Raw genomic sequence first — 60,948 nt, forward strand, 5'->3', positions numbered from 1 at the left:
TGGTGGAAGTTGCCATGTGACCATAGAAAGAGGCAGATAGATCTAGGATTGCACGATGTGCAAGTTACTGGGATTTAATGGTCAGAAGAATGTCTTGAGCAATAACAAGGAAGAAGGATAATAAGGCAGGAAGAAGGGGTTTATGTACTGTACTACATAAAGATGATAAATGGCCAACTCAAAGGCCAGTTATCTGGCATTTCTCAAAAACTATTTACATGCCCAGCATAGTGGCAAATGCCTATAATCCCAGTGATTTGGGAAGCTGGAGGATGTCAAGTCCAAGACCAGTCTCAGCAACTTAGCAAAGCCGTAAGCAAGTTAGTGAGACTCTGTCTCAAAATTTCTAAAAAAATGGCTGGGAATGTAGGTCCATGGTAAATGGCCATGGGTTAAATTCCCAATCCCCAGTGGCAAATATATATGTCCAAAATCTATTTTTTAAAAAACAACCTAAGCATCAATGTCATGTTCAACTGAACTATCTTATGACTTTGTCTTTTAGGACTTGGGACGTGTGCCAGGATTACTTGGCAGACAAAGTAGTGGTGATGAGCAAGAGGGCTGTAGTCATGTCAAGGTGGATCCTTCTAACCCTTCATCACTGTGCCCTTGTCTCTTGTTGTTCTTCCCCTTTGGTCACTCTACTCCAGGCACAGTCACCATTTCAGCTATACAAGCCTCCACATGTTTTTCAAGTATGTTTCCGTCCTTTTGCTCTTGCCCTACAGAGGCACATTAATTATTCCCTCACTTCCTTAACAGGCTTGTGCAAATATCACCTTCTCTAATATGCTTTCCTTCTCCACTCTATTAAATAGCAACACCCTTTCCACCTTGCTGAGCACTCCCCAATTTTCTTACTATGTCTTATTTTCTCTCTATCATCACCTGGAGTGTTGTAGATTACTTATTTGTTTGGAGGCCTTACTCCTTGAACTAAGATGTAAGCTCAAAAATGGAAGAAATGATGTTTTGTTCATATCTAGTCCCAGTGTATAGCCTGGCACATATGGAGCTCTAAAGAAATGTTTTTGAGGTTGGGGTTGTGGCTCAGTGGCAGAGTGTTTGCCTAGCACACGTAAGGCACTGGGTTCAATCCTCAGCACCACATATAAATAAACAAATAAAAAAGGTATTGTATACATCTACAACTAAAACTATTTTTTTAAAAAAAATAAAGAAGTATTTTGGAATGAAGGAATGAATCATATGTGCTCATGTAAACACATGGAACTTCTGCAAGGGTACACATTAAACTAGTCACAGTGAGCAACAATGGAGACTGGGAATATAGAAGGAGGACTTTCTTTTTTACTTCATATGCATCTCTACTATTTACATTTTTACAGCAACTATGTGTTTACCTTTATAATTAGAAGACTATCAACAACAGAAAATTTTAAAACAAAAAGTTTTAAATAGCCAAAGCTGCTTAGGGAAGCAGGTTGGGCAGCAGGTGGCAGGATTGTTTCAACTTGTGCTCTCTGTGCCAGGCTGGTGTGCATTAGAGGCCACAGTCATGCTGGCCTGCAATGGCAGAAAGCCAGGAAGACTGGTGTGAATATAGAAAAGAAAAAGGCTGCAATTAACAAACAGTACCATGTGACCAGTGGCTATCTATGTGCTTGGGATTACCATGGATCATTAAAGTTTTCTCTGTGCTTTTCTGCATGATTTTTATTTTCTCCATTATGAACTTGAGGAGTAAATAAAGTAAAAACATTTAATATTTTTATAGCTCTACTGAGCCATATTGATACATAAACTGCACACATTTAACATAAATCTTTTTTAAAATATATTTTAGTTGTAGATAGACACAATACCTTTATTTTGTTTATTTAGGTTTTTTTTTTTTTTTAATGTGGTGCTGGGGATCAAACTCAGAGCCTCAAAAGTACTGGGCAAGTGCTATACTACTGAGCCACAACCCCATCCCTTAACATGAATCTTGATAAGTTTAGACATATGTGTATACTCACAATCTCACCCCCAAATTTTAAAGGCTATCTCGTCCTGCCTCCTCAAATAGTGGGTTGCCCAGCCCCCAGATATTAGAAGGATTCTACCACACTGCTATGGTTGAGAGGGTCTTAGGAAATGTAACCATTTACCAATGTCAGTGGGTTGTGGAATCACCTCTGCTTCAGTTTATTAGGAATTTCCAAGGTGTGAGCTGAGGAGTTTGGGACTATTGTACTTGTTGTTGTTGTTGTTGTTGTAGTAATTGTTATTGTTTGTTTTGTTTTGTTACCAGGGTTTGAAACCAAGTACCAATGAGCCACATTGCCAGCCCTATTTTGTCTTTTATTTAGAGACAGGGTCTCACTAAGTTGCCTAGGGCCTCACTAAATTGCTGAGACTGGCTTTGAACTCTCAATTCTCCTGCCTTAGTCTCCCAAGCTACTGGGATTACAGGCGTGCACCGCCACACCTGGCAAGGCTGTTGTTTTGAAGCCTTGCTAATTTCATGATCATGGACTGTGTGCATCTCTCTCTCTCTCTCTCTCTCTCTCTCTCTCTATATATATATATATATATATATATATATATATATATATATATATACACATTTGAAGAAGAAAATATAGAAAAAATATTTTCATTAGATACTTTTCCCTTACTCATATCTTGAAGCTTGTTTTCTTAGCTTTACCTCAGCTGCTCTCACCTGACGCATGTGGAAGCAGAATGGTTTCACCAACATTAAGCAATGGTTAAATGAAAGATGCAGCTCTACATGGTTGAAGCAAAAGTGGAAGGGCTAGTTTGTGCTCTTGCTGCCAACTGAATATGACCATCCCTTGTGCCACTTAGCCTCCATGATCTACTCTAGATCTCACTTTGGGCTAAGATTTTTTTCTAAGATCCCCTTTTCCTGCATACGCCTGTTACACAGAGACATACATAAGGTATGTACACACACATTTGTGCATACGCGCATGCACACACACACACATACACACACACATCTGGCTCTGGGCAGAAAGTCTACAAGAAGCCTTTGTCTTTCTGTACTTTACCCTGCCACCAGGCACCTTCTCCTGGTGCCAGATTGTCCCAGTGCTGCCTGCCCAATGGCCAACATCCTGATAAACTTGTGCTCTCTCTACTCTAGACTCTGGGCTGTATACCCATTCTGCAAATACTTCAGTTAGGGGTCCTTTGGATGCAAGCAACAGAGATCCATTCAGGCTGGTTCAACTACAAGGCAGGTGAAAGATGGGCATAGGTCATTGTAATGAGACCAAAGTCTCATGGCTTTTCCAAAACAAACATCACAGTGACAGCTAGCAAAGGAAGTAAGGCAGCTACAATTTGTGGCTCTCCTGGTGGCCCATGATCTCACCCTTGCCATCTCTGCTCCTCTCAGAATATCTCCTCCATTCTCCTTTTTCTACTCACTGGTTTGCTACAAGTGAAGCTTCTGAGGAAATCATTCCAGCATCTTTAGTATGGTAGGCTTGGAAACTGGTCATGAAAACATAGACTAAAGCCTTGATAGTCCTACAAGATATTTCTATGTCCTATCTATTCTCAGAGACTCCCAAATTGTCAGGGCCTCAGCTCCATCAGATCTACAGATACCTTATCCTTGTCCTTGCTCACTGCTCCCCATAGCTTAAAAATCCCTTTGTTGAAACAATATGCTGTATGCCTGCTCAATAAAATATTATTCACCCACAAAAAGAAATGAAGGACTGATACATGCTACAACATGGATGAATCTTGAAAACACTATACAAATGATCGGCAGCCAGATACAAAATACTTCATGGTATATAGTTCCATTCATACAAGTCTAGACTAGAAAAATGTATGGAGATAGAAAAAAGATTGGTAGTTGCTTAAAGCTGAGGGGTTGGGAGGTAAGGATAACGACTAAAGGGTATGAGGTTTCACAAATATGTTCTAAAATCAATTGTGGGGTCAGAGCACATATCCGTGAATATACTAAAATTCATGTCTCTCAAAACTTCAAACTGCAAAGAGACTTTTTCTCCAACTATGAGAATTTGCTCAAATAAAGGAAAAAGAGACAGTCTGGCTTCCAATATGCTTTGTGTCATCATGAGATGAGTCATGAAATCAAAGAGGTACAAATCCCAGCTAAAGATAGTTAAGCATGATAGTGAAATTCCATGTCAGAGGTCATGATTCTCCCACAACACTTTTAAGAATGAAAGTGTAAGGGGATCTATTCGTGGCTTATGGCATTAGTCTTTGCCAAGGAGTTGTTAGATCTTAGAAGAGCAACTGCTTTTGCTCGTTGGACACATCACATTAAGGTCAAGCAATCCGCAGGGCAAGGGATTGCAGGGAAGGAACAATTTCTTCTTTTGGAAAATGGATAGTGGCTCAACTTTTTTTAACTGACCAACAAGTGACTTTTCATATCACAGTCACATCTTATAGAACTTCAGAGTAGGATATCATCTCAAAGTATTTTTACATTTTATTTATTTATTATTTATTTATGTTGGTACTGGGAATTGAACCCAGAGCCTTTTTATGACTGAGCCATATCTCCAGTCATTTTATTGTTATTTTTTTAAATTTTGAGACAGGGTCTCTGTCACAAAGTTGCTGAGAGCCTTGCTGAGTTACTGAGGCTCGCCTCAAACATGTAATCTTCTCACCTCAGCCTCCCAAGCAGCTGGGTTTACAGGTGTGTACCATACACCCATCCTTTAGTATTTTTAAAGTGAGCAGAGAATAGCAGTGCTGTGCTTCCAAAATTCGCAGTATAAATGAAATACAAGGGAAAGACCTGCACAGAGAGGGTGTACTGTGTAAGAAGAAAACAACAAGAGAGTAAACTTTTTGAAGTCTGACCTTCGTAGAGGTTGTGACATTTTTGTTTTTATTTTATTTTATTTTTTGTTTTTACTTTTTAATTTTTTAAAAATATTTTAATTGCCACAATGCAGTAAGTACATATTCGTGGGATAATTGAATGCATGTATACAATGTGTAACAATCAAATCGGGATGATTAGTGCTTCAATTTCCTTAAATATTTATCACTTCTTTTGTTAGGAACCTTAAAACTCTTCATTTCTATTTTTAATCAAATCTGTAATAAATTATTATGAACTAGAGTTACACTACTATGCTGTGGAACAATAAAACTTATTCCTTCCATCTGACTATGCTTTGGTATCAATTTTTCCCTATATCCCCTCCCCCCAGCCTTTATAGTGTCTAGAAATCATTATTACAATTTCTACTTCTCTGAAATCAATTTTTTCATATTTCATTGATGCATTATAGTGATACATAATATTGGGGTTCATTTTCACAATCATATCTTCATGGAATATAATTTGCTGTAATGCAGTCCCCAGTACTTCCCCTTTTCCTTTCTTCCTCCCTCCTCCTGTTGCCCTTTCTCTACTCTACTGGTCTTCCTTCTATTTGTTTACAGTTTTTTTTTTATTCATGCTTTCTAAATATACGTAAAGGTGAAATTCACTGTGGTATATTCACAAATGTATATAGCATAGTTTGGTTAGATTCATTCCATGGTGAAATTAACTTCTTAAGTATGGACAAATGAGACAGAGCATATCATAATTGTCTTTCTGTGTCTGGCTTTTTCTACCTCACATAATGCCCTCCAGGCCCAGTTACATTGGCACAAATGACAGGATTTCATTCTTTTTTTTTTTTTTTGGTTAAATAATATTCTGTTGTGTATATGCACCACTTTTTTTTTTAAATCTGTTCATGCATTGACAAGCACCTCAGTTGATCCTATGCCTTGGCTATGAGGAATATTTCAGCTCTCAGTTTAAAAGTTCAGTGTTTTTGTTGGAAGTTTTCAAATGCATTGACCCATTAAATACCCGTTAAAATTATACCTATTGCTAACAAACCAACATGGGCCCACAAATAGCACATGCAAACAGCAGAAAGCAAAATGTGGTTTTCACAATTAGTCGTTGCTAAAAAAAAAAATGACCAAAATGTGATCCACATGCTGATTTACTTATTATTTCAGAATGTTCAAATAGAAAAATTGAATTAATGTAAGTATACCAAAACATTATGTGGTTCACATTAAATATATGCAATAAATTAATATTAAATTTTAAATAAGTTCTGCCTCTTTCCACTGGGAAGCTTCTTGTAGTATTTTTTAAATATTTATTTCTTAGTTGTAGGTGGATACAATATCTGTATTTCATTTTTTTACGATTTTTTATTTATTTCTTACATATATGACAATAGTGGAGTGCATTACATTCATAATTATCCATTCACAGCACAATTTTTTGTAACTCTGTATATAAAGTAGAAGGAGATAGTCATCATTATACAAAATACATGTATGAAGATGTGAATTTGGTATCTTTATTTCATTTTTATGTTGTGCTGAGGATCGAACCCACTGCCTCATGTGTGCTAGGCAAGCACTCTACCACTAAGCCACACCCCAGCCCCATCTTGTAGTATTTTTAAAAATTAAATCATCTTGAGTAAAATTTACCAAATAGAACAAGATAAAGGAATATTCATTTACATTTTTGTTTAAAATATGACATCGCAAAACTTCTAATTATGAGAACATTAAGATGTTCTTTTTTTAAAAAAAAAAGTCCTACAACACCCACTTAAATGTTATAATAAAGCCCCATGAACCTCATTTTAGGTAAAATATTAAATTTATTCCTCAATTTGTTTTTTCTTGCCTGGAAATAGGAAAAAACCTGCTTTACAAAGGTCTGTGTAGCAAAAAGAATATGAACTGCACATTTCAGTGGCATTTATGAACTCTTAGTTTAGATTGCTCCAAATCTCATGAATTATTTCATAGATTATAGCTGTTTCCCTTCCATTTTTAGAAATGGGGCTGGAATGGGCCATCCTCACTTTGAAGTATTCTGACTTTTTGCCTGCTTGATGCAGGCACAGTCTGAGACACATAAATCTCAACTTCTGTTAAATTTCTTTCCTTCTCTCATAGGCCCACAGGGAATGGGTAGATGAAACATACACATTTAATAGACAAGACATAATATATTTTATCACAAATATGCATAAGCAGAAGGAAAACATTGTCTATTCCCTCATCTCTCCACCAGGAATGTGGTTAGGACAAAGATAGTGAATCCTCACAGCCTCACTTCTCAGAGACTGCAGGAGGCAGACCCGTCCCAGCATTTGATCTGGCCTCCAAAATGGAAAAAGAAAATTTCCATTTCAAAGCTTCTGCTAGTTCTTGGGGGTAGGGGGCTCTGTGAAAGGCCTAATTTAAATGCCTCTGGAATCCCTCTTCATCCTGGGGCACATCTGAAAGGGGAAGAAGAAACAAACAGTAGAATGAGTCTGATTTAACTTTCCTATGTACATATGTAAATACATCACAGTAACTCGCACCATTATGTATATCCATGAGGCACTAATTAAAAAAAAAACTATAGGTAAATAGCAGTCATATCAGTAGAGGAAAGGGAACAGAAGGAGGGAGGATGGAAGGGGAAGGGGATGTGTTTATAATTATGTCAAAATGAATCCTAATGTTATGTATAACTAAAAAGAACTAATAAGAACACTGGAACTTGCTTTGCTTGACAATGTAACTATAAATATAATACAACTATAAATATAATATGGCTGTGGAGGGCTAATATTTGTAACTGTAATTTCCTTGTCTCTAATACTACCTTAACTGAACTGAAAAATCTATCATTACCTGGTTGGATAGAACAGAAAATGTAAAAGAAACATCTCTTTTGACTGATTTGTTCCAACAACTAACTATACTTCTATAATAATTCACCTCCTTTTTAGTGTACTGCTATGTTCTGAAGGTTTGTGTCCCTCTAAATTTCATAAATTAAAGCTCAATCGCTAGTTTAATATTAAGAGGTGGGACCACTGGGAAATAACCAGGTCATGAGCAGGAATATGCAGAGGTGAGATGATTAGATTATGAGAGCTATAACTTAATCAGTGGATTAATCCTTTTAATTATTATTTTAAATGGACTATTGGGTGATAACTGTGGGCACATAGGGCATGGCTGGAGGAAGTGGATCACTGTCTTGTTCCACCCCTGGCTCCTCTTTCTTTCTCTGTTTCTGGGCCACCATGTCCTGAACTGCTTCAGTCTGCCACACCCTTCCACTATGATGTTCTTCCTTTCCCCAGAGCCCTAGTGAATGGGACTATTATTCTTCTGAAAGACTCCATAGAGCTTGTTCTTCCTTTCCACATTCAAGAAATTAGCAATTTGCCACTTGGAAGTTTCCTCACCATAGCCCACCATGCTGTCACACTAAGCTTGGACTTCCTAGTTTCCAGAAATGTAGTAAATAAATAATTTGTTGTTTAAAGTAAAAATAAATAAATAAACAAATAAATATAATCTGGAAGAACCACCTGATCAGGTTTTGTGTACCTTAAGAGAAGACTTCTCTTCATCAGTATATGTAGACTAAACCATTCTTGATCACTAACAGGGGCCCTGAGGGAGGTAATCCAGGAGGAACAGGTCATCTCCTAAGAGTATGGGCCCCTGAACCAGGGTGCCTAGTTTCAAATCTCCCATTTACCAGTTGTGTGACCTTAAACAATCTTGAGATTATTAACTGTGCAACCTCTCTGTGCCTCGATTCCATCATTTATAAAATGTTAATAAAAGCTAGTCCTTATGTGATGGAGTCATTGTGAGGATTAAATTGCCACAGTTCAAATATAAGAGATCATCAATTTAAGTAAAATGGATATTTTATGTCACACTAAAAGAGAAAAAAAAAGTTACCCCTTAAACTCTATATGCCATTGATTTTAAGACATGTCCTGGTTTCAGATATGTTGAAATGTGAAATACAGGTACATTTCAAGATCAATGAGATATAATAGTTAATACTGTTATGGTGCTTATGGCAGTGTCTGGCACATAGTAACTGCTCAACGCTTGCTATGATGCAGTGGAATTTCCCTAAAGAAAGGTAGTAATTTCCACCTTGAAAGTGGAGGCATAGAAGAAAAGCTCACAGCCTTCAACAGTTGTTGTGGTTTGGATATGAGGTGCTGCCCCAAAGTTCCTGTGTTAATGCAGGAATATGAAGAGGTGAAATGATTAGATTATGAGAGCTGTAACCTAATCAATGAATTAATCCTTTTGATTATTAGTTTAAATGGACTATTGGGTGGTAACTATGGGCACATAGGACATGGCTGGAGGAGGTGGATCAGTGTCTTGTCTCCCCTGGCTCCTCCTTCTTTCTCTGTTTCTGGGCCACTATGTCCTGAACTGCTTCCCTCTGCCATACCTTTCCACCATGATGTTCTATCTCTCCTCAGGCCCAATAAAGTTGTCTGACCATGGATTAAGACCTTTGAAACCATGAACGAAATAAATATTTCCTCCTCAAAGTTTTCTGGTCATGTATTTTGGTTGCAACAACAAAAAGCTGACTAACACAATAGGGGAGACCAAACTTAGGGACTGGAAAGTATCCTCAAAAGATCCTCATGTAGGGGTTTATTCTTCCATGTTTTTGTTGCATAACACAAGGACAAAAGTCATTTTGAGTGTACAGTTTTGCATGGTTCCCTTTCTCATTATAATTCTCTTAGTTACCTCCTCTCCCAAGCCTACAGTAAAAGCTAGTATTTCCATAAAAATTTGTGTGATGGAGTTCTTGGAGCATCAAGGGTGAACTTTAAGGGGAGAGGACCTATTGCACATTCCTTTGGGGCTGAGGTCCAGGCAGAGAAGCAGCAGCAGCACTCTGGAAAGAACCATTGTGCAAGAGCTCCACTTAGTGACAAGCACAGTGGAGAGCAACGGCCAGGGCTGAAGAGTCAGAAAGTAGCCAGGAAGAATCCAAACACAGAAAAATGGCTTTGAGTGAGGAGTAAATTTGATGAATGAAAGCTTTTTTCCTATGATCTTAGGGAGAAAAGTGACCATTGGGGTGGCAGAAAGGAATAATAATGCTTACATCACAAAAATTATGACATTATGAGACAATATTTACAATCTAGGCCAGCAGTCAATCAGAACAATGCCTTTATTCTCTTGCTTTTAAAAAGCACATTTTTCACACTTCAGCACTAATGAAACCACAATATATAAAGATGGTGATGGTGATGAAGATGATAACTAACACATATCCAGCTAACTAGGTGCCAGGTACTATTCTAAGTGTTTTATCTGTGTTAATCCATTTAGAACCCTATGAGTATAGTACAGTTACTCTTTCTTTGTCAGATGAGGCAACTGAGGCACAGAAAAGCTGAGTAAGTTTTCCAAGGTCACACACACACTCACACACACACACACACACACACACACATACACATAGACACACACCCCTCCCTATTAAGTGGAAGAGGTGGGCAGCATCAATAACCTTAGCTACTACACTCTCATGCAATTTCACCAGTGTTGGGTATAATTTGACATAGGCAACACCATTTGGAAACATATCCTCCATCTTAGAAGAGTCTCCTCAAGGTCACTCTGACTCAGTCTGACCTAAACCCCAGATAAAACCCCATCATCATGCAAAGAAACCTCAAACATTCCGTCATCACAAGAAATGATATTGTTATCTGGGACTGAAATCCTGAAAAGCACCTGGTTCCTTATGAAGGTGACACCACAAGGATTCTTCCCTGAAAAAACCCTAGCAATGGCCTAACAGCAAAAACTTCCACCCTCTCTCATTCCCTATACCTACTCCAGGCTGTGAGCAGAAAATGGGTCTCAGTCTCCACTGGGTCCCCCTCTGCAGGTTTGTCCTGAATAAGCCTGTGTTACTGTGGAGCTGCCTCCCTCTATTTCCTTCATTGGGTTCTTTCCTTATAACCAGATCATAGGACTTGTGTTCTTTCCCAAAAGTTATTTCTAAATCAGTGGTGCCTGTTAAGATACCTGGTGTGTCTTTGAATCAAAGAAATTCAAGGAGTGGTTAAATGGTACCTACAGTCCAATTCCAGCCCCACATTCCTGTCCTGGGGACCTCTGACAGATAGTATAGGGTAGGAGCAAAATGCCTGTCACTGCCTCCGTTTTAGTCTCAGCTATGCCACTTTCAGCTGAGTAAGCTTAGGTGAGTTTTTAGATCCCTCTGATCCTCAGTTGCCTGTAAAATGAGGATGAGCCCAACATGTCCTACCTCACAGAGCTCCTGTGAAAATCAGAGTAAATTCTTGTGAAGTCCTTGGACACAGCCTGTGCTCACAAAACAGGGAGCATTTTCATTTCATTCAACTTCCTGGTACACTCAGATGAAGGGCCTTCCCCAAAGCCTTCAGAAAAAAGGGGCAGTTTAATTGGAAGTCTGGTGTCTTTAATGAGTGGTACCTGTCAGTCATTTCAGGCTTTACAGACTTTTCTGGGTGCTTTTGAGTTCAAAATGGAGTGCACAGGGGTCACTAAAAAGGCTACTACTTGCCTGGAGAGTGCTGCTATCACACAGTGGGCACAAACTCCTTCCATTTGCTCACCTAGACTCAAAAACAACTCCTTTAGGTTTTTGCTTCACACCATCCAATGGATTTGAGTAATTCAAACCTGATGTAGGTTTGTGAGAAGCCTCAAAAGACTGTGTCAGGAAAAACAAACACTCCAGCAAACAAAATGCAGGCACTTCCATCTAGAAGCAATACATAGCCACATGCCAAGAAAAAAACTGGAAAGAGAAGTTTCAATTGCAGAAGTGACCACGAATTAAGGAGTGTCATGGATGTCAGGACTGGGCTTTTGGTCATCAGGCACATCTCTGAGTCTTAAATGCATGCTTCTTTCCTCTGGCTTTTCTCTCTGTAGAAAAGAAGACATGATTTTTATCATCCCCTGGGTAAAAACATTTGGATTTTAAAATATGGTCAAAAAAAACGGAATTTAAAATGTGGTCAAAAAGAGAGAGAAAATACTGCGAGACAACCTAAGTGGTAGAAGATCTCTGTGGAGGAAGGAGAGTAGAATTCAAAGTTGCCCTGCTACTGCGTTTTCTTTTATTAGGGACATCTTGAGATTGATGTGTGGAATATGGTAAACAAGTACAAAGCTGGTACATAGCTTCCTGGGACTCATTCATGACATATGCTACAAATGCCAGTTAAGCTGTGCTTCTCCAATACCCATTTTCACTTTGACCTGTTCTTCCAGGAGTGTGGGCGGATTTTTGCTTGGAATCTTTCAGATTCTTCCCTTCAGCATGTGCTCCTGAGGGTAAAACACAAGCCACATGAGACCATCATGTCCTTGCCCCTAGCAGCAAACTCATGACCTTTCCCATTATAAGCACACTCGTTCAACCAGCTAACCAATTCATCGATAGCAGTGTTCTTCCTACTAGCCTGGGGCAGGATTTCTTGCTATATGTAATAACCAAACTCTGGGCTCTCATCCCAGTATTTAGTAAAATTTTGCTTTGGCTCCAAGTTGCTGAAAATGAAATCAGTCATCTCTAAAAAAATGGGGTGTCTGCCAAGGCGATATCTGGGCATGATGCCCACCCAATTCATACTTTACAGAAAATACTGTGGTGCTCATTTTGGCTTCAGATGTTCACAGTCCTGGTACTCTGAAGAAAGAGTAGGTATAAAAAACACTTGAGGGAAATGTGTGGGTGGGTAACAAATAATTATAAGTCAGCTGGTAGACATTTGGTGAACTTAATCTCTAGGTTAGTTGAACATTTAGAGGCTAAGTCACCACCTCCAATCTTTTCTGGAAGTAGTTTGGGAGGAGATAAATAATAGATGAATGAGTGGCAGGGGCAGAGTTTAAATAAACACACAAGAGCAATTAGAAACATGGAGAGTTGTAGAATACCTGTCACAGGCAATGACAGATACAGGGATACTATGATGGTTAAGACAATGACTTGGGAAGTATGCTTCCTAGATTTAGATCCTGCCATGTCATTCCATAACTGGAGGACTAAATATTCCTTCTTGGGCCTCCATTTCTTAATCTGTACAATGGAGATACTAATTGTAGAGCTACCCTACAGAGAGCTATTGTAAGATTAAATGTGTTATTACACAGAAAGTGACTGAAACAGAGCTAAGCGTATACTAAGTGTTTAATGTTATTGTCGCTGAGCTCCAAATGTTTCTAGAATATTCAACAGACTGGTGCTATGCCAGCTTAGTGAATAGCCATTAATGACAGAATCAATCAAAGGTAGGTGAGATGAGAGCTAGTGTGAGTAACATTTCCCAGTTTGGGTCACTGATTACTGCCTGCAAAATCTATTGTTGAGGTTGTTTTATGTTCTTATTCTTCTACACACCCACATTTTGAGGGCAGGGGAGAGTGGGGAGTGTTTCCACATGGAAATTAAAGATTGAGATTGCTTATTTCAGGAAAGCAAAAATAAACAATATGGAGGTGCACCTGGGACCGTCCCCACCTACTTCCTAGGCAGCTTCATAGGAAGCTGGCACTGGCCCTGTGAGCAGTGCGGGGTCATCTGGGTCTGGTTCTGTCACACACCTACTCTTTTCTGTTCTACCATGTAACAAAGAACCAACTCACCGTTCTTTGGTTACTGATCACTTTGATGAGTATAACTCTTCATTTCCTAGTAACCGTTTCCTTCCTCATTACTAAGCCCTACCAACTGAAGGCCTCCGAGCTCTTCCACTGTGACTCAGAACAAGAGGCCCGCATGGCAAGCCTGTCGCCATGAATCAGAGCTTTTCCAGTGTTTGTTGATAGGAAGGGAAGAATGCAGGTATGGCAACCATGATCACAAGATCTATGGCTTTGGAAACCTCTGAAACCAATTTCTAGTCACTCGTCATCTAAAGATTGTTCCTGAGGGGTAAAGCACCTTGATGTGAAGGCGGAAACAATGACACAGAGGCTGTAAAGGGCTTCATCGGTACCCCACCTCATCCTCTACCCCATTGGGTCCCTTGGTTCACATTTTGCTTCACCCTTCCGATGGGATAGAAAGGATTTGACACTGAATTCATATTAAGGCATGGGCAGTGCGGGTACCATCACTTTACGTGGCACTTAGAGTTGAGAATCCCAGATAGGATAACAAATCTCTAATCATGGCTGGCCAAGCCTAGTGACCTATAGTTCTCAAACCATAAGAGATGAGTTATTTTGAATGAGACCTTTCTTAACTATTCCAGCTAAGCCGATCCTGGTCATTCTCTAACCAATTATTTCATTTAACTTTCTTCATGATCCGTATTACTATCAGAAATCATCTCTTTAATTTACGTATTTGATTATTATTTATCTACTCTCTCAAGAATATAATGTGTACACAAACAGGGACTTAGTTTGTTCACTGGAACCATGTCTGGTACATAATAGCTGCTCAGTAAATCTCTGTGGAGATAATGAACTGAAATCCATTTTAAGCAAATACTCCAGAAAATAAATCATTCACTGCTCTATAGCCTTTTACAACTCAGACCTCATAAATTCTGTATGGGCAAATGACACTATCTTCTATTTTCCCTGTATGCTAAATAGCATGGGGCTAGGGCAATGATAGGGAGCATGGGTTACTTAGTTACCATCACTCAAAGAACTTTTAGTGAGAAATAAGCTGGAGCACAGGATGCCAAGAATTGGGGATTCTCTCCTGGATGTGTACACACTGGCTTGGCACCGGAAGAGAACAATTCACTTCTAACACAATTGAAATATTGAAGAGGAGTTTAAAAGATGAAGATAACAGGTCTCCGAACGACATCCCCATCGCTTTGAAAGTTCAAAGGTTTCCACTTTGTTAGATGTACATCTTCTAATGATCCCCCGCTCTCCATGCTTTTGCCTACAATAACCCTCAAAACAGCAATAAGATACGTAGGTGGCAATTATTATTAGACCCATGTGCAGGTGGAGAAAGTGAGGCACAGCCAAGGCGGAGTGAGGTGAATCAACAAGCCGGCTTACTGCGTACTCCATTCAAATTGCTAGTCATTAAGCGCCTACTTTGTGCAAGCATAATTCTTGAGCTCTTTCAACTGATAGCCCATGTTATTTCTCCCATTTAGACAGGTCTGAGTTTGATTGGCTTAGGACTTGGAAAGGGTTCTCTGACACCATAGAAGCTGCAAATGAGCAAAGATGGGAAGACCAGAGCCCTTGAGGTGACACCCAGTGCTTAAGAATGGTGGGTTTCCTGTGTAGAATGAAAGGAATCTGATTGGTCTGTTATCACAATGCTCACTACAGCCAAGCACTGTGTCCTCCTGCATTACCTCATTGGGTCTTCATGACCTTGAGGTTAGAAATATCTTTATCTCCCTCTGACAGGGTGAGGAATCTAAAGCTCACTGACTTGCTCAGGATCACAAAGCTAATGAGCGATAGAGCCACTTGGAAACGAATCACCTGGAGCCATTCTCAAACACTCAACAAATGTTGAATGAATGCATGGACAATGTTCATAACAAAGTCATTTGATCTTCAAAAAATGTGACCATATGTTTAGAATCTTCTGCTGTGAAGTAACATTTTAAGGAGAGCTCAATCCAACGACAGCTGTAATTTGTAAGATCCCACATGTAATGGCTGGCTTTCAACTATATGGAAAATAAACTTCTCTAAAAGAGTGTTTCCCCTGATGGCTCAGAATAGTGGGCTTGTTTGTCCCTACCATCTTTACCTTCATGTGCAGTAACTAAGCAGTATTAACTTACAGTGCTGGTACACATAGACTCTGAAGTCAGAGGTCCTAATCTTGACTCTGTGAAACTTGCTCATACTATAAGCTTAGGCAATTTACTTCATCTCTGGGTACCTCCATTTTTTTCAACACTGCTGCATGGATTAAATGAGTTTTATTTGCACACTACCTAAATCGGTATCTGGCATACAATAAACACTACACAAGTTTTATGCTCCTTCAAATGAGAAATGATTCTGTCATGGAAATCTGGTCTACTGTTTGGCCACCAAATAGACAAAATAAAAGCAGCAAGTTGGAGGTTAAGCTTGCAAGTTAAAATTTCTGCCCACTGAATATCTGTCTTTCCTAAGAAGCTTTTTGTTATTGAGTTTCAGGGTAGTTAGACTGTGGCCCACCAGAAGCCACACTCTGTGACCACCAAAACTCAGAATTGCCCACCTCTGTCTTCTAGAAACTCTGGGTATGTGACTCAGCACTCGCTTTCTAATTCCCCCATAGTACCCTATACCCAAGAATCGCCTAAACCACAATAGTGAGTGACATTGGCCATGTCTACTGGGTGGCCCCTCTCACTCCTTCATTCACTCTCTCTCCAATTCTCCTAGGCACCCAGTGCCCTTATAATGACCCTAGATGTGCACAATATTTTGAAAAGAGGCTCAGATTGTAGTTCAGGTCTCCAGATCTTCCCTAATGAGATTCTGATTAAGCAAAACCTATTCAAACAGCCTAATCTCATACTCCCCAAACAAATAAGCCCTCACTTAAATTATCTTCCTAATCTTTGTTAGTGAACTTTTGGGACACATTTGAGACAATTTTGTCACTAATACATGTTTTTTCCCATCCCCCTCCTGCTGTCTTCCCTCCTCTTGCCAGGCTACCCTCAAGTTGTATCCTCCACTTTGTCGTCAGCCTTAGCAAATCCCATTTTACTTAGGATTATCTGAATAAGAAGTCAGAAACATCTCTACTTATGATCTCAGTGAGGAAATGTTTGATGCTTTTTTATTTTCTTAGGTAATGCTACTATTTTTCCCTTAAAGTTTAGAAACTTGGGAGAATCTTGTTTTAGAACATTCCAAACAATAAAAAACGGCATAATTTTTTTTCTTGACTCAGAAAAGCACATTTTATCAGGAAAGTGAAATATTAATTCATGCATATGGAGAGTTTTCATGAAAACTTCATCTGTTCTTATGAAATGTTGGATTTAGTACAAATAAAAATATATGGCGCAAAATTTTAGGATGGAATTTCCTCCCTGACAGCTGAGTTCTCTTATTTAACAAACACTTCTCACTTCACTAAGTTGCCCTACACTTGGATTTGATTCTGCTCTTCTGCTTCTCTCTCCACTGCCACCCATCTCACCTCCAACATGAATTGCTCATCTCCATTCTCTGTAGAAATGAATAAAGACTACATGTGAATGAATTGTGCCCCCCACCCCCAAATTCACTCACAGAAGTCCTAACCCCAAGTACTTCATACTATGACCTTATTTGCAAATAGAGTTGCTGCAGATAAAACTAGGTTAGGCGAGATTACACTGGAATAGAGTAGGTCCTCAATCCAATTAATATTATTCTTTTTGGCAAGGTAATGTGATCAGATAGCCAAGTTTTGAATGATCAGTATATGTCAAGGGACCAGGTGTCCTGTGGAAAATCCTCAGTAGGACAGCTAGATTGGGCCTAGGGGCCCAGTTGTGTAATCGGATGCGAAAAAGCTAGTTGGTTTAGCCAATAGCAATGAAAATTTATCCTTAAAGCATGGCACTCTGGCCCCAGGAAATCCTGCATTGCAGTTGAGCTAGTTCACTGGAAATAATGAAAATAAGGGAGTCAGATGCATTTTGTTTGATGCCCCTTCCCTACTAGCATAGCCCACCAGTCTGAGACCTTTAGTGAGCAGAGATACTGGTCCCAGTTAGAAACAATGATCCTTGGCAATTGGAATAGACTCAGGTGGAGAGCCCAAAAGAAGGAAAAAGAGCTCAGTCTAGGACCATCAGAGAGAAGAAAATGCCCTGGACTGAGAATCTTGATTTCTGAATCTTACTCTCAAGGCCCTTGGGCAAATGACCTAACCTCTTAGGGCTTCTTTTTCCTTATCTGTAAAATGAATGAGCTGTAACTTCTACGGAAGTTGCCTCAAGGTGCCTCAGCATGGGCAATCTGCAGCACAATCATCCCAGATGCACGGGGATGCACTGGGTCAGAATCTCTGACCTTGGGGTCTTAGAATCTGTATTTTGAAATGTTCCATAGCTCTAAGTTCTCTTTCAACTTAACATTTCACATGTCTATGTTCTATTATCCAGTCTGCCCTATTCCTATCATCTGCTTATAAATAGAGTCACTTTCTTGCCTGGGCCTTTTGCTACTCTTAGCCTCTATTTTCACCCTTTGTACAGATGGTAATGTCCTGAAGTGTTTTCTAACTAGAGAACCCATATTTCCACTTCCAGCAAATGATGATCCACAGCAAGGAGAAAATTTAAAAATAAAGCTTTGGTTGGGGAATAATTTTGAAACTACTAGCTTAACATAAATAGCTTTTCATATTGTCTGGTTTTTAATTTTCCAGAACTTGTTTGTCCCTCATGAACACAAATGATCAGTAGGTAGCCTCACTAAAATTTTCCTTGAACTAGTTTCTTTGACCAAAGAAACAAAACAAAACAAAACCAGAAGGGTAGGTTCACTAAGAATTTGAGTTCTACCAAACATCACATTGTTACTTTGCATATCAGTACTTTGGCCTTTCCTGCTAAAGGTATTTCCTTGGCTTTACAAACAGGAGTTTGAGAAGAGTCCTGGTTCTGAGTGAGATTTCTTGGTAATGTCACAAAATTTCCAACCACAAAGTCGGTCTCCATTTGAGTCAGAGCAATTAGAGGAAGACTAATGGTTGTGGACAAAACTACTGAAATATTTTATTGAGGAAGCCAGGTAGATAATTCAAGTGGGCAATGTCTTTTTGCAATGGTGGAAAGCAAATCTCTGCCCTTTAGCAAGGAGCTGCCCAAAAGCTGTTCTTACGGGAGAGGAGAAAATACAAGTATTCAAGATTGCCCTCTGTTAAGCAGTAGGGAGTGGCATTGAAGAATACTTTCCTGAGCCCTTCTATAATTCTATGTTCACTACCTTTCTATAATTCAAAGCATAATTTTGATTTTCAGAGGTTATGACACTTGACCACGTTCTAGTGACTAGGTCAGTGCCCTAAGGGAAAGCTGCTTATTTCAATCAATCCAGGATACTATTGGTCAAATTCAATAATAAATTTATTTTAAAATATGCTCTTGAGCTCAGTATAAAAGCACACTATAGATTTATTTAGAAAAGTCATTTTGAGCAAAGCTGAGTGTTGGCCCAAGCAGAGGTGCCCCGTTTAGAAGTCAGAATAGATATTAGCAGACTGAAAGCCACCAAATGTTTAAGTGGCTCTTTTCACTTGAGAATACATTGGTGCTGGTAGTTTTATTTCCTGAGGTTTGGCAGTCAGTTATGAAGATTTCCTTGTATAGAGAATGCACTTCTTTTATGGAACCTAGGATACTAAAAAGAGTCTGAACTAATAAAAAAGATTTATGGGGCAAATCATTTGGATTGTTAATGATTGTGCAAATCAACAAACACAAATTATAGATTTAAAAAATTCTCAGACATTTACTGGTCTATAAGTAAAACAGGTTGGAGGTTTTCAGTAGTATGATAAAATGTAGTGAACCTTACCAGAACTTTAGAGTCTGTGACATCTCCATCAGCTGAGCCACTTAGTATCAAAAAGATTCTGCTTCTCACCTTAGAATTTGATGTCCTTGATACTGGGGATATAGCTCAGTTGGTACAGTGCTTACCTCACATTCACAAGGACCTGTGTTCAATCCTCAGCACCACAAAAAAAAGAAAGAAAGGAAAAAGAATTTGATGTCCTCTGAGGTGGTAGATCTTCTCATTTGATCACCATGGAGATGGGGTGTAAACTCACCAGAGCACACTCTCCACTGAACCATCCAATGAGATTATAGAGCCATGGGGGTGCATTGCATACACACAACCCCACCCCCCATTAAAACCAACTGAAATGTTTCCCTAGCCAGGAGTACAGCATTTAGGAGCCAATACAAAATCTGAGTTTGATGGTGGTAGACTTGGGTCATCCACTTCATCCATATGTATTCTGTTGCACATGGACTGTTTAGATAGTCCTGAACTTGATGCTGCTTGTGGTTTTGGGGATCCAACATAAGAATCTTTGAATGAATTACTATCTCTACCAGAAAGAGTTCACCTTCTTTGAGGGAGTAACCCGATATTAAACCTCCTAACTCTGTAGCTATTGCAAAGAAATAGGAGAAAACCCACAATCTCACAATGATGCAATGTTAGTAAAAAGAAACATTCCAAATGTTGCTTTTTTAAATGGTGGTTATTAGAATAAGGAAAATCACATAAAATGCTTATTAGGAAAGTCTAAATGACAAAAACAGAATGCAAACATTATATAGATGCTGTAATTACAACCATAAAAAATATATTAAGAAAAGGCTATAAGGAAATAGGACAACAATGGTTTTGCTAGAATTTGAGTAATTGTATTTCTCTTTGTTGATAGCATTAACTTACTTCTATACTTCTTAATAAACCTAAGTAAAAGAGAGGTTTCTCTGCAGTTATTGTAAAATTAAGTTCCCAGGTTAAAAGCATGATTTGATTTTTCCCCTTGCCTAACCCAATCTTCCAGAAACTAAGAATCTCAACTAGGTGAGCAATTCTTCATCCTAAGAAGATCGTCTAGGAGAGGGGCTCACCTTGGCTCTTGAATCTCAGGGACTAGGCCTGAAACTCTGAGTCACCCCAGAACAAAAGCCAATAGCCTCATTTCCTTTTTTTCTTTAAGTAGAGGCCCCAGTGAAACCCATTTTTTTGTGTGTGTGCCTGCCAGAGAGTTTTCGGAAAGCTGATCCTCAAGGGGAAGGAACAATGTGTGCTTTCAAAAGTTCAGTGTGGATGGGCCTGAAGTAGGAAAGAGGGGGAAAGTGCAATGCTGGGTACAAGAAGACACCTCTACTTCCTGGGCAAGAAGATGACCTTTGTGGCTAAGATTTGCCATGTAGTTTTCCCTGGTCCCCACAGGTAATCAAGTGAATCACTAGATTCATTAAAGTATTTTTAGGGGGATTGCTTACCATACTGACTGACAAAAATATCTCAAAAGTACATTTGAAACAATTTTTGCAATTGTTCATTGAAATTTGGAAGTGAACATACTATAGAAGGTTAATATCTTATGCTTGTTCTGCAGCTCATGAACTAGTTTTGGAGACAAGAAACAGTTAATTATCAGTGTCTGGTGCTACATAATTAAATACCACATGAATGGAAGAGAATTCCTAGGCTACCAAAACAACTCTGCCAAGTACTTTGTCACACTCTGGGCTTTGGAGCCCCTTTTTATTCATTGATTATATTTCGGTATTTGATGGCTATGAAAAGTGCTTCTGAGAGTCAGTATTAAGATCAACTTATTTGTTTACAAAATCCATTTTGAATAGGGACAAATTTGGAAACAATTCTATGCTGAGATAAAGCAGGTAATTTGTTCAGAGATAAAGAAGGTATAAAGTTATATACTTAACGTAATTTCAATGGTGCATAAATGTATGTATATATATATATATGTATATATATATATATACATAATATATATGTACAAAATATATTACACACATTTATATTTTTTAGAGAGAGAGAGCATGCAAGCTGGTAAGTCTAGAAGGAAATACTCCAAAATGTTATCAGTGATTATCTTTGGGTTGTGGGTGCTTTTTGTTTCCTTCTTTATATTTTTCTGCATTTCAAAGTTTCCCACAATGAGAGCTTATCATTTTTCTCATCAGAAAACCAGAGCTCCATCGGGCACTGGTTGGTGAAGCATTCTCAGATGTACAGCTCTCTGTAAAAATAATAAAATAGGTTTAAGAACAATTTGAAAGAAATCTCAGGGTCATTGAAAATGAATTCTTAACAGAATTTTGGCCTTATAAACTTTTTTCCCACTGAGATTCAGGAAGCAACCACACCCTCCCTGCACACTTGCTTTTATATTTCAGTATGCTGACAGATCACACAAAGCTGGAGCAATACAAGATCATCCAAGTGCTGGGTATGATAGCTACAGAGACCTCTGTCATGGGCAGCTGGGTGCTACCAACATGATATAGCATCTCAAATCCATCCCCTGGACTGGCCTTATTATTAAGTAGCCAAATAGGGTTAGTCTCGTCTTATTTTCTTCCCATTGCTAACCCATATTCTGAAGTACTGACATATATTGGCAGATGTCAAACAGAAGAGAATCACAAAAACACTAAGACAAGTGTGAAGAAAGAGGGGTATCATTGTGGGGTACTATTCTCTAGGTATACACAAAAAGCACAGATTCCTTGTATATAAGGCATTCTTATTGCCTCCATTATGCCTGGGCTTTTTTTGTTCACTTACCTATAATCAAAACTGAGTGGGAGGCATGGGGAGGAGATAGGACATGACTGATAAAAGGGACAGAGTCTCTTATGAAGGTGATAATGGAATTAGTGAATATACTAAAATTATTCAACTCTATACTTTGGATGAATCCTATAATATGGGAATGATATCTTGATAAAGATGTTACAAAATATAGTAAATGGATCCACTTTACATCCTAACCCAGAGTCTCAGTTAGTGGGAGAGGAATGAGGCCAGTGAATGACAAAACAACAGAGCGATGTGCAGTTCAGACCATAATAGCAACTAGGATACTTCATACACCCCAAGCAAAAAAGAAAAAGAAACAAAGAAGAAAAGAAAAAGCCTGGGCAACTCTGAGGTTCTTAGGTTTGGCCTGTAGATACCATTTCTTCCCCTCCTTTCCCCACTCAGGATGCCCTTGATGTCTTCGTAAACAGTTGAGATCACATGGTGCCACTATGTTTGGAGTGCCAGGTGTTAGGTTCCAGGTGCTGGCTACAGAGGTCCTAGGTCAAGTCTCCATAACCCCAGGGTGACTTCACAAGCACAAAAAAGGGCTTCAGCCTTGATGTTCACCCAAATGTATGCCTCACAGTGTCTCACAGCATTTTGTGAAGTTGTAAGGTTCTTTTTTTCAGCTTTTTAAACACCATGGTAAGTTTTCAGTGAGGCAAAATGGATATGTCCACAACTATTTTTCCTTAGTTCTTTCAATTTTTATTTATTCATTTGTTTGTTCATTCTGCAAAACAGACATGTGGGATTTATGACCTAGTGTTGAGGGGAGAAATTAATCAAATGATCACAGTAATAGGTAGAATTCTAAGATGCGCCCAAGATTACTACCCCCTGGTACTTACCTTCTATAATTCCCTCTCTTGTCTATGGACGGGACCTGTGAATGGTGGAATATTACTACCATGATTGTTACATTATGTGACAAAAAAGAAGGGATTTTGCAGATATAATTAAAATCCAAAATCAGTTGGCTCTAAGTTATTCAAAAGGGAGGTTATCCTGGGTGAGTCGAATTTTAATCACCAAAGGCAACTATGACAACTGGGACAAATGCTGCAGAAAGGGAATGCACAAGGCTCCACAATGGGGTATTTCAAATACCAATAGCTACCACTTACACTTACACTAATACATATTGTTTCTGAGGTGCTATTCTTGCTGTATTACTTAGAGCAATGGCCCTATATGCAGAGTCCTTTCCATTTTGTTCATAATGAGATGAAGACACAGGGAGTTTAGTAACTTATCCAATGTTGTGTTCTTAGAAAATGGTGGGCTTGGGATTTGAAGCCAGACAGCATAGTTTTTGTTCTGAGGGTCAAGCCACACCAACTAGTCCAGAAAATCCTCCCTTTTGTGGGGATGCTTGATGGAAAACTAGAAAGTTGAGCTTAATCCTTGCATCTTCTCCCATTCCTGGTTCTTCTGAAGCTTTCTTGCTTCTCTTTTTCACTTTTACCTAATTTTGAGATCCCCCCCATAGTTCAGTTACTTGCTCTCTGCTCTTTTTTATTATTTTTTTATTTTTTAGTTGTAGTTGGAGACAATATTTATTTATTTATTTATTTTTATGTGGTGCTGAGGATCGAACCCAGGGCCTTGCAAGTGCTAGGCAAGAGCTCTACCACTGAGCTACAGCCCCACTCCTCTGCTCTTTCTTTTAAGTTCTCTTTCTGGAAAGTGTGCATTCACTCGAATGAATAGTCTTTCAGAGCATTATGGAATCATTCAGTTAATTTTCAGTAATGAATCAAAACTGATTTCAGAAGCAAATGACATGTACATTAATTTGTGTAGAACTAGTATCTTTGCCCATTTTCTGTTGCTATAACCAAACACCACAGAATGAGTATTTTATAAGAATAAAGATTTATTTAGCTCACAGTTCTAAATGCTGGGAAGCTCAAGATCTGGCAGCACGTCTGGTGCAAGCCTTCCTGATGGTGGGGACTCTCTTCAGAGTGCCCAGGTGGTGAGAAAGAGCATCCTAGCCTAGGTCTCTCCTCCACTTCTCATTAAGTCACACTTTTATTGGATTAGGGCCCCACCTTTATGGCCTCATTTAACCTTAATTACCTCCCTGATATCCCAACTCCAAAGAATATAGCTAATACCTTTTAATGCTTCACACCACAGACTAAATTTCAACATGAATTTGGTGGGGACATTTAAACTATAGCAGCTAGTAAAAAAAAAAAAATTGGAACTTGGAGTGAAATGATGATTACATCAGTTTGCAATTCTAGCAACCAAATAGGATCACCTGGGAAGCTTTTCAGATGATTCTAATTGCAAACACAGATGCCATTGGATGTTATTACAACCAATGATGCCCATTAGTACAATCTCATTTTAAGGAGCTCTAGGAGTTAGCATGGAGACAGGCTGAATCAGAAAGTGATCAGGAAAAGTATTACTTGACTTACGAGATCATGCATAAATACAGCAAGCCAGAGCAGCAGGAATACATTCCAAATCCACTGGTGCAAGTGAAAAACCACAGAAAATCAGAAAAATGAAAAACTTAGTGTACTCCATTCAGTGCTAATGAGTATTACACAGGTGAGAAAATGAGGTGATAAGAGCGTGGGTGTACTGGTTATTGTGCAATAGCACTTTACATATGTTATTTAATCCTCACAATACTGAGAAGTACACATTATTGTCCTGATTGAAAATATGCAGAAACTGAGGCACAAAGAAAATATGAAAACTAAGTGACATGCCCAAGAAAATAAAGACAGTAACACTAAAAATATAAATTTATCTTAGGCATGAAAAACATTGCTATTCTTCCTCTTCCAAAATATCATAGGGGATTGATATTGAATTTTTTGGTTTTTCACCATTTATCACAATAATGCTTTTTCTTTGTTCTGCCAGTTCAATTAATTAGACTCATAGATTTTCTAATATTAAACCATTCTGTCATGACTTGAATGGTATCCTCTTGGTGAAGTCTCTTCTCTTGGTATAGTCTTTTCTATAGTCCCAGATTCAATTTACTAATATTATACATGGCATATTTTTAATAAATATGTAAGAAATTGGAAGACAACTTAATTTCTATGCTCTTTGTTAGATTTTGATATCAATGCTATCCTGGCTTTGGTTTAAAAAAAAACAGGGAGGGATGTTTTCTTATTTTTCTCTGTTCTAGAACATATGGAAAACTATCAAAATTATACATCCCTTAAAAATCGGAAAGAATTCATTCATGAAATTGTATTAGCCTGATGGTGTTTAGGAAAGTGGGCTACTTTAAAACATTCCTAATTTATTCCATACAGGGCTTAAACCAGTCCAAGGAATCAAGTGAGGGGCAGAAGACATTCATTTTACTGTCAAACTGTTTCTTTGCTCTTTTCATTCACTTACTTGTTCACTATTAATGATAACTGTAAAAAGAGAAGGGAATTTTCCCTCTCCCTCTGAAGATTTGCTGAAATAAGTTGACAATAGACCATTTAACAGGAGAAAAAGCAGACAAATATTTTAAGTGCACTTGTGCCCAGGAGCCATAAACATATGAAACTCAAAGAAGGGCCAAATAGTTGAAGCCTAAACATCTTCTTCATAGGCGAGAGAGAGGTAGGGGGACTGCAGGAAATTTTGGAGGGATAATCAATGATTTGTAAAGGGAATCAATGAACCCAAAGCACAGAACATAGTTTGGAAATGAATATGGGAGCAAAGGACAGACAACAGCTTGTGACAAAATCTGTTTGGATGCGATGACATTCCTGAGTCTTCCTCCCTGCAATATGAATTTAATCTTCTCTGGTTAATGAAATTTCAGAGAGGGGATTGAAGGCAATTGTGTTCCCTTATGTTGGATCCTGCCTTCAGAGAGATAAGGGAAGTTCAGAGAAAAGCCTTTCTCTATGCTTGGGTGGGAGTGTGGGGGAGGGAAGATCAGGGGAACCTGGTTGGGCAGCTTCTAAAGCCTTCTATTTTCCTTTAATTCAAAGTGCTCAGCACGCCAAAGACACATACTTTAAGGTGTTGTTCTCTGAGCCCCAAGTAAATCTTCCATACTTTCTTCTTATCCCTAACTGGATTATTTATACAATAACACTGACTTTTCCTCAGGTCACAACTGTGTGCATGAGATACTTTGGTATACTCTCAGTACAACTGGATACCTGATATAGATTCATTCCATATGCAGGCAACTTTTGGGTTAAAAATGTTCTGGAGTTCCTGAAGTTGATGTTAATTTTCTTTTCTTTTTCCTCTATTGAATCAAATCCCCTGCCAGGGCTGCAGAGCTTGGTAAGTGGGGCGAGAGTGGAAACCTATCAGAAACCTTTATTAGGAATTAGATTTTCCCTGTCTGGCCCCCTCCCACCCAGAAAAAGCCTACTATTCTTCCGGGCCACGGTTTGAGCCTGCCATTCTAGAATTTTCCATAATGCAACTATTACTTTCCTGCAGAGATCATAAAACGTAGATTTTGGCTTTCCGGTCTTGCTTAAAGATCTTGATTTCAGTGAAATACCAATCCTGAAGCTACTTTGAAAAGTGTCACATACTGTCCCCAGCCTCGGTTTAGGAATAACTTGTGCAAAAGCCACAATTGCTCTTCTTTACAAAACTTCTACTGTGGTTTTCACACATCACTGCTAACTTGAGCACAGTCTCTCCTCCTTCTTAAAGGAGTAAGAGAAAGTATTAACACTAAGTCAGCTTTGTTCACATTTCCGGTTTCAGAGGAGCTAACTCTGAAAATGCAGTAATTTTCATTGTTCACCAACTCTGTGAAGGATGCTCCCAAATGCCATACTACTGTTGGAAAGTTCCTAGGTGTCCTAAGTGGAAAATGGTCATTCTGCTCTGAGATAGGAGCAGATTTTCAGACCGTTTTTTGTTAAGAAACTGAAAATAGGAAAATTGATAATTGACAAAATGCATATTCTTGGGTTCAGCTGCATGAATGAAATCCTAGACTGGCATTTTTTACCTAGTGTGTACTGGTCCTGTGAAGCCTAGGAGGTTGGGAACAGAAGTATACAATGTTGGAAAAGAAGAAAAACACCCTTGTGACTCCCCTCCTATACAGCTCAAAGGTGCTGGAAGACTTCCCTGACCAGAATATACACAGGTCTACCTGAATGCAGAAATGCATGACCTCCCAAAATCTTTTGTTATCAAAACTGTACCCCTCCCCTTGCATTGCAAATTAGCCAGAAATGGTCCCTAATTAAGACAGTGGTGCCTTTTATAGGCAATTTTCTTACCTATAATTAGTCGGCCCTTAATCCTCAAATTTCCTCTTTCTGTTCTGGGATGTGTGGAAAAGGCCAGGAGATGAGAGGGCTGTGGAATCCTGAAGCTTCCCAGGTCTCCAGGGCTCTGCTTCCTGACCCCCAGTCCTCAGAGGTCTCCTGGCCTCTGTCTCTTTGTGGAATTCCCCAGCTTCCCCCCCACCCCTAGTCCTCGTCAGCAATAAGAGTAACCATACACCTAACTGTCCCAGGCAGGGGAGGGGTACCTTTAATGCTTCCTGGAAATTTACTCCCCAGGCAACTTTCCCAGTAGGATTTGCATTAGGAAGTCCCTCTGCACAAAAGCCTGTCATCTGAGAGACCTCGACACAGCTTTGTGGGAAGTTGTCACTTGTATGGGGGAAGTAGAGGGTTATCCTTAGGACAGGATGTGAGAACTGGGGATTGGGCTAGGACTGCAGTAAGGCATAGGTATAAAGATAGGATTCATGTGCTTGCCTCACTTAACTTTTTAAAAAGTGTTTTGGTACCAGGAATTGAACCCAGAGGTGCTTAACCACTGAACCACATCCCCAGCCCTTTTTATTATTTATTTTGAAACAGGGTCTCCCTAAGTTGCTTAGTGCCTCGCTAAGTTGCTGAGGCTGGCTTTGAACTCATGATCTTCCTGCCTCAGCCTCCTGAGCTGGTGGGATTACAGATGTGTGGCTCCACCCAGCCTCACTTTTCTTTTCACCCATGTTTCAAAGTCAAAGAGTCATACTTGTTCCAACAAGGTTTCCCCTCCTACCTTGATTTTTGGACATTTTCTGCACACCTCTTACTCTGTTCCTCACTATTCCATCCATGTTTCCCACCACCTTATCTCTCCATCTCTCTCTCTCTCTCTCTCTCTCTCTCTCTCTCTCTCTCTCTGAATATTTTTGATGTGTCCTGTTACTTGTCCCAGAACCAAATTTTCTGTGAGTAACAAGCCCACACATTTACAGAGCCTGCCCTCCCATTGCCCCTGGATGTTTTTGCTGGGTGGTACTATTTTTGGACAAGGAGCCCTTTCCAGTCCCAATGTCAACCACACAACTAGAAGCTTCCTTGTAGGTGATGTGAGGACCAGGCCATGGAAGGACATAGATTGGGAAGAAAGCTAATGGGAACTCCTTGGCAGCCCTGCTTGCCTTCTGCATACCACAACAGCCTGGCTTGAATAAAAACGTTCCAAGCAGCATAAAATACTTCTCAGGAGGAGCCTGCATTGTAATTATACATTCATTCAATGAAAATTTACCAAACAATTACTATATTCCAGGCACTATTCTAAGTACTGAAGATTTAGTAGTGAAAGAAGCAGATGAAAGCTAATGTATCTTATATTCTAGAAACTGGTGCCAAACTAAGTATTAAGACCATGACATCCTATGAGACCTTGGAGGGGTTGCTTAACAACTGTCCAAATCTCAATTTCCTTATGTAACTGGCAGGGGACCTGGGAATTCAGAGTTTGCCTTGTGTTTCTTGGCTCTCTGTTTTTGCAGGAGAAAATGTCAGGACATGAAATTAAACTTAGTTAAAAATATAATAAAGATTATTAAGAAAGAAAGCACTCTCAAAGGGGTGGGAAAGAGAAAGTAGTTTGTCTCTAAGAGAGAGCAACATTGTGCCTTCTTTGATCCCTAGTTTTATTGGGATCTTAGAGAACTTTCTAGAGAGTTCCAACCAGATAAGCCTACATTTAATTTTTGACTGACAGTAGGATTACAAGAGACTTTTTTTTGATACCAGGGATTGAACCCAGAGGTGCTTAGCCACTGAACCACATCCCCAGCCCTCTTTATTTTTTTATTGTGAGACAGGGTCTCACAATTGCTTTGGGCCTTGCTAATTCACTGAGGCTGGCTTTGAACTTGCTATCCTCCTGCCTCAGCCTCCCAAGATGTTGGGATTACAGGCATGTGCCACTGCTCCCAGCTATTACATCAGATTTTTAAGTGCCTACTGTGCACTTACCCACAAGTACTCAAGCAAAACCAATGGGGGGTTACTATTAAAAGGATACACTAAAGGGCTGGGGATGTGGCTCAAGCGGTAGCGCACTCGCCTGGCATGCGTGTGGCCCGGGTTCGATCCTCAGCACCACAAACGAAAACAAAGATGTTGTATCTGCCGAAAACTAAAAAATAAATATTAAAAATTTTAAAATTCTCTCTCTCTCTCTCAAAAAAAAAAAAAGGATACACTAAAGATCTTAACGTAACTCTTGATCACCTTGGCCCATGCTGACTGGTTCTAATTGGAACTGCTTGCTTTTTAAACAGATTTTTTTTCATGTCTTCGTACATATACTTTGGATAATAATGATCATCACATTCCACCATAATTCATTTATGGGCTTCACTTTTTATCCCGTTTTCCTGAGTCTTGGAATCTTTGTTCCGTGTAAAGTTCACGAAAGTCATCCCTTGGGGGTAACTTATGTTCTTATTGGCAGAGTGGAGTCTTAAATTCCTCTGCCCTAAGAAAATAGCCCTAAGGATAACAGGTTTGTCAAGAAATGTAACATCTTATTGACTGAAGTCAGAGCAGTGCCAGAATGGCTTTAGGTAAATTGCTTTTGGAGTAAATTTCTTCTTCAGGGAAAATATGTGGAAGTCTAGCATGTATGTCCAGTTCATAAAATTATCCCCTTGGCTTCATGTTCCTATCACTCAGTGTGCTCACTGTCATTTATCTATCAAAGGATTATCAGGTTAAATGTATCAATGGATATGGAGGTGAGTTCTTTGAAGAGTATCAAAGGCTATATAAATATATGGTATTATTATTATCCACTCTTATCCCTGCCACAGCTTTTAAGGAATAATTCCTAGCCTTGGGACTATAAGAAATGAAGTTACTCTGGAACTATTTCACTTAGAAGGGTTCTACAAGTGAATGAGAATATGATTGATTAAAGATATACATGGATGGATAAGTACATGATGCGTGTATATAGATATAAATGTCTATTTTTACACAAGCAATGCATATTCATCGTGGAAAACTTCAAAATTATAGGTGAGTTAAAGCAAAAGTGTTATTAGAGTCTTGGCCAGAGTTCTGATTCCAGGGGTCCAACAAATCAGGTCTGGCGACTTGCCCCAAAAACCAAATGGAAAAAGTAATGGTGAAAATCAAAAAAAAAAGAGCTTCAATCAGTGTAGCTGCACCAGGAAGACAAGGGGAACTTGGTTCCTTAGCCCTGCTTTCAAGGGGTTGACAATGATTTTGAGGTTTTACAGAAAAGAGAATGAGGGTAAGGTTGGAAGTTTCCAGAGCTGTAGGCTTTGCATAGCTGCAAAGCAGGTGATATTGATCAGATATGGTCTGGTTTATCACTATCTCAGGATGGTCAAGCAGGGCCTTGTTGAGGACAAGAAAATTGATGTTATCTGAAGGTTACCCTTGACTCATCACAAGATGTTTATCCATCACACTTTGTTCATGGAATCCAACGTGACTCAGAAAAAAGGAGAGGAATGAAAAATGGAGGCAGTGATGCCAAATCTTTAATCCTAATTTTAGCTATCCATCTGACATTTGCAGGCCCAAGTGAAGAGTCTAAGTCCTTGTTACAAAAGGACAAAAATATCCCAGAACTTTTCCCTAAAGCAAGTTTTATGATACCTTACCAATTTGTTTCCCTACTCATGTACAGACCAGTGCAGAGTATAATCAAAAGAGCCACACAGTCCCTTTGCTTCCTCATATCATTATTGAAATGCATTTCAGAAGATGAAACAAATTTCCTCCATGTAAATCTTGTATTAATATTCAGGGGATGACATACCACAAATTGAGGGGTTTAAAATGATAGAAATGCATTACTTCACAGTTCTGGAAACCATAAGTCTGAACTCAAGGTGTCAGTGGGGCCGTCCTATCTCTGAAGGCTCTAGAGAAGGATCCTTCCTTGCCTCTTAGTGGTTTCTGGTGGTTGCCAGCCATCATGATGTCCTTTGGCTTGTTGCAACAACTCTCACATCTCTGCCTCCATCTCTTCATGTGGCTATCTTTCATGAGTGTGTATGTCCAAAGTTTCCTCTTCTTATAATGATACTAGTCATTGAATTAAGGTCCATATTATTCTAGTATTGAAGCCAGAATTAAAAGAGGCAGTCGGTATAGATAGGTAAATCAAGTCAGGTCATATCAAGGAGGCCAATTTGGGTCTGAGAAGTTGGAGAGAGATTGAAATGTGAATTCCTGCAGAGCCCTTTCTCCACCTTAATCAAGATAACCTGCCCCTGCTCCAACCTGTTGCTAAGGTAAACTGTCCCAGGGATTGTCCCTACAGAGAGTGGTTAATTACACCCCCTTCCTCCTCTGCCTCTCCAGCCCATCTGCTTTCCACCTTTTGGCCAGTCCACCAAGCATCCCTGGGCCTAGTAATGTACTCAGGAAGGAGATACATAAGGGGGAAGAGGGCAGGAGAACAAAGGAAGCCTAGGACTTATAAAAAGGCAGAAAACCCTTGTTTCTTGCTATACCAGCTATGGCTTCCTCCTCCCTCCCGGGAGAAGTCTATGTTACCCCTTTTTAAATTAACCCTGCTTTATATGCTTGATTCAGTGTGCCTCTTTAATGTTCAAGCTTCAACATGTGAGGGAGCAGAACTCTTCACCAGTAACCAGTGGTATCAGTATGACTTCATCTTAATTTAACTAATCACATTTAGAAAGACTCTCTTTCCAGATGAAATCACATTTACAAGTTCCATGTGAATTTGATTTGGGGAGGACACTACTCAATCCTGTAAGAGTGTCAGTCTGCTGCTTATGTAAATATACTTCGGATCTGGTTCATTCCCACATATCAGTGACCTGATAACAATAGGGGGCACCAGGACTCCCTGCAATTCCCAACCAGAAATTTTTTTTTTCCTTTCCAATCCTGGGAAACAAATCCAGGAGCATTCTTTCTACTTCTGAGCTTCATCCCCAGTCTTTTTTTTTTTTTTTTTTTTGGAGACAGGATCTCATTAAGTTGCCCAGTCTGGCTTTGAAATTTCCATACTCCTGCCTCAGCCTCCCATGTTGCTGGGATTACAGACATGCACCACAGCACCTTCCAGAAGATACCTTGAGGTAAAAATCAAGGGCCCTTGGGATCGATATGGATGTGCTCTAGTGGAAGCTGTTCCAAATTGACACCCAGATGTCACACTTCATTGTGGGATATGGTAGAGGAAAAAAGTTGTCTTCTCCATTTATTTGCAGGGGAAATCTGTGCCACCATAGCTCTGGAAGGTTATGGTAATTTTTATTCTACTATCAACCTGTGGGGAAAAATTAACATGAATGCAGAGAATGGAGGGAAACATACAGATAATTGCTAACTACCACTCATGGACAGTTTGGGGAGACTTTCAACTTACTTATTTTTACAAAAGTGGAACTGTGGGGACATCTTTTTTTTTTGCCATATTTGTACTAAGTAGGTATCACAGGAGTCCTTTGAACCCAATAAATATACTTCTATGCCAAAATGTATTTCACTGGTAATCTTACACCTTTGGATATAGACCTTCTTCTTCTTACCAACCATGGTCCCTGTGGTACATTTTGTGCTGAGACATTACCTTCCACTCAAGTCTTATTATTTAATTGAATCTCTCTACCTTTTTTTGCACCACCACCCCCAACCCAAACAGAAAAAAAGAATGCTTCCTGCCTCAGATGTTTCCTTCATCATATGCAGACATGGCTCAATGTTCTTTGCTAGGCTGCTGAGTCAGAAGCCTGGACCAGCCAGCTTCGGTTTTGATGAAGTAGCTTAGGAAGGAAGTGTTGGGAGAGATGGGTGCACAATGCAGTCAGTGGGTGAGCTCATGCTGCTCTGAAGACCCAAGCCCTGTGAGAGGAGCCGGTTTCCTGGAAAAGAGCACTGGGCTGGAAGTCAGGAAGCTAGAGCTAGTCTCAGCTCTGCCACCAATCTGCTGCAAGACCTTGGTAAGTCATTCCCTTTCTCTAAGCACCAATTTCCCCCTATAGGAAACAATAGGGCTGGCTCCAGGAGACCCTGTGGGAGTACTACAGGTCTCCTGAGGCAGGTTCCAGGAGTTCAGTCTCCTGTGAGGATACCTCAGAGGAAAATTAGGTGCAGAGGGGTCACTTCAGAAACAGCTTATTTCAAAGGTTGTCTCCAGGGGGATTAAAAGGGACCAGAGAGGGGCTGCCAAAGCCTAGGGTCAGAACTGAAGAGGGAAACCTGTAGAAGATCAGCAATTAGGAGAGAAAAAGAGAGACCAAGCAAGAGAGAGAAATTACAGGGGGTACTCTGAAGAAGTTAAGTCAAGAGAAAGGATTAGGGTAGTGCTGAATTTGGGAAGCCCCAAGGAAATGCTACGTGAAAGGGTTTCTGGGCATAGGAGCTAGAGGCCAGGCTACTAGAGTTCCGGAACTCTGGAGAAAATGCATTATAAGGCAGGCTGAGACTAAAGCAAAGGAGATTGCAAAATGGGCTAGAACCACCTAGACTATTCTTCAATTCTCAATCATGTTGGGATGATTTTTTTTTTATTTTTGGTACTGGGGGGTTAAACCCAGGGTAGCTCTACCACTGACCTACATCCACAGCCCTTATGAATAATTTTTAGTTTTGAGACAGGGCCTCACTAAGTTTTCAAGGCTTGAACTTGTGGAGGATCACAACTTAACTTGACTTAACTGTCACAGACTCCCAGTGGCTAGGATTGCAGATATGTGCCACTGTGACCAGCTTTTATGGATGATTTTATTCCCATATTTTTATTGGTGCATTATAACTATACACAACAATACACAAGGATAGGATTTGTTGTTACCTATTCAGACATGCCCAGGATATAACAATATAATTTGGTCAATGTTATTCCCCATTCCCATTCCCTTTCCTCTTCCTTTCCCCTGGTCCCTTTTTTCTACTTTACAGATCTCCCTTTGATTTTAATGAACCTTCTCCCACTATTCTTTTCCTTTTTCCCTCTCTAGCTTCCACATATGAGAGAAAACACATGACCCTTGACTTTCTGAATCTGATTTATTTCACTTAACATAATAGTCTCTAGTGACATGATTTCATTCTTCTTTATGGATGAATAAAACTTGATTGTGTTTATATACCTCATTTTTCTTTTATCCATTCATACATTGATGGACACTTGGGCTGGTTCCATAAATTAGCTACTGGGAATTTTGCTACTATGAACATGGGTATGCATGTATCATATAGCTAATGACTTCAATTTTCTTTTTTGTACTGGGGATGGAACATAGGGGTGTTTTACCATTGAGCAACATCCCAATCCCTTTTTTATATTTTGTTTAAAGACAGAATCTCACTGAGTTGCTTAGGCTGGCTTTGAACCTGCTATCCTACTGCCTTGGCCTCCAGTGCTACTGGGATTACATGCATGCTCCACCATGCCCGGCAATAACTTCATTTTTTTAAGCTAAATTCTGAGGAGTGGTATATGTCACGATGATTTTTAAAGGAAAATGTGCGCCAGTTATATATTTACCTAAAGGGCACTTGATCCCTGAGACCCTTAACCCTGGAACAAAAAGAATTGTTTTTTTTTAACTTAGGCCTTATATTTTATGCTCCACATTTAGCACTCCCTGGGGTGCTATGCAGAGCCCAGAGCAAGGTTTCAGTCTCAAGCATAAAAGCCCAAGAGGAAAAAGAGCCCCTGATCCCCAACCTCTGTTTCCTTCCATATGTTATTCCTTGCAACAGGTATGCATTCTCCCCTTCTCCCCCCAAAAATTCCTTCAGAGATCTAAAGTTGCTTCTTCTTCTACTTTTTCCCCCTCTGTACTTTTTTATTGATTTTTTAAAAATAAATGACAACGAAATGTCTTACAATTCTTATTATATAGAGAGCACAATTTTTCATATCTCTGGTTGTGTATAAAGTATGTTCACACCAATTCATGTCTTCATACATATACTTTAGATAATGATGTCCACCACATTCTACCATCATTGCTAACCCCTGTCCCCTTCCTTTCCCTCACATCCCTCTGCCCTATCTAGAGTTCATTTATTCCCCCCACGCTCCCCCTCCCTACCCCACTATGAGTCACCCCCCTTATGTCAGAGAAAACATTTAGCATTTGGTTTTTTGGGATCGGCTAACTTCACTTAGCATTATCTTCTCTAACTGCATCCGTTTACCTGCAAATGCCATGATTTTATTCTCTTTTAATGCTGAATAATATTCCATTGTGTATACATGCCACACATTTTTATTCATTCATCTACTGAAGGGCATCTAAGTTGGTTCCACTGTTTAGCTACTGTGAATTGTGCTGCTATAAATATTACAAATCTGCTCCCATTCTGTAGGCTCTCTATTCACCTCAGTGACATTCCTCACAGAAATAGAAAAAGTAGTCATGAAATTCATCTAGAAAAATAAGAGACCCAGAATAGCTAAAGCAATCCTTAGCAGGAAGAGTGAAGTAGGTGGCATCACTATAGCAGACCTTAAACTACACTACAGAGCAATAGTATCAAAAACAGCTCCACCAAAACAGACTAGTAGATCAATGGTACAGAATAGAGGACACAGAGACTAACCCACAAAATTACAATTATCTTATATTAGACAAAGGTGCCAAAAACATGCATTGGAGAAAAGATAGCCTCCTCCACAAATGGTGCTGGAAAAACTGGAAATCCATATGCAACAAAATGAAATTAAACCTCTGTCTCTCACCATGCACAAAACTGAACTGAAAGTGGATCAAGGACCTAGGAATTAAACCAGAGACACTGTGTCTAATAGAAGAAAAAGTAGGTCCTAATCTCCATCATGTGGGATTAGGCCCCAATTTCCTTAATAAGACTCCTATAGCACAAGAATTAAAACCAACAATCAACAAATGGGATGGACTCAAACTAAAAAGTCTCTTCTACTTCTTTTTAAAAAGTTTGTACCAGGGATTGAACCCAGGGGTGCTTAATCACCGAGCCTCATCCTCAGCCTTTTTTAGTTTTTATTTTGAGACAGGGTCTCACTAAGTTGCTGAGGCTGTCTTTGAACTTGCAATCTTCCTTACTCAGCCTCCCAAACTGTGGGATTACAGGAGTGTACCACCACACTCCATCTGATGTTTCTTATTCCAGGAAGTCTTCCCTGACTCTCTCACCTCTTCCTCACCCTTGTTTCTCCTCCATGTTCTCTATTCCCCCTGCAGGTCTCTACTGTGTTGCTTACCTGGTACACTGTGATCAATTCTATGCTGTTCTCTCTCCTTAATTAGCAGTCCTTTCTTTTTCACTTTGGATACCCAGACCTGAGAGCTTAGTGCTTGCTAAGTGCTGGGCAAATATTTTTTGAAAGGAAATTGAATATTTGATGTCAGCTACAAGGTTTCTCAGGCAGTCTTGAAATAGGAACCATCAATGGGAGAACCTTTTGGAATTATATAGACAGATGACGTGGGGGCAGTGTCTTTCTGCTAGATACACAACCAATGTTCAAATCATACAAAGGTACAACAGCCTCCAAGGGCCCAGTTATGACTAGAAATTTCTTCTACAACTCCCCTTCAAGCAGTATTCACCTGCTGTATTTAGTGGGGTGGTGTGTGGCAGGGTGTAAGGGGACAGAATCTTGCCTCTAAGATACACCTCAGGAGTTTTTTCTTTAGAGAAATAAAAGAGAATCACATTTTCCCTTAGATACTAAGTCACTGACCACTTCAAACATATCCCTTTTCCTTACCTTCCTTCCAGGCATTTCCAGAAGGACATAGAGAACATCAATGAACATATACTGTGACAGGAATGGATCAGAGAACCTTGTATAAATTTCTCATCTAATACTCAAGACAACTCTATGAAGCAGAAACTATTAACATCCCTGTCTTATAGACAAACCAACTCTGTGATCTTTGTATTATTTTTAAAATGAGAAAATTTTACCTTTTTAGTAAGTTATTTTTGACAATGATGTTAAATAATTTGCCTAAGATCCCACAGAAAGTAGAGTAGTCCAAAATGTCTACTAACAAATTCTGGCTATTTACACTATCCCAATCTGCCTCTTGGGAGGATTGTTATTCTCAAAGAATGTTACCAAGTCACATTAATGATGCCATTATTTTCAAATAATTTTTAAAAGAATTATTATATTCCATACTTATGGAAGATCTCACTACCAAGAGGATATATGGATAGCAAATGAGTATATGCAAAGATGTTGACATCATTAGCCAACCAGTAAATGCAAATGAAAATCACAGTGAGACAATACTACAGACCTATTAGAATGATTAAGGTAAATAAAATCAATGATAATAAGCACTGGTAGCATAAGGAGTAACTGGAACTCTCAGTCAAAATTAATCTTTGAGAATATGGTACATCTACACAATGGAGATTCGGATTATGTCATTTGCATGAAAATGGATGGAGTTTGAGAGCATTAATGTTAAGCAAAATAAGCCAGACTCAGAAAGTTAAGGACCATGTTTTCTTTTATATGTGGATGCTAGAGAGAAAAAAGGAAAAGCAGAATAGGGAAAGTTCATAAAAATTAAAGGGAGACCAGCAGAGTAGAGGAAAGGGGTTAGGGGGAGGGAGGAGGGGAGAGAAAGTAGAGGTACTGGGGAATGAAAATTGACCAAATTATGTTATGTGTATGTATGAATATGTAACAATGAATTCCACTATTCATAATTATAATGTACCAATTATTTTTTAAATGAATCTTTGGTGATAAAGGCAGAACAGTGGTTATCTTGGGGAGAAGCAGAGGCGATTGGAAAGAGACAAGATGATGAACTTCTGAGATACTAGTAAAGGCTGACAATATGGGTGATTACAATTAATGTGTCTATGTAAATTCATGAAGTTTATGATTGTGTACTTTTCTGTAAGTAAAAGTTTACTTCAATAAAATGTTTGTCAAAAATAATTTATTATAGGCCAGGCATGGTGGTGCACGCCTATAATCCCAGCAGGTGGGGAGGCTGAGACAGGAGGATAGTGAGTTCAAAGCCAGCCTCAGCAACAGTGAGGTGTTAAGCAACTCAGTGAGACTTGTCTCTAAATAAAATACAAAATAGGGCTGGGGATGTGAATCAGTGGCCAAGTGCCCCTGAGTTTCAATTCCTGGTACCCCCCAAAAAAACTTATTATAAAGGTAAAATATGCTCATTGTAAAAATAATGCAAAGAATACAGAAGGCATGGCTAAAAGTAAAACTTGCCCCATGCCCTGTTTCTACTTCCCAGTAGTTGCCACTGCTACCTGCATTTCTTGTCTAGCTAAGCACATCGATAAATATAGCTTCATTTCTTACACAAATTCAGAGTGGATTCAGAGTACTCACAAGTCAGAAACAAGGAGTGGGCATTTACCAAGAAAGTTCACCTTGGAAGCCTGGAATGGAGGTAGGCAGTTGGTAGAAATGGAAATTGAGGATTGCAATCACATAATTGAAACTATTTAACAGAAACCAGGCCAACAGTCTAAACATCCCCCTTCCCAGTTGCACTCATCTATGCTGGAGATGATTATTGCCATTTCCTCCTACCTTGTTCCTTCTGAGCCTTTGGATTATAGTCAACTATGAGCCTTCTGCAGAATGAAAAAGAGTGGAAGATTCTAGGCTAGAAAAGCCACAGACAGCAGATGAACACAGAATGTTGGAATTTGTCAGTGTAATGCTATAAATAAGGATGCAACATTACTACTAGTGTCTCTTCTTCCAGAAACTCTTCTCTAAATATCCTTTCTATTCCACCCTCCTGGCTGTGTAGGTATGCCTTCTTACTGTTCTCACAACTTCACCACTACTGTGGCACTTTTCACATTGTTTATGTTTGTCATCTTCTCTGAACTGGGAGCTCCTGCCAAGACAGAGACTTTTTTTTTTTTTTTTTTTTGTATTTCTAGGGTCCAGCACAGCACTTGGTCCACAGTAGTCATTCGGTGAATGTTGATTTGAACAAATAAACTCATTCAAAGAAATGTTTCCTGAAACTGCTTCTTACTAATCTAGCCAACCAATGAAGCACCGTAGATGAAACTACCAAATATCACAACATCTTTGGCTTTCTGGTGCAGATCCACATGAAGACTCTCACATGATACAACTGAAATTCTTAAGGCCAGACAGGACTTTGCATTGGAAGCTTTAAAATGTGATGTCTGACTTTGAAGATGGTGTATAACACTAATCATTTACTGTGCATTGGTCTGAGTAATGGAAAATAATCACTCTTAAATCATCTTCCTTTAAGTGTCATATTTAGGGTAACATATTGGTTGGTCAACGCCAAAATACATGTGACACTTAGATTTTCAGACCACATGAAAATGTCTGAAAAGAAACATTTAAAAAATGACTAAGTATGGGTTATATATTGCAGCACTTTAAAATTGTTTTCTGCCATATGATTAGAAACAACCTGAATGTTCATCAATAGGGGATTAAATAAATTATAGTCTATCATTCATACCTGGAAGGTAGTAGTCCCCTGTTATACATAGGGGATAGTTTTCAGCACCCCTAGTAGATATCTCATACTGTGGATAGTACTTGTCTGAATCTACATCCTGTTGCTGTAATAGAATACCTGAGATCATGTAATTTATAAAAAATAAAAGGTTTCTTTTGTCTCACGAATTTGGAGAGTGGCAAGTCCACAGCTTCTGTCTTCATCACTGCTGTGGCATTTTTCACATTTTTTTTGTTTCAAGGACAGAGTATTTCAAAGGGTATATTGAACTTTCCATTTGTATTCTAATTACTCATTTTAACAATGCTTAATATTGTCACACACAGTGACATAAAACACTATACACAGAGGAATGGCTGCAGACTCATGCTGGTTCAACTCATGGCAGAGAGGAGAAGTGCAGCAGGCACATTTGGAAGAGACAGAACATAATGAGTAACCTTGCTTTATGACGACCCACTCTTTTGACTACTACTGTCCTGTGGCAGCAACAACTCACCCACATGAGGAAAGGCCTTAATCCATTCATGAAGGCTCCTCATTCATAATCAAAACACCTCTCACTAGGCCCCACCTCTCAACACTGTGCTTTGAGGAATTAAAGTTCCCACACATGAATTTGGGAGGATACACTCAAATGAGCACAGAAACCTAAAATACTATACATACATACTAATGATAAAGTTTAAATGATTAAATTAAGCCCAGTAAGAGGCAAACAACCATAACTAACAATAAAACAGAACAATTATAACAATGTACTATAATTAAATTATTTAAAACATAAATATTTATTTTGGTAATTTTCCATTTAATATTTTTAGACTATGATTGGCTGTGGGTAACTGAGACTATGGAAAGTAGAACCCTGGATAAGGGGAGACTACTGTAATATGTTGTTGTGAAAAAAGAAAAAAAAAGAAGGATTTTGTTGACATGGAATATTCTCCAAGATATAGTGTTAAATAAAAAGCCAAAGATGCAGAAGGATGTATTGTATTCTATATGTAAGTGGATGAAAAAGAATATGTATTTGCTTAAATGTGCTTGAAAACAGTCTTGGAAGACACATAAGAAACTGACAACATTTGTTGACAATGGAAGACTGGGAGGAAAAGGGGAGAAGAAGACTATTTTGTATCCTTTTATATCCTAAAATAGGATATGAAAAGATTATTTTATATCTTTATTGCATACTATTTTATATCCTTTACAAATTTAACCATATAAGTATATTAAATAGTCAAAAATAAATGTGAAAAATAAAAAGAAGCCACAGCCATTGGAAACAAGAAAAGGTAACATTGATGTGACATGAATATTGAGGGACACAAGGAAATAAGAAAGTGAATGAACTGGAGCTGGGTATGGTGGTGCACACCTGTAATCCTAGCAACTCAGGAGGCTGAGGCAGGAAGATCATGAATTCAAAGCCAGCCTCCATAATTTAGTGAGGCCCTAAACAACTCACTGAGACTCTGTCTCTAAACAAAACGTAAGAAAGGGCTGGGGATGTGGCCAAGTGATTAAGTGCACCTGAGTTCAATTCCTGGTACCAAAAAAAGAAAGTCAATGAATTTGGACTAACAGAGGAATCAAAACAGAAAACATTGCAATTCAAGAAATCAGAGGTAAGAGTATGTTTTCCCAAAAAGCATCCATCTCAGAGTCAATAAATGGGAAAAGCAGGTGTAAGCTGGGAGGAATGATTATGTTCCTCATTAAGGAGCTGCAGTAGAAGCAGCTGGAACAGGTGGACCTCTCTCCCCTCCACTCCCTCTCCCCTGTAGGCCATTGCTAGCAGGCCAAAGTTTTCTGGGGAGTGCTGCCAGGGAGGGTGCTGAAACACTGAGACCTCCACCACAACGGGAACAGTAAAGCAAAAGAAAAACCAGCAGCAGTCAGGAGTGAAACCCTTTAAAGGGCTCCACCCCCAGAGAAAAGCCCTCCTTACCTTATCAGTTGTGGGGGTCCCTGGTCTTCCTGCCTCTCTACCCACATAACCTAAAGGGAAGCCAGCCTACTTGTTTACAGGCCCTGCCCACTTAAACAGAACCCACAAGTCTGCCCTCCCCCCCCCCCAGAGAGGTTTGCAAGGGGAAGCAGATCAACACAATTGCAGAGGAAACCTATGCCATCTACCCATATTAACCAACATAGTTTTTCATTCATAAATATGACCAGACAACTAAGGATCACCAGACATTTCAGGAAAACTGTTAACATGAAAGCAAAGGACTGAAATAAACAAATAGAATTGACTCCTAGAGAAAAAAAGAGATAATTCAAAGAATGGAAGAAAATGTGAAACAAATATATTCTGTTCTGTATCACCAGAGAGGCTGTCAAGTATCTTTCTTCCAGCTTAGAATGTTTTACAACTTCCCCTTCTATCCCTGAAAAGAAAATTTAGTAATTTGACAAATATTTACTAATCTCTAACAATGTGTCAGGAGCCAAGGACTCTGAAATGTTTTTTAAAATACTTTGTCTCTTTCCTCTGGGAGCTGATGGTAAAGATGTCAGACAATAAGTTGTAATAAGTTGTAAGACACTGAAAAGGAATGGGTGAACTTCACTCTCAGGGGAGTCTACTCTTCCTCTCTAAGGAAGGTGAAGCAGGGGACTCACTAGTGCATGCATGCAGAGGTTCAAACTTTCCCTCTGAGGGTTTGAGTCTATGCCTGCTGATGTGGTATGGTGAATACCTGATATATTAAGCACAGAAGAGGACACTCTGTCAGTTGGAATGGGACCTTTCACTTTGACATTAATGGATAAGAGAGGAGGGAATCAGCCTGTGCACAGGGAACAGCATCAACAAACAATGCACATTTATAGAAATAAAACTTGCTCAATATGCTTGATGTTCAAGTTAAGGACAGAAATGTGGGCAGGGGTCAGCTCATCTGTCATACTAAGAATTGAGACCTTATCCTCTAGGCAAGAATCTTCCAGATATATTCAGGAAAAATAGTCTTTGTGAAACCCTTTGTAGAACAACAACAAAAAAATACTGACATATTTAACTCTTTCGAATATACTGGAAATCATTCTCCTTGCAGAAACTATGACTGTATTCTATGTTATCTATATAAAATCACAACCACAAATATATTTGCACCCAAAACAAGTTGGTAAATTATAATACATTTAAAATTTTTCCCTTGCTACTTGTTTGCTATAGATTAGTTACTAGCTGCCAGAAAAGCAGTAGTAAAAAGAACAACAAAGATTCAAGAAAATTAGAAAGCACTCATTTTGAAAAAGCTATAAATAAATGGAAGAAAGACAAGTAGAGTAGAGGAAGGGGAACACGGAAAGGTAGGATGGTAGGTAGGGGGAAATACTGGGGACTGAAGTAGAGCATATTATATTCCATGCATCTATGACTATGTTTAAATGAACCCCACTATTATGTGCAACCATAATGCACTAATACATTTTTTAAAAAGGAAAAAAAACTGAAAAATGAGACAATACATATCATTAACTTAATTATTTCTGTGCAATAAGAAAAAGATGGTCAATATTTGATTTTGACAACAGGCACTTTCATGAACTCCATAGATGTCCCCTTTTCGTGAAAGCAATGTTTGAGAATCTTTTCTAATGTGTTAGGCAGCTGAAGATTTTTAACTGGGGAAAACTCGATGGCCATCCCACTCTTTGTTGGGGAGAGATAGGTATGGGGGGGTTGACACAAAGGCCATCTGATACAGAAGCAGATATCAGAAAATGGAGCTTCAGCTTGGGAACTAAGCAGGTAGCCAATTATGGCACCAAACCAGGAGGCTAGGCAGAAGAAGGATGGGAGAAAGAAGAAGCTTCAAGGATTGAAATACAAGCAGTGCATTCTGGAGCTATTATTCATGCTGAACACACCAGGGCACTATATCAATATGCTTCCTTGGGTCTGGGATAGAATCTCAGGAAGTCAAATCAGATTAGTTAATATGATCACTTAAAAGACTTAGAATTAACATTCTGCTGGTGGCATGGAAGATAGATGGGGTGAGGCAGGAAATAAATATATCAGGATGATACAGTTTCATAAATTACAAAAGAAAGGATATATAGGCCTGGACTAGGATGTTTGCAAGGAGACATGGAGAGAAGTAGTGGTAATCAAGAAGATTTGGGGAGGAAGAAGCCATTGAAATTGGGGAATCATCTGGGTAAGAAAGATGAGGGAATCATAAATGACTCCCAGGTCTCTGGCCTGGGCAATTAGAAGCGTGGTGGAACCTGATTCATCAAGATACGGAGAACTTGAAGGGAGAAGTAGTCTGCGTTGGAAATGAGATAAGTCTGGGGCATCTCAAGTGTAAGGTGGATCTGGAACATCTAAGTAGAGATATTTAGTGGTAGCTAAACTTTCAAGACTGCAGTCTTTAGGATCTCCAAGTGGCCTATTATTTGGGCAATGGAAATATTATTAATCAGGACTTACAAATTCTCAATATGGAAGTAAGAAACAATATTTGAATGTACATAAGGGGAGGATCTTAAATTGGAAGGACTGTCTAAATAGGACATGTCATGGAAAGCCTGTAAAATACTGGTAAAAACAAGACTAATTATTTTACAGTGTATACATATATCATCATGGTGTATACTTTAAATATATACAATTTGCATTTCTCAATTACACTTCAATAAATCTGGGGAAGCAAACAAGAAAAAAGTGTATTATGGTATAGATTTCAAGGGTGGAGTGTATTCAGAAGAGTAGCAACAGAATAATAGGTCAATAGGATAATAAAGTGGTCACTAAAAATGAATTCTAAAAACTACACAACTCAAACTATTATTGAGCTAATAATAGTAGGAGCAGTTTCAGTGGTATTTATGGGCAGAAGTCATACTGAAGAAGGTTGGAGATCACAAAGGAGACCAGAAAGGTTAGACAACAACTCTTTCTTGAAACTGATCACACAAACAAATCCTGACATTGCATCTCTGTGGTCTCTTCAGCATCCTGTTCCTCTGGGCTTGGCTGAACCGATCTTCACAGGGCCCTTGCAACTCTGATATTCTGTAATCGTATGAAACTGACTCTGGAGGAGGCCTTGAGCCCATTTTGGCTCTCATATTAATTTTCCTTCAGCAGTACTAAGGTCACTACTCTAAGAACTGAAGCCTCTGACTTGACTGATCAAAGTTCATCATGTGCATTGAAGCTACCTACTTGGCTAGCTGCACAGATCAGGGCCCAGGACAGGATGCTGGGGCGTGGGAGGGAAGAAAGCAGGTGCTAATTCCACAGAGAGCATGCCTATCAGAGCAGTTTTTACGTTTTATATTTGTCTCTCAAAACCAATTGTATAGGAATCACCAAAGCAATTTTATCACTTTCTAGACAAGGTTGGGATGTGGGCTAGGGGGTACTGCAACTGCATTTAGTTTGAAGACTTCTAAGATAGCACACAGTAGCCAGTCAGGAATAGATAATCCTACACACCTCAATGATTCAATTTATGGTCACAACTTTAGGTGCTTTTTGGGGGGCAGCACTGGGGATTGAACTCAGGGATACTTGGCCACTGAACCACATCCCCAGCCCTATTTTATATTTTATTTAGAGACAGGATCTCACTGAGTTGCTTAGTGCCTTGACATTGCTGAGGCTGGCCCTGAACTTGCAATCCTCCTACCTTAGCCTCCCAAGCTACTGGGATTACAGGCATGAGCCACTTGATGTTTGTTGTTCATATGTTTTTTTAAAAACCACTGTAAAGAGTAGGCAATGATTTATAAAGCTCAAGTTTTAGGCTAAATAATTGTTTAGAAAAATAGGGATGAGAGCTGCCTATTGCTGAACATGTTTCAAATCTCTTTTGTGTACATCTTTTTTCTGTCTTCACAACAGCCTATGGGATAAACAAAGCAGGTGCCCTCTTTGGGTCTGAAGAATCTGAGATCTACAGAAGTTTGTGATTTACAAAGTCCATAGCAATTTGTTGGTAGAGCAAGGAATAGAATCCAGGTGTCTTAAGTGCAGCCTATTTTCATTATTCTGAACCATTGTATCAGCATTAGCAATTGAGACCTGCAACAGCTAAGCCAAGCTAATATTTCTGCTTTAATTTCCATCCCAGAGTTTTGGCCTGATTTCCTCAAAGACCCTACTTAGCTCTGCCTTTAGACAAAGATGATATTGTTCTTGCATCATCTTCTTGCCTAAATCTTATTCAGTAATTGTTAGAACTCATTTTTTTTTCTTTATGCCATGTAGTCTTGACTTGCAAAGCTTCTGGGATTTTTATTGAGCTGAAAATGTAAAGAAATAGTCTTGAGAAGAAATCAGCCAGTAGCACACCAGTCACAAAATCAATCCAGACTTTTGTTGACAATTTGTTTCTGTCTTCTTATACCAGTTTCCCACTTTATATTAGTAAGATTGAAATTGAAATGAGTCGATTGCTTGTGGATGAATTTGTCACTTTCCTTGAAACTGGTGAACCCAAAAAGTTAGATAGCGATAGGAAAATGCTGCCATTGTCTGTTAAGAAGTGTATGACATCTCAAGGCAAGAATGAATGTATGGAAGAAGAAACTTGTTTCTTCTTTACTAACAAAAAGGAAAGCCTGGAAGTGAATGATATGGGTATAATTAAAAAAAAAAAAAAAAAAAAAAAAAAACCTTTACGTAACTTTTTAACTAGGAGAGAAGACTACGAAGCACTTTTTCCAGGAAGTGTGGGTTGCAACGATTGTGCGCTCTTAACTAATCCTGAGTAAGGTGGCCACTTTGACAGTCTTCTCATGCTGCCTCTGCCACCTTTTTGGTCAGAAGATATCATTTCAATTTTAACCCAGCATGATCGAAACGTACAGCCAACCTACTCCCCGATCTGTGGCCACTGGACTGCCTGTCAGCATGAAAATTTTTATGTGTTTACTTACTGTTTTTCTTATCACCCAGATGATTGGATCGGCACTTTTTGCTGTGTATCTTCATAGAAGGTTGGACAAGGTAAGATGAACCATGAGCCTTTATTAACTAAGTCAAACTCTTATTGATCTGTGGGTTGCTTGGTTTTAGTTCTAACCAAATGATGGTCGATGGTAGAAAACCAAGCTGATTACTGGCCTTGTGGCATGTTTGTTGTCTATTCAGTCAAGTGTCATGTTCTTACCTCTGGTTAAGATATTGGATCTGGACCCAGATTGCCTGGTTTCCAATCTTGGCTCTGTCCCTACCAGCTCTGTGATCATGGATAAATTACTTTACATTTCTATGCCTCAGTTTCCATGCCTGAGAAATAGAAATGCGAATGGTACCCATCTCATAGATCAAATGAGTCCAACCTTGTAAAGAGCTTAGAACAGTTGCCTTGCACATAGTAAGTTCTACGTGGGCATAGCTATAATTATTTGCTAAAGTTTTATTTGAAAAGTAAATTATTTTTTTTCTGATAGAGACAACTTTTTTCTTTTAAACTTCCATCTAGGGGAGGAGAGAATCAATTTGATCTGAAAAGTCAAAGTGCTGCAGGTTAGCACAGACATGGAAAAGTGCTTAAATTGGCAGGTTTTTTTTTTTTAAAGCAAAAATGGTGTTCTCTGTACGATGCTTCAAACGCCAGTTGTAGTTGCAAGCTGCTCAGTTTCCCTCTGAGGTGTTTTACCTTCTTAAACAGTTGGACATATAGGAACAGAAGAAAAGAGTAAAATTAGCACGAAGTTTTGCATTCTCAGGAAAAGATAACAGGAGTTTTCCTGTTTCCATGTATTTGTCCACTTATTGGCTCTATTGATAAAACACCAATCATAGTGTGACTAGGAGAAAATGAATCAATTATCTGGTTGTTCCTAAAAGTCTGGAGGTAGCAACTGTGGCTAGACAGCACCTAGGTGACTGCAGTTTCTCAGGGATCCTTGACTGTCCTCTCTTGGAATGCAGATCTAGAATTAAGGTCACAGACTTCTCTATCAGTAAAAGGTGAGGTAGTGAGGGCTGAGGCAATCTACTACAAAACTCAAATTGTAGATTTCACTGCTGAAAAAAAAGATGGGTTCTAGGTCTGCTTGCTCGTTTGTTTGTGTTTGGTCTGGTAGATTCTGTCAATCAAATGTCTGGACATAGGCCTAGCTCTTAAAGGAGAAATACTGACCTGGGTAGACTTAAATGTACCATAACATTCAGGTGTGCTCTTAGTGACCCCCAAAGCTGCTGGTTAACTTGGGTTTTATTTGTTTGTTTGTTTTCATGCTGGAGATTGAACCCAGGGACACTTTACCACTGAGCTGCCCCCCCCAAGTCCTTTTTATTTTTATTTTGAGACAGGTTCTCTCTAAGTTGCCCAGGCTGGCTTCAAACTTGTGATCCTCCTGCCTCAGCCTCCAGAGTGGCTGGGATTATAAGCCCAGCTTTCAATCTTGTTCTGAATCTTAAAAATCTGCTCCTAAAACAAGATAATGCTATAGGATTAGTTGATGACACAAGTGAATTCTATACATTTAATTACTATAACATTGGAAAACAAAATATCTTGTTAACTTTGGGGATTAAAAACAATTTCTTTAAAAATGCAAATATTTTCTGCAAATATTGAAGTTATGAAGGAAGAAAATTGTAATTAGAATCAAAGTAAAATTGACTCACATCACAAATTAACTTCTTTCGAAAGCACTTCTTCATGAACAATAAAATAAAGTGGGTAAATTAGCCCAGCAGAAAACTATTTTATAGACTGATGGGAAATATGACAATTATACAATATTATAACTATGGTACTTTGAAAAATATACACTTTGTAATGACAGTTCATTAGAATAGCTGTGAATCTACCTATAGTTTCAGATAATATGCTTTCTTAATTGCTGGATTTTGCAGATTTTTAAATGGCAAATACCAAAGGCAATGATCTGACATAATAATTTATAATCTTCCCCACTTAAGCTTTCTCAACGTCCTCTTGTTGGTATGATGGAACTGAATGTGGAGGCAGGCATTGTTAGCTGTATTCTTCTAATGAATGACATTTCTCATCTCCTTGTTATTTCAAAACAGATAGAAGATGAAAGGAATCTTCATGAGGATTTTGTATTCATGAAAACGATACAGAGATGCAACAAAGGAGATGGATCTTTATCCTTGCTGAACTGTGAGGAAATCCGAAGTCAATTTGAAGGCTTTGTCAAGGTAATGCACTCAGTTATTGGTAAAAGTCATTTAAAAGTTTTACTATATTTGTTAGGTTGGGAAACTGAAATCTGACAATGTGAAAGTTTGAAGATTTGTTATACCTACACATGCACATATACACATACATATGTAAAAATATATACATACTTGCATGGATAAGAATGTGTGTATGAAAAAAAAGCAAAAATCAAGCCAAAATCCTACATTAAAAAGGAAAGTTGGATGGGCTGGGGTTGTGGCTCAGCAGTAGAGCGCTCACCTAGCATGTGTGAGGCACTGGGTTTGATCCTCAGCACCACATAAAAATAAATAAATAAAATAAAGGTATTGTGTCCAACTATAACTAAAAAAAAATATTTTTAAAAAGTTAAAAAAAAGGAAAGTTGGATGCCAGGCACAGTGGCATATGCCTGTAATCCCAGCAGCTTGGGAGGCTGAGGCAGGAGGATTGCAAGTTCAAAGTCAGCCTCAGCAATTTTAGTAAGGCACTAAGCAACTCAGTGAGACCCTCCCTATCTCTAAATAAAATACAAAATAGGGCTGGGGATGTGGCTCAGTGGTCAAGTGCCCCTGAATTCAATCCCCAGTACCAAAAAAAAAAAAAAAGGTGGAAATGGGTACATTCTTGCTTGATAAAAACAAAAAGGCTCTCTCTGGGGAAAATATACTTGTGGGCACATTCATGCATCCTCAGTAACTCACACATGTTGATGCCACTGAGAAAAAATGATGAAGAAGTACACCAAGTTCTATTTTTTGCATTTCTGTATCTCCCCACCCAAACCTTGATGTTTTCCCACTGGGGCACCATAGTCTGTTCCCCATTTTCCAGGAAAGCAATAACCATTGGCAGCTGCCATGTTGGCAGGTCACAAGTGAATATGTTGCTTACACCAGGAGTAGTAGGGATTCCTGACAGATGCAGTCTCTAGTACTTATCCCATGAAGGACTTCCAGGTACTAACAAACATATCTACCTACCTAGCAAACATATTTCCATGCCAATCAAACCAGACTTCATAACATACCACTTGCTCACAAAGTCAGTCCAGTAGAGCCAATCATGGCCAGAGGCAGAGAAGGTTTGAAGCCTTTTAACACAAAAGGCTATTAGCCACCCACTAGTGATATGCCCAATAATGGGTACCTAAAATAAGAACTTCTAGAATTTTTATATTACTTTGGTCATCACAGACATGATATCAAATGGCTCTTTTTCCTGAAACAGACCATCAGGAATTCTCTCTGCCCATTTCCCTCTCTGAACACTGAGTCAAGTGCCCTTGGCCTTCAGCTCACTTAGGGGTCATGTCCAGGAGGCAGCACACCACATTGAGGACAGCCCTGTGTCAGATTGAGTGGATACCTGAATAAACCAACAGGAATTTGTTCTCACATGCAGATAATGTGTAATTGAATAAGGGAGTAAGGGACTTCAGAATTTATTCTTGTCCTCCTGTACTGTCACCAATGTATAATTTAACCCAGTGGTGAAAACTCGAAGAGCTTATTCCTGAGTCACCTACGGGGATCAAAATGTGGCTCAAATCTATAGCTGAGTTTCAGGTTCTTTACACTAGGTTTTATGGAAATTAAAAAAAAATAGGTATAGATGGACACAATACCTTTATTTTATTTATTTATTTATTTATTATGTGGTACTGAGGATGGAACCTGGTGCCTCACATGTGCTACGCAACTGCTGTACCAGTGAGCTACACTAGGTTTTAAATGAAACTTCCAACCCTTTATCTGTAAGACTAACCAGATTGGGAAATTTGGGGTTTGTCCAGTTCTTGGAGGTTTCTAGCAAAGAGTATTGGGAAGTATTGCAAATTTAAATGTAAATAAAACCACATTTAAAAAATGATTAATTATCCAAATAGCATAATCCAAGGCTATGTGCCTTGAGCTAATGACTTCACCTCTCTGGGCCTCTGTTTTCTGATGTATAACATGAGAAGGCTCAGATTATCTGCAAGGGCACTACCAGCTCTGACAGTCTGTAATAATATGATTAGCCCTCAGTCCCTTCCAATGGCAGTGAGAACAGCTTGTTGGTTTTTCCTTCTCTCTCTTATGGAGAGTTTTACAGATGAACTGCCAATTCCTTGTGTCCTTATTTCAGATCAGAATTGTAAAACTTCCAAAATCAACTACCGGATAGGTGTAAGGAAAACAGTTGGTTTGATCTCTCTGTTTATGCATATATGAAAAAAAGTAACAGCTCCAAGTTTTGTATTTTAAAAAGATAGACCTTTTCAGGCAAGTCAACCAGTGACCTCCTCCTTTTTGTGACCCAGGAGGTCCCTTGTCTGAAATGTAGCAGGTATGGAACCCTGATCAAAGCCATCTGACAAAGTCCTTCAACTGCCCAATCCTCCTCCAATGCCTGACCTCTTTTCAAATACCAATTCCCCCAAATTTCTCACCCCAAAAATATTTTGGACTCTTTTTAATCCAACAGTCCAACTACAGAATAACCTCAGATAGGATTTGTGTTTTCTCATCTAATGGTAGCAGGCTTTCTTTCCAGGCTATAATCTGGCTTGTCCAGAGCAACAAGCTTAAATTTTAGGGCTTTGAGTCATAGGGCTTAACAGAGTCTTAGAAATTATCAGATCCACTGGGCCATAATCCCAGAAATTTAGAGGGCTGATGTGGGAGGATCACAAGTTCCAGGCCAGTCTCAGCAACTTAGCAAAGACCTTGTCTTAAAACTAAAAAATAATAAAATAATTTTTAAAGGGGTGGGGATGTAGCTCACTGGTAGAGCACTTGCCTAGCATGTACAAGGCCCTGGGTTCAATCTGTAGCACTGCAAAAAGGGGAAGGAAAAAATCAGTCTTTCTCTACTACCCCTACCAAGTGATCACCCCATCTTTATTTTAACATACCTACTGACAAGGAACTCATTATCACCTGAGGCAGGTAACCATGCTGTCACTTTGGGAGGAAAATGGGATTCAGGGCTCAGGGCTAAATGAAGGCATCATTTCGAAAAGAGAAATTTCACATAAAAACTACCTGTCTCGCTCCCTGCTAGAATGTTCTATTCAATGATTATCTTCACATAATCCCTGAGATGCCTTTGAAAGAGTCAAATCATTTTGTTTTCAAGTTAAAGGGCAACCTGTCCATATGTGCCACATAGAGTTCTAATTAAGAGAGAAATAACTATTCCTAGATTTTCTGAAAATCAACTTTAAAACGTCTTTCTGTTCAAATGGTGAGAGAAGCAAAAAGAGAGCGAGAGAGAGAGAGAGAGAGAGAGAGAGAGAGAGAGAGAGAGAGAGAGAGAGAGAGAGAGGCTCTGGGGAGTGTGGCTGGGGAAAGTTCACGAAAAGGCAAGGCCGGGTGCATAAAAGACAAACTTTGCTGACTTCACATTTTCATCTTGGCCAAGTCCTGACACCAATGCAAACATCTAGCCTAAAAGTATCTCAACCTTGATCATCACACTCTAGTTTTTTAAAAGACACTAAATAGTCATTTGTTTACTTGTTATCTCGCAAACATTTTCCTGTTGCCGCATTTTCACCAGGCCCCACTTCAGCTCAAATGGAAAGTTGAAGGCCTGCGGCCCCTGTGAGAGTTTTGAGACTCAGGTTCTCCTTGGGGCTCTGTGACTTAGCCCTCACATCTGGCAACTGAGCTGAGCCCACAGCTAAACAGTCAACAGGAGCAACACAAATTCCTTCTCAGGGAGGGATGCAAAGGGAGGGCTCTGTATGCAATTGATTTCAGGGATGGGAGGAAGCACAAGACTTTGACTATCAGAAGATGGGAAAATACTATTATCTTCCCACTTGTGTTCCTAATATAGAATAATGGAACAAATCAAGCCAGGCCTGCGAATGTGTTTCTACTCTTGGTTTAAGCCTTGGACTCTTTGGGTGACCTCCAATCAGCCAGTTAAGCCCCCCAGGCCTTTTGTTCAGTCTCTTTAAAATGGCAGAAATGGCCTTGATCATCTTTCAACCAATGTCAACGGCAGTTGTTTTTAGCTTCTTAAGAACCTCTAATATCCCTTCAGTTTGTGGTGAAAATAAATCTGTTAAGTGTTTTATCTGCCTTTGAACAAAGCAGCATTGGGAGATGACCTGTTTTCCTAATAAATACAAATTCAAATAAATTCAAAATAAATACACTCCATATAGGATGACCACCGAGAGAATCTCTTAAGCCCATTGACAAGAATAACAAAATTTAAAATGTCTGAAGGTCTTTTCATATTCTGGAATTTTTGTCTTAAGGTTAAATTTATTATCTTTTCCTATGAGATTTCAGGCCAATTTTATCCTAATAGATATACACTATGCTTTATGTTAAAAAATATACCATATACAAGTTCCCAGGGTAGAATCAGCTCTCCATTCAGCATTATTTGTCAATATCTGTCAAAGCCAGGGAGGTCGGGGTCATAGGGAGGCTCAGTACCACAGCCTCTGGTATAGAGAGAGCACTGGAATGGAGATAATAAGGCCTGGATTTTGTTTCCAGATTCTCCCCTGGGATTTCTGGCCTTGTCAACCCATCTGTCAGAGCCATGGGCTCCCAATTGGTATGATAGAATTAATGACAGCATCTTTGTCTATATGATAATCCTCACCAGAAACAGACTACAAAGTAATGACGGATACCAAATCAATGATATTTCTAAAATCCTGTAGCAAAGTTCCTGTCAAAATAACCTTTTGCAATGATTCTTCTTTTAGGATATAATGTTAAACAAAGAGGAAAAGAAGAAAGAAAGTGTTGAAATGCAAAAAGGTAAGCTGCTTTTTACCAATTTTGATGAACACTTGAAAAGTAAAAAGAAGTCTGAGGCTGATCATATTGAACAACCCAGTGATGAATCAGGAAAGTTTTAGCCCTGGAAATAAAACAGAAATACCATTTACAAATGGGTACTTTCTCTGGTCCCTCTGATTTGGAAAGGCTTGGTGTGTATGTTCCTTTAATCATGACTACTAAATATGAAAAATCCCATTATATTCAATTTCTTAATTCAAAAACCATACAGCCTGGTACCAACTTCAGAGGATGAGATGACAAGAAAGCCATCAATTGGTAAAGGCGGCATCGATCACCCAATGATAACAATTTTTTCATCGGGGACAGTAGCCAGTAGAGCTTCTAGGATCCAAAAATGATAGTGTGACAGCATTCTAATTTTTGTCCTATGCTTTAACTCAGAGTATCCTGAACATCTAGGGTTAGGAAAGGACCATGATGGTTCTCAAATCTAGCACAATCCCCAGAATATAAATCTCTTTTAGTAAAAAATAAAGGGGGACACTATCAGGTCCCTGTTCAAACATGCCTAGGTATGAGGTAACTTCTACCTCATAAGATGGCCTGGTCTACCTCTGAACAGCTCTAATAATTGTGGTAAGTTTAATATACTACTCAACAGAAGTCTTTCATCCTCTTGAGTTGAATTTTTTTCCAGTAGTTTCCACTCACTGAACCCAGTTCTGCTCTTTGGGACTAAACTAACCAACTGTCTAGATATGGAAGACAACAAATATGGCCCCTGTACTTTGATTGTGTTTTTTATTTTCTGGTTTAAAATACTCTGTGTCTTCTAGTATTCCTCTGACAACAGTTTCTAGGCTTTTTCCTCTCCTAGTTACCTCCTTTTCTGGAAACACCCACTTTTACATGTTCCTTTTAGACTATAGCACCCCAAAAGCAGCACAATAATACCTGACATGACTTGAGCAACTGAAGCAGGAGAGAGTATTGTCAGAGAGACTAGTATATCACAAAGTTGGTGACTAAAATGCTATAGCTTGTGCAAATCTAAAACACATGAAGAAATGCATATAAATAGAGATATAGATACTATTTTCTGACACAAAAAGAGTACTCAGAGCCTTAACCATTGGTTGGTATGCTAAAGAGTCATCTGATTCCCATGGAAGTTTCATCCTCAGAATGACTACAAGATAGGTTGAGTGGTACCATGTTGTATGTTAATTACAGTGAAATTTGAGAAAACAGTTCATGTGGATGCTGCCTTGTAGTCTTCAGGAAAATCATAAACTTAACCAAACTGGCCTTTCAGGTCATGCAGTTTGATGTCATCATTTACAGGGTACCTTCAAAGTGCCTAGCACCACACATATAACTGGAAAAAAAGAAACTTCCAGACAGCCTTTGTACTTTCGAGACCAGCACATCTAATTAAGGAGCAAGCCTTTCTACATGAGAAACAGAGAAAAATCCAATAGTTTAGCCAGTTTCTTGACCAAATCAGACTCAATAAGCATCTTTACTAGCAAAGTCTGCAGACACAACTTTGGGACCCACTGAAACCCCCAATGTGTGAGAGTTGTTCCTAAAAGAAAGATTCAAATTAGGCTTAATGAAGAAAGTATTTTAGCCTCTTTAAGTCTGTGTCAATTGGAATTGAGTATTGAACAACTATTAGGAGAATGGGATCAGTGAAAAATTTCTAGTTTAATTATTGATATTAGAAACCAACTTTTCCTTCAGTGGGAAGAATTTCAGACCACATAATCATTCTTTTTTATAACCTATTTTAGCATAGTCTCTGTGACACACTTGTAGAAACTGCACCATATAGTCCTATGAGCAGTTTCATATTTTCTTGGCCTGACAGTTTGCTTTTGGTTTCATTTCAGGTGATCAGAATCCACAAATTGCTGTACATGTTGTAAGTGAGGCCAGTAAAACAGCATCTGGTAAGTCCCATAGCATCTGAGCACCAGCCACTCAAGGGGGAAAGCTGGGATATAGAAGCAATGCAGCCTAATGATGAGGCTCCCCTCTTCCTCTGGGGCCCAATTTACAAACCTACCCATACACCTCAAATGCTGTCCTTTGTCTTCAAAGTGAGCTCAAATGCACAGATGGGACTTAGAGGGACAAAGGGAGATGGGAAGCAGTCCCCATGTTCTCATTATGTTCTTGCTCAATGGCTGATTCTAAGTGATGAATTACTGGGTGGAGGGACCATTATTCTGACAGCATAGAAGAGATGGCATGTAGTGACCTCCTGCCTGGGAGCATCCCTCCTCCTAACCCCTCTTCACTATGTGTAAATGGGCCTCAGGGGGTCTTTTCTGTCTTCTGTCAATCCCTATATGATTAACCCCAGCCTCACTGGGGCCAACCTCAGGGAAATTAAAGGTAAAATCATTCTGTAAAGATCAATAGGTGCCAAGACGTTAGATTTTCCAATGAAGTAACAACAGACGACATACTGTGATCTTTTCAACTCTGAATGATTTTATTTCCATATATGTTCTGCCATCATTCTAGCCCTTAGATTTTTTCCCAAATCTGTACCTTGCAAAAGCTGCTGTTAGAGAATGTGTCGCATCTGATAAATGATGGAAACACGTACGCTAGCATAAAATCCCCCATCTACATAAAAGCAAAAGCATCAGAGCAGTCTTTGAAAATTTCAGCAGATTGCTCTGGAATGGAGTTCTAAAGAGAGAGAGAGAGAGCACTCACACGTGTGAGCACGCATGTGACAGAAACAGAGACTGAAAGAAAGAGAGGAAGACACTGTCTTATTGCTGAGGCAGCTTGGGCTTCTCAGTGGACGTAACACATACATGGTTATCATGGATCATGGTATGGAAATAAAAGCACCTGATAGAGAGCTTTTGAACAATGGGATTCAAGAACCATGACCACCACTTAGTGGTGAGTGGCGTCAGGCAAGTTCCTTTAACTATGCAGCAGTTTCCTGCCTTACCTGCTTGACAGGGTGACTTTGAGTATCAAATCAGCTAATGTGGGAGAAAGTTATGCTGTCAAATTATGCTATACCACTGAAAGGTGCCACTACTTAGCTTACCTCATTGTGATTTAGATGTCAAAAGAGTGACATAAAGTCCCTAATTAATATCAGTTATTCCTATAATAGTTAATAATTCTATCAGATGTCCCTTTCTCAGAAAATACACTTAATGGAGAACATCACAACTACATTGTAACTACATTGTTATGCCCATGGAAGCCATTCACATGACACCTTCTCTTTTGGATTACATGACAGCAACAGAGAAACCTCTTAAAATCATCTCCTACTAGTCTTTGTCCACCTGTACCTAAATTTTTGCTCTTGGATATATTTCATGGAATTCAGACTCTCCCCAAAGGCTCATGACTGATATCAGTCCTACAATATCTTAAAGTCTGTATAAAGTAGTTCTGCAGGGGGTCAAATGGGAAGACAATAACATCCCTCTCCATCCCAATCTCCAATTTCTCATTCCTACCCAGTCACGCTGCTGTAGACTTGACTTACATCTTACAGCAAGAACTAAAATAAAGAATTAACAAAGTGAACAAAATGGAATAAAAGATGGAGAACCTGTCCCTTTTTCTGAATGGTCCCAAAGTGAAAACATCATATGGGAAACATAATTTCCAAAGTTTTTTGTTGGGGGGGGGAACCTAAAAATGTCAGGCATTTCAGTATACCTCTCTCTTACCTGAGGATGAGTCTTTTTTTAATATTGTTTAGTTGTCAATGGATCTTTATTTTATATGTTTATATGTGGTGCTGAGGATTGAACCCAGTGCCTCATACATGCTAGGCAAGTGCTCTACCACTGAGCCTCAGCCCCTAAGGATGAGTCTTAAAGATAGAGTCTAGTGTCCTGATAGACCTAAGACCACTGAATAGGACTTTTAAAAAAAATGCTCAAGAAAGCAAATGCATCAATACTTTCTCTTCTCCTCAACCCCCACCTCCTGTTAGCCAATCTAGCTCTCTGTGGGAGCTGAGATTTGAAGTTGGGCACATATACTACTTTGAACCCACTCAACATCTCAGCAGAGAAAATGGCACATGGTTGGTGGGTACTCTGGCTTAGCCACAAGAATACAGGCACTTTCAAGTTGGTGGCGCCCACTACAATGGGAGATCAAAACGCACATAGTGAAATGAACACACAGTTTATTTTCATACTTCCTTGCCTAATTTTAGTCCTTGCTGTGGGAGGCAGGTTGGTTTTGCTACATGATCAGCTAGGAAGAAACAGGGGCTTTTCTCTGAGCTAAGGCAGAGCTAGGTAGGGTAACAGCTCTTTGACTTTATGAAATTCAAGGCAAGCAAGGTATCCATGTTAATATTAGCAATGATTTTGTCTGAATAATTTGGTATGCATAATTCATGATGTGAATTTTGAAATCACTTGCACTTTCTTAAATCCAAGGGAAAATTGGCTTTCAAGAACTAAAAAGACAAGGAAACTCACTGTGAACTGTTACTTTATTTAATCTCCACAAGTTTCTGAAATGTGTTTGTTTTAATATCAGCTCCATATTGCCAGTGAGGAACTGAGGCTCAGGGAGATTAAGTGACTTGTCAAAGGTTGAAAAAAGCTAGCACTGAAATCCAGCTCTGACTCTAAAGCCCATGCTAATTTGTTATCCACAATTCCTCCATAACTCTGAGGGCTGGAAGGAGCCTTGAGAATCCATTCCTACACAAAGCTATTTCCAGTTAGAATGTGAACCATGCTCTTGCTTCCCCTTAACCAGAATTTTCTCCTCTTTTTTCAGTGCTACAGTGGGCCAAAAAAGGATATTACACCATGAGCAACAACTTGGTAACCCTTGAAAATGGGAAACAGCTGACTGTTAAAAGAGAAGGACTCTATTATGTCTACACCCAAGTTACCTTCTGTTCCAACCGGGAAGCTTTGAGTCAAGCTCCATTTATAGTCAGCCTCTGTCTGAAGTCCTCAAGTGAATCCGAGAGAATCTTACTGAGGGCGGCAACCAGCCACAGTTCCTCCAAACCTTGCGGCCAACAGTCCACTCATTTGGGAGGAGTATTTGAATTGCAATCAGGTGCTTCACTGTTTGTCAACGTGACTGATCCAAGCCAAGTGAGCCATGGGACCGGCTTCACGTCTTTTGGCTTACTCAAACTCTGAACAGTGCAACCTCCTAGGCTGTGGTCAAGCTGACAGTGGCAGTCTTCATAACACAGCAAAGCAGTTGAGACCACCCCCTGTTGAACTGCCTATTTATAACCCTAGGATCCTCCTCATGGAGAAATATTTATTATGCACCCCAAGGCATATAGGTCTGTAACAAGCGAATTACAGGATGGGCAACACCCTAACAGACCCTGCTCCATAAGAGCTTATATTCTGAAGCAGCAACCCCACTGATGCAGACACCCAGAGACTCCCATGAAAAGACGAGGTCATTATGCACAGATAGAAATCTGAGTAAACAGCAGATTATTAGCCAAGTTCAGTTTTGTTTATTTATGTGCGTGTCTTTCAGTGGATAATGTATTTGATTTACTAGTGAAGATGCGGAAGGGAAATGAGGAGCCTCAGCTCACACTCATATGTGGTTGACTCTGGGTCCCTGAGGCTCTGATGGAGGAGGCCAGGTTCTAGAAAGTCTACCATTGTGGAGAACTGAGAAACCCTACCCCACTACTACCCTAACACTCATTCATTCTTTCTCAATCTCCATCCCTCCCTGTCTTTCTCACTTCACCACACACACACACACACACACACACACAGAGTCAGGCTGTTAGTAATCAGCTGCCTTATTTCTACCCTGTCCCTATCTGCAGCACTGAGATGAGAGGCGGCAACAGAGAAATCAGCTCCAAGCCTGCCCTCTTCTCATCATGAAATGACTGTATTTAAAGAAAATCTATTTTGTCTCCCTATGGTATCCTTTGTTTCCAGAGTGAATTTGTCATTATCTTGTTATTTATTTTTTGAATAATAAAGATCCCTTAACATTATTGTTATTGTTTAGTACCTAAAACTCACAGCCAGGTTGGGGGAAGAGGAAGGAAATATTTGAAGGGGATTTTGCCAACCTTTGTACTACTCTCATAAACTTAGTTCTCAAGCTTGGAACACAACAAAATGTCTTGGTGACAACATACTCTCCAAAGTTTGTCATTACCTTCAATTCTTCAATGGATGACAAAGAGGCCTATTCGGTGAAAAGCAATCTGGGTCTTTATCTCCAGCTTGCATGAAAAGGTTAAAGGAGATTGACATTTAAAAAACTTAATCACAGATAAGCAAAACTGGAGGGAGGGCCTTAAATGAGAAGCAGTAGCCTATCATTTTAACAGCTGTCTAGGTTGTTCCATCTTAGACAAGAGGAAATGGAAACAGGATACCCTGTGGGTTTATTGGCCCCATAGTCTTCCACTGAGTCCAATAAAGTCATTTCTAGTTGCCTCTAATCAGGGAATTGTTCATGTAAGAAAAAGAGAGTGGCATCTTCATCTTTACTGATAGAGTGCTTTTTAAGACAAACATCATCTGTCCATCTAAAAAACTATTACTGTAGAAATAAGAAAGAGGAAGAAGCAGAAGTATGGCATCCACTCTTGGCCACCACCCCTGCTCTTCAGCCCTGTGGCTAGCACAGTCCTGTCTGGACAGGGTGACTCTGAAGAGCTTGCAGTATGAGTACCCAAAACAAGGCTGATATGCCAGACCAATGTACGTGGCTTGTATACTTTCTCCAACGGGAGAACTTTGATATGAACAAGGGTGATGTTGATTCGGGAGCTCACTGTGTATGGGTCCACAGTGCTTTCTTATCCTCCAGAAGCAAAGATCTTTCTACCCTGTTAACCTTTGCATGAGAGGACTGAAGGAAGTGGGGCAGCTGAGGAGACCCTGACTATGATAACCTTACAGGTATGGGCCTTCCTTAGGAAGGCCAGGATTCCAAGACTACCTGAGGGAAGGACCTGACCCAGTTAAAAGGGAAGGACACAATACACAGGTCCCAGCTCTCTCTCCCTTACAGTAGGTGAGTGCCCACTGTAGAATTGCCAAAATGCATTCTACTGTCATGTATTATTAATTAGAACAAATTTTAAAAGGCTATAAAATAACCACAT

The 60,948-nt window shown here is 39.3% G+C and overlaps 1 protein-coding gene across 2 annotated transcripts; it reads left to right on the top strand.

The window, feature by feature from the left end:
* Positions 1–33,127: 33,127 nt before the first annotated feature.
* On the top strand, positions 33,128–59,823 carry Cd40lg (CD40 ligand). Of its 2 annotated transcripts, XM_046468163.2 has the most exons (6): positions 33,128–33,391; positions 46,827–46,877; positions 48,918–49,049; positions 53,771–53,825; positions 55,706–55,765; positions 58,608–59,823. In XM_046468163.2, exons 1-6 carry the CDS (start codon positions 33,239–33,241, stop codon positions 58,982–58,984), a joined length of 828 nt encoding a protein of 275 aa, XP_046324119.1. In that variant the 5' UTR covers positions 33,128–33,238; the 3' UTR covers positions 58,985–59,823. The 2 variants fall into 2 exon arrangements, with proteins under 2 accessions (XP_046324119.1, XP_046324120.1); XM_046468164.2 differs by lacking the exon at positions 33,128–33,391 and having other exon boundaries at positions 46,607–46,877.
* The last annotated feature ends 1,125 nt before the right edge of the window (positions 59,824–60,948 follow it).

The sequence above is a fragment of the Marmota monax genome, unplaced genomic scaffold (assembly GCF_021218885.2).
Source record: "Marmota monax isolate L192 unplaced genomic scaffold, Marmota_monax_Labrador192_F-V1.1 WCK01_AAM20220418_F8-fsc00333, whole genome shotgun sequence".
In the NCBI taxonomy this organism is placed as follows: Eukaryota; Metazoa; Chordata; class Mammalia; order Rodentia; family Sciuridae; genus Marmota; species Marmota monax.

What these genes read in the sequence shown, in the direction of transcription:
- Cd40lg (XM_046468163.2), top strand. Translation starts at nt 33,239, where the DNA reads ATGGGTGCACAATGCAGTCAGTGGGTGAGCTCATGCTGCTCTGAAGAC. An exon ending in TTCATAGAAGGTTGGACAAG is followed by an intron (nt 46,878 to 48,917) that starts GTAAGATGAACC and finishes ATTTCAAAACAG; the next exon opens with ATAGAAGATGAAAGGAATCT. An exon ending in AATTTGAAGGCTTTGTCAAG is followed by an intron (nt 49,050 to 53,770) that starts GTAATGCACTCA and finishes TTCTTCTTTTAG; the next exon opens with GATATAATGTTAAACAAAGA.